This window comes from Tinamus guttatus, unplaced genomic scaffold, assembly GCF_059628265.1.
Source record: "Tinamus guttatus ecotype Peru unplaced genomic scaffold, ASM5962826v1 Tinamus_guttatus_pri_ptg000576l, whole genome shotgun sequence".
Lineage (NCBI taxonomy): Eukaryota > Metazoa > Chordata > Aves > Tinamiformes > Tinamidae > Tinamus > Tinamus guttatus.
Window position 1 is genome coordinate 450,788 of NW_028289110.1, and position 68,879 is coordinate 519,666.

General features: G+C 45.6%; 5 protein-coding genes across 5 annotated transcripts in view; 3 read left to right on the plus strand and 2 right to left on the minus strand.

The window, feature by feature from the left end:
- Window positions 1–524: 524 nt before the first annotated feature.
- Window positions 525–28,221, plus strand: PHAF1 (phagophore assembly factor 1). The gene is made up of 17 exons (XM_088534590.1): window positions 525–554; window positions 834–912; window positions 5,025–5,107; window positions 8,495–8,578; window positions 11,458–11,501; window positions 11,805–11,884; window positions 15,352–15,446; window positions 17,635–17,732; window positions 18,982–19,094; window positions 21,171–21,304; window positions 21,671–21,754; window positions 22,338–22,420; window positions 23,211–23,254; window positions 24,508–24,551; window positions 24,988–25,046; window positions 26,089–26,161; window positions 26,622–28,221. The coding sequence occupies exons 2-17, from the start codon at window positions 849–851 to the stop codon at window positions 26,709–26,711; spliced, it is 1,272 nt and encodes a 423-aa protein (XP_088390716.1). The 5' UTR covers window positions 525–554; window positions 834–848; the 3' UTR covers window positions 26,712–28,221.
- Window positions 28,222–33,877: 5,656 nt separating this feature from the next.
- B3GNT9 (UDP-GlcNAc:betaGal beta-1,3-N-acetylglucosaminyltransferase 9) lies at window positions 33,878–36,187 on the minus strand. Its single transcript, XM_010222032.2, has 2 exons — window positions 36,151–36,187; window positions 33,878–35,324 (listed from the first exon to the last, which is right to left on the minus strand). Exon 2 carries the CDS (start codon window positions 35,258–35,260, stop codon window positions 34,016–34,018), a length of 1,245 nt encoding a protein of 414 aa, XP_010220334.1. The 5' UTR covers window positions 35,261–35,324; window positions 36,151–36,187; the 3' UTR covers window positions 33,878–34,015.
- A 14,040-nt stretch (window positions 36,188–50,227) lies between these two features.
- On the minus strand, window positions 50,228–56,108 carry TRADD (TNFRSF1A associated via death domain). The gene is made up of 4 exons (XM_010222034.2): window positions 55,959–56,108; window positions 52,180–52,457; window positions 51,323–51,515; window positions 50,228–50,676 (listed from the first exon to the last, which is right to left on the minus strand). Exons 1-4 carry the CDS (start codon window positions 56,098–56,100, stop codon window positions 50,369–50,371), a joined length of 921 nt encoding a protein of 306 aa, XP_010220336.1. The 5' UTR covers window positions 56,101–56,108; the 3' UTR covers window positions 50,228–50,368.
- Window positions 56,109–59,928: 3,820 nt separating this feature from the next.
- On the plus strand, window positions 59,929–63,224 carry FBXL8 (F-box and leucine rich repeat protein 8). The gene is made up of 4 exons (XM_010222037.2): window positions 59,929–59,961; window positions 60,942–61,074; window positions 61,255–61,493; window positions 62,249–63,224. The coding sequence occupies exons 3-4, from the start codon at window positions 61,330–61,332 to the stop codon at window positions 63,222–63,224; spliced, it is 1,140 nt and encodes a 379-aa protein (XP_010220339.2). The 5' UTR covers window positions 59,929–59,961; window positions 60,942–61,074; window positions 61,255–61,329.
- Window positions 63,225–64,963: 1,739 nt separating this feature from the next.
- HSF4 (heat shock transcription factor 4) overlaps window positions 64,964–68,879 on the plus strand; it is a 14,458-nt gene continuing 10,542 nt past the window's right edge. The window contains exons 1-4 of the mRNA XM_088534588.1: window positions 64,964–65,133; window positions 66,616–66,724; window positions 67,472–67,599; window positions 67,822–67,946. Coding sequence (XP_088390714.1) covers window positions 65,011–65,133; window positions 66,616–66,724; window positions 67,472–67,599; window positions 67,822–67,946 — 485 coding nt within the window. The 5' untranslated portion in view covers window positions 64,964–65,010. The remainder of the gene's footprint in view (window positions 65,134–66,615; window positions 66,725–67,471; window positions 67,600–67,821; window positions 67,947–68,879) is intronic.

Here is a 68,879-nt window from a genome sequence, read left to right on the forward strand (position 1 = left end):
TGAAGGCAGCTTGAACATAATGAAGTGGCCTGGAGCTGCAGAAAAGCTCCTGCTCCAGGGCAGCTCCCTTCCTCCTTCCCGTGAGCATCCTGAGGCCGCTCCAGCAGTGGCACCGGGCCGGAGCGTGGCCAGGCTTGGCCTGTGCGAGCTAAAAACTGGGCCTCATCCGCCCCCGGCACCAAGGGAGAAGGTGGCTCTTGGCAAAGAGACGGTGGCTCTTGGTAACGGCCACGGTGGCCCTTGTTTGTGCGCGCTCCAGGCAGCGCTGAGCCCGGTCCGGGGCACACGGCAGTGCCGCAGGACGGAGCCGCGCGCTGCTCCGCACTCAGGCCCGGGGGGCCGCCGGGCGCTGCCGCGGGGCCTCTGCCGGCCGCGAACCGGCGGCCTCGGGCTCCTCGCGCCGCCGCCCTCCCCGCTCCGCCACGGCCGCCACGGCCCGGCCCCGCCCCCTCCGCGAGGCCCCGCCCCCCCCTCCGTGGCGCGCGCGGCCCCGCCCCCGGCGCGGGCTCGCCTGACGACAGCTGCAAAGCGCTTTTTCAGCAGCCGCAAGTGAGGTGAGTGGTGGCCCCGCGGCGCGGGGGGGGAACAGGCAGGACCCCCTCCCGGTCTCCCGTTTTTCCGTTCGCTCCTTCCCGGCGGGACGCGGGGCGGGCGCGAGGGGGGCGGGGCGGGGGCGCTGCGGGGCCTGGCGGGGCCGGAAGGGAACGGAGGGGGGGAAGGGAAGGGAGGACAGTGGTCGGGAGGGGACATGCGGGGGGGGCGCGGGGGGGCGTGACTCAGCGCGGGGGTCCCGGTGCCGGTACCGGTACCGTAACCCCCCCCCCCCCCCGCAGGGCCCGGCCGCGCCGATGCTGGATCTGGAGGTGGTGCCCGAGCGCTCTCTGGGCAACGAGCAATGGGAGTTCGCGCTCGGTAAGTGCCGCCGCCGCGGGGGGGCCCTTGGCCCCGTCCCTGCTCGGCCCCTCCGCCTCGCGCTCCCTCCAGCCCGGCCCGTCCTCCCCCACTGCTAGTGGTTAATTACTCCCGTTTGTTTATTAATCGTTATGGCTGTTTAATTGCTGTTTTCTTCCTCAAAACCTCCCCGGAGAGGCCACTCTTGTGACCCGGACGCCCGGTGTTGGGTGATGTCGGTACCGTTGGTGCCTGGATCATCTTGTGGGCTCCCTCGGGCCTCCCTTGCTGTAGGTAACGGGCGCCGTCCTGCCAGCCTGTCCCGCTCTGGATCCCTTTGGAAGGGGCTTCCCTCTCACCCTATCCATCCTCCTGTGCAGTGAGGAGGAAGCAGGACGTGTTCCAGGTGCAGATCCAGCTGGTGCCCGGCCCACAGCTCAGAAACAGAGTTGGGTTTTTGGTGGCAAAGCTTCTCCCAGCGATTTCATTCTCTGGCCTCCGCCGTTAGTCCCTCAAACTTTGGGATGTCCCTGCGGCTCTGCTGATGCCCGCGCACTCCATCTGGCCCTTGGCTCCCCGAGTCGCAGCCCTTCCCCGTGGCCGTTCCTCCGCCTGGCGCGTGGCTGGGAGATGCTCCCTCGTGTAGACGGGGCGGCTGCTCGGCTCTGCTCCTGCTGCCACCCTGGTCACCTGCGACGGCGAGGGGATGGGTCTGCACTCAGAAACCTGCCCCAGGACCAGGCTGCCTGGGGGCCCTCAGGCCGGTGCTTGGTGTGAAACCCGTCTGGTGGCCGTTTGCACCATGGCAAGTTCAACCAGGTTGGTAATGGGAGCACTAGAAAGGCTCAGGGAGGCTAATTATAGCACCTCGCTCCCACCCTCTGAAATCCTGGGGCTCCCCCTTGCAACTCTGCCTGACCTCCCAGGAGCCTTTATTATTGCCCCAAACTCCATGCCCTGCCCCGGCGATAAGTGTGTAGCACTGCCTCACCCTCCCCTCCTCCTTATGAAAATAAAGAGACAATTCTCCTTCTTCCCAACAGCCTCGTTAGTGCAACCTCATGCTTAAAATTACATCCCGTGCCTGTGCGTGTGCACACGCGTGCGTGGACGCGCGCGGGAGGAAGCTTGGTGCGATTCCCCGAGTAAACAGAGCCGCCACGTGACGCGGCTCGTGTATAATTAGCTTGACCTGCTCACGGAGCCGGGGCCGGGAGGCGCCCGGCGCTTGGGAGCCCTCGCGGAGCCGCTGCGGCCCGGCCGGGGTGATGGTTTGGGAGCCCCGGAGCTGCCGCTGGCTCCTGGTCCCCGACCCGTGGTGGAGATGACTGAGGGGAAATGCCAGGAAATTTTTTTCCATGAGTTTTTGGATTCTGTTTCTGGCTCCAGCTTTGACTCACAATGTGACCAGAGCATAAAAATTTCAGCCGAGGCCGAGTTTTGTGTTCAGACACCTGTGTTGCTGCCACCTCTAATCCTGCAGTTTTAAAGAGGGAGAACAATTAAATACTCGTTTCGCACTGCCTGTGGCTATGTTATTAGCAGGAGATGCAGTTACGGTTCCCAAGACACATGTACGTTTCTCTTGCTTTTTATACTTTCTTACCAAGTTTCACTCCTTTTTTATTTAATGCATTGCGAGACCTTTCGCACTATACTCCTTTTTCTTTTTTGCTCTTCCCCTTCAAGACACGCAGTCAGAGAGGTAAAACCTGAAGACATGGTGTTGGAAGTGTGACCTGTCAGCCGAGTATCGAGTTATCCCCCTAGTATCTGGGGAAGGGGATGCCAGTCACAGCAGGGAGCTACAGCCAACTCTTTAGGGTTTATTTGCGGTTGTTCGGTTTGGCCGCCTGTGTGTTTGGTTGGAAAATGTGTTCCCCCTTCCCGGTCCCCGCAAGTGGTCAGGGAGAAGAAGGGCCCTTTGTCTCCTCTGGCCACGGAGGAGAAACCAGTGCTTGCATGTGTGCACATGAGAAGGGTGGAGAAAACTCACCTGTTTTCTTTGCTGCTGCTTTGGCTGTCTGCTAACAGAGGTGAATGGAGGGAATTGGCTCTTCCACCAGTGTTTTAGATTCTTTCAACTCATTTTGGAGAACTTGCATCACTATTCCTAGCTTGGCTGAGCAGTCAGGGACTAAAATCCTGACGGATTCTCATTTGGGGAAAGCTGAACAGAGTCAGTCCGTGTCCGTTTGCTTGCTGGGGGTGAGAGCCCCGTGCGCTCCGTGTTTGCGCGCTCAGGAGCCCCGCGCTGCCGCAGGCTCCGGACGGGGCTCGGTGTCCGCGCACGCTTCCCCGCCACGCGCGACGTGCTCAGAACGCTGCCCGCCGTGGCCATCGCCACGGGTTGCGTAAGCCCCTTCCCTTGGTTTGCTCAGCCAAAAGCTGCTTGGTTTTTACTGGATTAACGTCCTCACCCCTGCAGCTCTCCAGTTGGCTTTGAGAATGTATCTTGGGCACCGAACTATTAAAAAGTACTCTGGATTTTATGCTTGAAATAACTTCTGCTTTTTTTTCTCTTCCCAATCATAGTTTTCACTAGGTTATGAGATATGCGCCATCTCACAGGAGCATCTTTGATCTTAACCTCACGCCGTTATTTATGTTTCTGTTCTATTTTGAAAATACCAGCTAATACCTAATCCTCGTCTACTTGGAGTACACTCGGAGACTGCGAGGCAGCTGCTGTTTCCTGGATAATGGGAAACAGTGCTGCCTTGCTGGGTGGCTCTGTGCGTTTTAATTGTGTTAGTGTTATTACAAATTCAGAAAGAATACTTGTTTTGTCATCCTGTGGTTTGCAATTTCCACTCACAAAATTTTTTCATGTTAAATCCTCAAAGCCAGAGGAGTATGTTGTGCGTGTATGTATATACATGTATACATACATATATAAATTTAAAATGGGGGGGGGGGCTTGGTCCTGCAGGCAGTGTTTAAAAGGTGCTTTGGAACATGATGGGCAGTCTGTGTAACCAAACCTTTGGACAGCTGAACTACCATTAAATAAAAACGTAGGCAAATCTTTCTAACAAGGGCAGTTTGTTTAATGTTTAAAAACTAGAAATAGAAAAGGGGAAGGAATGTAAATAAAATGTGAGACATCTAAATCGACTTGCAGCAATTAATATAGAAACAAAATTTTGAAATTGTGAGCTCATGATCTCACTTTATAAATGTCAAATTTGAATCCAGGAACCTGATCCCATTTCATTTGGAAAGTCAACAAAGGTTTAACAGTGTGAAAGGGGGTGTTATGACGGGTGCTATTCTTTCTGTCAGCTGGTTTACTCCAGCTCCATATTGTTTGTCCATTTACTCCATACTCCAAACTGTACAGGTGTAAAGATAACATACAGATAACATAATATCCTTTTAAGTTGTATTAGAAGGTGGAGAGTAATACTGTGTTATTTCAGTTAAACCAAATTGCGTAATATGTGTATCTTGACTTGTTCTTCTTTGTCAAAGGTGATGTTCAGTTGCTCTTAGAAAACCCGTGCACATATATTGAAGGAACAGTGTAAACTGAGAATATAAAATTCACCCTTCCTTGATGCAGCTGTGCTAGATGAGCAAGTAATTTGATCTATTAAGTCTAAGCAGAATCATTACTTCATTTTTATGTATGTCGTATTTTTATTTACTGTGTTCAGTGACTCAGATGAATAATCTTGACCACAGCATATGCTATGCAGGTGACCCAGGTGCCTATTGAATGTGTATGAGCTTGCTCATCAACTCAAGTGGCTTTTGCTACAGGCTCTTTTCTAAACTACTGCATTTATGGCCTTCCCCCGCCAAAGCAGAAAATTGTGTGTGTGGACTGCAGAAAGACCTGTGCTTTCCTACCCAGACTTTTGTATTTAATGTTGTTTCTAGCAATTATTTTCTTTCATATATGTGCCTAACAAGCTGGTGGGCGGGTAAACAATGGCATTTTTATTCCAGAAAACAGGTTTGTGCTGCTCCTATGAGTCAAGGAGGTTTCTGGCCATCGCATACCTTTGTGTCGCAATTGCCTGTGTGCGGATGAGGACTCTTATTGCCACATCTGTAACCTTGCTGTCGAAAAAAATACTGTGAGCTCCGTCTGGGCGCTGGAGCAATATGGCTCTTTCTGTTTGCAGGAATGCCGTTGGCGCAGGCTGTAGCGATTCTTCAGAAACACTGTCGCATTATCAAAAACGTCCAGGTTCTCTACAGTGAGCAGGTGAGTCGCAGACGAATTCGGGCAAGTCGCTGAACTCGGCGGTGTTCAAATATTACCATGTCCTGGGGGATCTTGGCACTGTGTCGTGCTGACGTGCTGGACAAATTGCGGGGGTACTGAGAGGTGAATGACACAAATAATTGCCACCCCATGAAAGATGTGGGTTTTATAGCACTTTCGCATCGCCTATAATAATCCCCAACACAGTACAGTGATTTAACTGGTATCAGTTTATAAGTATTGTGCTGTGGTTGTTTTTCCTTTAGGAAAGGAAATGTTCTGCAATTAGCCGGATGATTTAATTCTCGTCTTGTTTACATTATCATTGTCAGGCGTTGCACTATTTTTGAGGTACTGAATCACTGGTTACTCTCTGCTTTCATGCTTGATTCAGTGGTGATGAACCCACTGAAAATGCCTCCACTCCTCCTGTCTGGGTCTGCAATTCTGTCTGTAAAAGCAGTTGCAGTAATTTAAATCAGCTAGATGTTTTAATCAACTTCATGATTAAAATGGCTCTTTTGTGTAGCTGCACAAAAGTTGCTAATCTATTTGAGTTCCATCAGAAACATGACCAGAAGTGAAGCTTTTCTGCTAGATCAAACAAAATGTATTATATATCCACCTTAACTGGGAAGAAAGTAGAAGGGGAGATGGGACAAAACAGACCTCTGGCTTTCCAAATAGGAATTTTGTCAAATGCTTGTTAATTGGGTTAATTGGGTGGTGGGTTTTCTAGATTAGAGATTGTTCATTGAGAAAAAGACAAAGTCTGTCAATAAATTCTACATCAAAATACCGTTAGAGGTCTTGTCATTTGCTGCTCTCTACAAACAGGCAAGGAACAAGCTCAACTCTTGAGTTTTGCTGCCAGCTACATATTTCATCTAATTAAATGTTGCATACTTTCTTAATTATGTAGATTTATGGTTTTCCTACTGACTGAATATTTAGTTTGCAAATTGAAAACGTAGCTCCTTGAGTTTAATAAGTGGGTCTATCAGTTTGGCAGTGAGTGCGCCCCTTGTTTTCTCTGCTACTGTAGTTTTTCTCCTTCCCAGCTTTTCTGATTGCAGCCTGTTGCTGACTGATCTCTAGGTTTGTTGAGTGAGATTCATGTTTCTCTCAGTGATTTATGCGGTGACAGAAGGATTAACAGCCCAGTGCTAGAGCGATGGTACACCACTGCTGGGCTTTCTAGGCCTCTGTGAAAGATTGAAAGGTACATAAATATAAAGATGCTTTTAGCATCTATATGACCTAAAAAATAGGTGGTCTCAGTTCTGTGGAATAGATGTGTCGATGTTGTTTTTGCCTTCTATCAGAGCTGTTATTTTCCCGTGCCCCACAGGGCCTGCTGCTCATTGCCTGGCTGTCTCCTCGTTCCTGTGCAGAGCATCAGGCCCTGTGCTGGGCCCAGAGCCCGTTGCTGATGCAGTGTTTGAAAGATTCAAAACTTTAAACAAACTTTGTCTGTCACGAGTTGTTTACACCTGAACTAGACCTGAACAGCCCTGCATGTCTTTCCTGTTTGGGTTCTAAAAGAATGTGTTTGAGCATAAATGATCAAATGTCATTTAAAGCTGTTGCATCTAAAGTCTCTGATTCTGGAAATCTCACAGCGAGTAATTCCTTTCAAACATGTATGTATGATAGTTACATGCAATTAGATTTGCCCACAGATCTTTTTCACTTGCCAGAAATTGGATGCCTAAATTGTGCTAAAACAGCCCTAATGAACCAATACCTATGACAAATGCTTTAACTTCTCTTTTTGGTCAGTTCAAATGGGAATTGGCATTTATATCCTTTGCTAAATCTGTGCCTCTGGAATTGTATCAATGGGATTGTCACGGCATAAGGTTATTTTCCTGCAGCTTTGTGCAGAGCAGTTCTGTAACTGCACATGTGGATTCCTTCCCTTAGGAGTGACTCTCCCAGTGCTCCCTGGCGTCTTCCTCTTGTACATGGAGTTCTGTTTTGTACATCAGCAGTCACCTGAGCTTCACATGTGCCTTTGAACCTCCTCTCTTGGCATAAACTCTGCCAGTGTAGAATAGGAGCCCTTGGCTGTAATCATGGTCGAGCTTTTCCTCGGGTGTTTTCTTCTTTTCCAGCCTCTCAGAGGTACTTGTTGTGTTCCCATTACCCTTGCAATAACTTGCTGTTGTGCAAGATGCTGTGAAGGTTTCCTTTAGCACAGAGCCTGCAAGTCTGGGCAGCCGTGTTCGAGGAAGATGAGGTCAAACTGAACCAGGAAGAGCTGCTGGAGAAATACAGGGGAGTGGAAGATGTGCAGCGCAGGAGATTGCTAAGTCAAACCAGGCTGCAGAGCTTTGGGTGTGAGGTGTAGGATCCGATTATCCAGTAGGTGGTTTGGGAGGAGATGGGAGTCGCACGTGAGAAGGCACCGAGGGTGCCTGCCAGGGCTAGATGACAGGGCAAGAAGGGGTGATTGTCAGCGAGGAGATTTAGGGTGGAAAATGAAATTTTGACTATCAAAACACAGGCCTTCCAGCGGACCGAAGCAGGGAGTAGCTGTTTTTAAGGTAGCTTGTGTTTAATTCATAAATGGCCCGTGTGATGTGGTCGCTTACATTAGAAGCCTGAGTGTGCTCCAGCTGTCCCGTTCCAGGTGCTTTTTGCCAGAGAGCCTCTCGGCGCAGTGCTTGGGCACGCCCGGTGTTACCTGCCTCTGTTCAGCCCCTTCCTTCTCTGAGGAGACAGTTGTGGAGGGCAGAGCTTATGGAGCAGATGTGCTCCAGAGGGTGCCTGATGAAACAGGACTGATGCTGGGCTGAGGTGCAGAGGAAGGAGGTGGCACAGAGTCTGTGCAGATGCCACCAGAGCCAGGGCAGTGTCTCCTATTGGCCCCAGCTGGCTGCAAATCCAGGCTTTAGCTGTTCTGATTCACAGTAACTAAGGAAACCTGAATTTGCAACCTAATGCTTAGAAGATTTCATTTTTAGCCCTGAAAAGGGCATGACACCCTTTTGTGTTTGGAGTACCCTCTTGCCTTGCTTTTGTCAAGAACAGGCAGGCTGTGATGAGAGGCTTTGGGACAGGCTCTTACTTTTGTGTGCCAGGAATGCACCAGCCTGTCCCTACCTGATGGCTCTACAGCATGATCAAGGTGGAGTGTTATTTTGTCTTTTCTTCCAGGATCTTGCAGACTGCACATCTTACAGGGGCACCTCTTTTCCATAAGAAACCTGCCTGGGTGGGGAGCTTTGACCAAATGTATTTTTGTTGTGCTTGTTCACAGAAGAAACAATTGTTTTTTCCCAAAAGTTTTGTTTTTCCCAAATAAACTGCACAGTGATAATTACCTCAACAAAGAAGCCTTGAATTTAAAAGCCTAACAGCTTTTTTATTATTATTTTTCAGTCACCTCTTAGCCATGACCTCATCCTTAACCTGACTCAGGATGGAATCAAACTGCTGTTTGATGCTTTCAATCAGAGACTTAAGGTAAATGACCCTCCCTGCATAGCAGACAAGAGTATGTTGTTACCTAATAGACTGTAATTATTATACAGTCTTTTTTATACATTTAATTTGCCACATTTATTGCTCTTTGATGTAATGAACTGCATGCCTTTGAGGATTAAATTTGGATGTATAGTATATGTCTTACTGAGCACAAGAATCCGTTACGAGTATAATGATCCACTGTCATCTCTCTTACCCATACACATTGTAGCCTACGCTGAGAAAGGCCCTTACTAAAGCCAGTCAGATCATCAGTTAATGTACACTGGATAGTGGTGGTTGTGTTGGCTTTGCCCCAAGTTGTGCTTTTAGTGGTGCTGCCGTTTTGTTTTGGAAGAAAACTTCCTCCTGTTCTTAGTTTTCAGTTATTGTAATTGACTTAGAAGGCCTTGTAGGAAGCCTTGTAGACCCAAAGAATCTGCCAGGGGACTATCAGTATTGCTAAAAAGTTCAGCCCTCCTCTACAAGAAGGAGAGAAAACTTGTGTGTAGTCCCTCTGCTTACCTGCACCAGCAAAAGCAGTGCGGAGATGCAGCATAAATCCTGGACCAAGTACTAAAACCATAATATTACTATGAATTTTGACAATATTCTCTTCAACACACATTTTCATTCTCTCAAGTAGAGAAAGAATTACAGTTCACAGTGTTCTTTTGCTGTTGCTGGTTAGTAGATACCTGCACATTTCTGAGTCTTGCTAAGTGATAATTGAGATGGTGATTGTAGCAAAATGTCAGTTTTTGACTCATTTAAATCAACTGCCTGTTGTGTTTTTGGTAGCTTCACTGCTGAATGTGCCTTAGTCTTCCCACTTGTTTGCTCCCCTGCACTTAGTCCTCAACTCAGGGTGATTCTGCAGATAAAAAAACAAATCCAATCATAGTGTTCTGGGCTGCTGCAGTGTTTCTTCTGTGCATTTGTCTTTCGTGATTGTTATGAGGCCTTTTGTCTATTTTAAATTTTGCTAAATTGCGCTTGTCTTTTTTTTTCCCCTCCTTTGTGGTTAGTAAAAAGAATTGTTGACATGAATAGATCTTCAGTCTGAGTTGTGGGAAGAGGGCTCGTGGCAAATTGGTGCTTGTTGGCTGCTCGCAGTGTGTTTCTCTCATGTGGGACCGCATTTACGCAATGAACTGTTCTTAGTTAACTGCTTTCTTGCTTTCTTTGTGTTTCCCAGTCCTTTTCCACCACGGCCACGTGCTTTAGCCAGGTGTGCTCCAGCACGGGAGACCTGATAGTCTCTAGAAATTGCAGCAAAGCCAGCCCTTTATGTGGGATGATTTTTCTCTGTTTCCTGAAACACTTTCTGGTGAGCCAGTGGAGGAAATAGTACATACAGTGTTAGCTTAAAAGGGGGAAAGTAAGGAAGATCATGCCTAGCTTTGTATAAATGTGGCATTTTCTTTAGCCAGCCGAGCAGTACAGGAAAACGAGACATGTCAAACTGCATTTGAATTTAAAAAAAGGATAACTAGTTTGGATAACTATTTTTTTCCTAAGAGGCATAATTTAAAATATGTTTGTGAAGAAGAAATATTTGCTTGCTCTTCTCTGTTGGTTTTGTCAGACCGTTAAGTTGTTGCTTGTTTTGTGCTGTACTTGCTGCTCGTATCCTGAAGTGTGTGGGCTTTCTTAGCAAACCAGAAGTGCTTCAGAAAACTCTTCTAACTTTTTATGAGTCAACAGCGTACCATTAAATGTTAATTTTTATACAGCGGTTTGAACATTGCAAGTATTTTTATATAAGGGCATTTACCAGACATCTCCCAGAAACAAGACTTCCTTTTAGCTGGTGGTATTTTTAGGCTTTAAAGCCACATTGGCAGCAGCTCCCTGGGGAGTTCTGCCTTGCTGTCTGGTTGAAGACTGAGTGCTTCTTAAATTTGTCAGGGATGTGTTGGAGAATTATCCAAAGCAAGAAAAAGCTCTTTTCCTTTCCTTTACAGCAGTTACGATGCTTTCTTCGTGGTTTTGTTTTCCTGTTGATATAGGAACACCTATGCAGGGTGGAAAAAGTCTTAGGTCTGACCATGGTGGTTCCTCAAAATAACCTGGGTGGTTCCCCAGTCTGGCCTCAGGATCCAGTTGCAGAGTTGTATTAAAAGTCACGTGAACCCGGTCTCAGTTGCAAGTTTGCAGTGATGCCCCTGGCACGAAGGATTCATGCGTAACACCAAATGTAGTGAGGGGAGTTCCCTGGAATAGTCAATAATGTGTAAAAAATATATATATATATTAATTGAACATCAGAACTAGATATTATGACTTGCTCCGAATGCTTGTGGGCTGCTCTTCCGATCATTTCTGCTTAGACATAGATAGGTGTCTTTTTATCTCGTAATAGTGCTTAGTTTTGTTGTGTTCATCTTCTTTGGAAAGAGTTGGAATGTGTAACGTGCAGTCAGCACAAGGACTTACTTTCCCCCAAAGACTGTGTTCAGTGTAAAGAGAGCAACCCAAGCAGTGGACAGTGGTTGGGTTTTGTTAGAGACTCCCCTAATTAGCTAATTTGCTATTACTTGCTTTTGCACTTGCTTAAGAGTCATCCTAGCAGAAGCCAAGTTGCTGATGTGTTAGCAGAAAGATTAATTTCTGCAGATCAGTGCTGCTGATATACACAAAGATTTGGAATTACTGCACTGAAGCCTTGAGTCTTCTGCAGTTCTTGCTTTAGATGTGCAACTACTGAGTCACTTTTCAGAGTTCCATTTCTGTCAATATGTTTTTTGTTTAACAGAGTTCCTTGGGGAAGGGACTTGAGCAGCACCAGCTAATTTTGTCTTTGAACAGGTGTTTGCCTCTTGTTATGATTCACAAATGCTTGAAGTATGGTAATGTTTCTATTTCCTGTGTTTCAGGTGATTGAAGTTTATGACTTGACTAAGGTGAAGTTAAAATATTGGTAAGTGATTAAGACCTCTTGTGATCTCTCTTTCATTAGCATCTGTGATTTTTCTTTTTCTTTTTTCTTTTTTTTTTTTATCCTGAATTCATTTTTTCTTTCATTCTTGTTAAGAAAACAATTTAACGGTCAGAAAGAACAAATGTAGGTGCCTTTCTTGCACATAGCACTTGGTTAGATTATCAGTTTACTCTTCCCTTTCTGGCTTGGAGATTTTCTACTTTTAGTGCAGTATTGCTGTTTGTAAACACATGCAGCATCTATTCAGTACTCTAAGGTAGGCTAATTAATTTTCTTTTTCAGTGGTGTCCATTTTAACTCTCAGGCAATCGCTCCAACCATAGAACAAATTGATCAGTCATTTGGAGCAACACATCCAGGAGGTAAGGCAGACTTTTTCTGAGAATCTGGAGTACACCTTGATTGATAGTTTTTCTAGAGAAAACAATTTCCTCTACATCACCATAGAAAAATGTGTGGGGACTTGTGTTGTCAGATGCTCTGAAACTGTGTTCCAAAATGGTCACAACCTTATAGGTAGGTTTTCTCATAAAATGTATTGTAAATTGAATGGTGGTGGTGTGTAAGTGAACCAGCGAGGCACATGGTCGTTGACCCGCAGAGTGCTGTGCTCACATACCATTAACGATCTGTTTTCAACTGCCAGTGCCCAGGAAATCCTGAACTTTGTTGTTGGTGCTGTTGTTTTCACACGTTCTTGTGCGGGGTCTGCTCTCGAGTGCCCTTGGGGGCAAAGTATACCCTGAGCCTAGAGCCCTTTAGCTGAGCTGCACGCAGAGCCCACCGGGGCCGTGAGCTCTGGCTCCAGGCACCAAGAACGTGACTGCAGCACCGCAAGGACTGCAGCCCCTGTGAGCACATGTGTGACTGCCTCCTTTCTGCTACTGGGAGCATGGAGCCGGAAAACTGACATAACAAGAAGGAAGGTTAACTCCGTATAGGCCACGTAGCAAGATACCATTTTTATAGCATCTTTTTCTGTTTTTGTCTTAACTTGGTCCGTTTGTAATAGTCTGATCCCAAATAGTAGCTTGCTGTGTGATTGATGGTAATTGCATATCCGTCCCTGTGCCTGTTCTCTGCAGGCAATCTCTTGCACATCACAGAACAGGATTTATTAACTGTGGAGGGTCATTTGGCTAAAGTAATTTGACATAAAAGCCTGCTATAGTAGTTGAGCATCAGATTGAGATAAGTGGAGGTTGGAAGTTTTCTAGCTATAATTCTCCAAGGAGCAGAATTAGCCTTCTTAAGTTTTGCTTCATCATGATCTTAAGCTTTCCTCCTGGATGGATGCTTTGAGGTCTATAGCAGAACTTAGGCAAAGTAAAAGTGGTCCTGTATCCCAAACAAGTTTTAACTTGTTCAGCGTTTGTTCAGTTTCCTCGCTGAAATTCAGTATCTTCTACTAATGGCTTAGTTGGCCTAAATAAATGCTTTGTACAAAGCAGTCTCATGACTATAAATTGAGTTTCCACTGTGTCATACAGTGCAAGGTTTTGGTAAGTGTTTTCTCTGTTTTCTAAAGCAACAAAAACAAAAAACTTTTGAGCATCTGTGTCCCACCAAAATTTCATATCGGAGAGGGAAGGAATGTGGGGTGAGGAACTGTTCTCGTCTCTAATGTGACCAAAATCCTGAACATCCAGTTTTATGAATGAAAATGAGACTAGACCATCTGTCTCCTTCTACCCACTGCTAGTCCCCCCCAAAACTACTCATCTTTTCCTTCTACCCCTCCAAGAAACAACCAAGCACTACAATTTCAAAAGTATTTGTTGTGTGTGTGTTTTGTTGTTGTTCCATCTCGGTGCACTATACCTACTAGAGTTTCAAAGCAAGATGTCTTCTTTCACTTAAACTCAAGGTGATTATAGCAGATCCTTCCTGTAACAGGATAAAACGTGAGTTTCAAAACATTTCAGAAGGTTGGAGCAATTTATCTTTGCGACTGACCTTCAGCAAGCAGTTCTAGTTTTGCCAAATTGGTGGTTTAAAACAGAAGAGTCATCAGAAAATTTGCAGCCAGCTTCTTTGCTTTCCAGCTAACATTAGTTTGAACCATTGCAGCGTCTCTGTGGTAGAGCTGAACCCCGTGATTGAAGCTTGCTTGCTCTTGAGGTCAGTAGCTTCATCAAAGCCAATGTTTCCTCCCACTTTTCCCTCCTCCTTCCATGAGTCTGTCACTGACCTCACGCTGGGAAGTGTTGGCTTCTGCCAGTGGTTCTGTTGAAATCACATCCTGTGCTGAATTCCCATAAACGTGGCTGTTTGCCTAAGTGCCGTTCAGCGCGAAGAAGAACTATGGAATTGGGCTGAGGTTGCTACAGAGGAGAGAAAAACATCAGCAGTTACTTCCTGATGGAAAAGGCAGCTCAATGCAGCTAAGTGTGAAGCTTTAAGTGAAATTATAGGAGGGGGTATTTTTAACAACCTTGGTTTGCCCCTCTCAATTATCTCTCTTTTTTTTTTTTTTTTTTTTTTTTTTTTGCTGGGGTGTAGCCACCAGGTTGCAGCCGTTGAGCAGAGTAACACTGATGGGATTGGGCAATAAATCAGAAAGATATCGAGGCTTGATCATGTTTGCTCACGTGCTGGTGGCATACAGTCCAGGGGGGTAAGTGAGAGGGCTTCCTAGGAAGGAAAACATTCCTTGCCCCTTCAAGCCTAAACATCACCAAACATTTTGGGGGATGAGAATGATGTGATTTGTATAATCAGATACCACACTGGGCATGACTAGGGGAAAAACACGTCTCCAGCTGGCTGTGGGCTTCGGAAAAGATGCATCACAGTTTGTCACATGAGAGGGATTTGTGTAATTTTCCTGCCGATCAAAACATTTCCCTCTCCCCACGCTGTCTCCTCCAAGTGACAGGCAAGGAAAATGCTCTTCAGCACATTGAAAAAGGCAAAGGATTTCTAAAAGCTTGCACTTGAGCAAGTGAAAAGCAGATGGACCTCCCCTGTGAAGGTACAGGCAGTTTGGAAGCAGGAATCAGTATCATTTGATTATTTTCTTTCCTTTTTCCCATTTACTGTACTGGACATCATCCAGATCTTTTGTGACGTGTTCTAGGCACTTAGGAGGCATTTTGTAAGCAATAGTGAAGTGCATTTTCTGGGTGTAAAGATAAGCTGTTACGTATTTTTAAATATAAACCTTTATGGTTTAAAAAAAAAAAAAAAAAAAACTTTGGTGAAGTGGAAGTAAACAGTGTCTCTTGTCTGAGTGTTTTTTGCCTTGGCTGTTTTGAATGAAGCGGCTTCAGCCGGGAGCCCCGGGTTCCACTCGGCAGCTCCTGAGGACAGATCAGAATTTGGTAGCGTCAGTTCCCAAACTGTGCCCGGGATGGGAGCCGCCAGGGGTTGTTTCTAAGCAACCTCACAAAGTTTTGTCTTGTTAGAGTGAAGACTGAGCTGCTGAGCACAGATGATGTTGTACAATGTATTACAGTAAATCAGGACATCTCGTTGCGAGTGATGACAGATAGAGGCCTGTTCATCCTTGTTCTTTGTAAAAGCTGGCTTGTGTCGGGGTAGTATTTTTAGTAATCATTAAGATGGCCTAGGATCTGTTGCATGAGGCCTTTCTTTTCTTGTACCATATTGCTCAGCAGAGCAGCTGGTCAAACCTGGGGCGTGCAGGCTGGCTGTCCGCTCGGGAAAGGGGTGCCAAGGACTTGGGATGGGCATCACGTTAGCTTGAAATTAATATTGTAGGCAGGGCCGTTTGGAAGACTCTTTGGTAAATATTGTAGCAGTGAATGAACAGAAGAATGAGCAGAACTGTCTGTAACTTTTTTTTTTTTTTCCTCTTCCCTTTCAGTGTATAATTCAGCTGAACAACTCTTTCACCTCAATTTCCGAGGACTGTCGTTTTCCTTTCAGCTAGACTCATGGACTGAAACTCCGAAGTACGAGGTCAGGAATCATTCCTAGTTAATAGATAGTCTTTTTGCCTCTGCGATGCTTGCAAAATATCGTCTGGCCTGCAAGCAAAAGAAACCAGTAATTTGGAAGGAATTGAAATCCTCAGTTGTTCTCTCATTTGTGTTATATAAGCGTTTTAAAGCCCAAAGTTTGTTGTTTTTTGATTTTTAGCAGACTGCAAATGCTTATAGATTTTTGTCTGCATCATGAACTGGGGCCAGCAACTTCATTGTTGAAAGGAGTCCTCTAAAAATATGAGCTGTCTGTATGCAAATGCATAAATATTAAGCATTCCAATAGAAGGCTGTTCTCCTATCAGTTATTTTTGGATCTCACCAAAGCGATTATACAACTAAATTAGGACAGATTTCATAAAAGAGGTTTTCATATTAAGTGTCCTTCACTATGAGTGTTTTTGGAAAGCCCAGTAAAATGAGCTTTATTTGTAATGGCTGTTTGCATTTTCACCAAATGTTTGTATGAGTTACTGAATAACTGGACATATTACTGCATTCTGTGAAACGGCAGTGAAAGCAAGGTCAGGTCTTGTGTGACTTCCCCTTGTACTAATGAAAATGGATGTGTAACCTCTTTTGTGTGAGGATGGAAACGCTCTCTGCTGCATTATCCACACTTATGTAAAACGCATGCAGTATTAGTAATAAGAGGAGCATATAAAGAGCTAAAACTGGGAGCAATTGACCAACATTGTTTTTATGTCATAGCTTTAAAAGTTGTGTTTTGACACGTGGGAGAAGGGGGAGGTATGCAGGAAAAAAAGCCCTCCTATCTAGCAGTAACAAAAATGAGTCAAAATCAGAAATGTCAGAAGGCAAGTGGGAACCTCATGATAAACCAAATAAAAACAATATCCCAGCAGGCAGTAGATGCGTTTTGTGCAAGAGTTTCAAGGGTTTTTTTTACAAATGCCTGAGCTCTGCTAACAAAAGCAATTGTTGCAATGAGCAATTGAAAAGCTGTTAAATTGAAATTACTAGAGCCAATTTTAGCAGTTTCAGAATGGTGCATCTTGTTTTGGTACCTGCTGCCAATTAGCTAAGAAAACAATTAGAGGTAATTACAAAAAGCTTATTAGAAGCACACCTAGGGTGGGATGTACCATGTTTTTCGGAGATAATTCAGTTCTGTATAGCTGTCAGAATAGCATAGATATTTGATTTGCATTCTGAAAGTCATCAAGTCATCACGTGAATTTGGAGAGGTTTTTCCATAGTGAAAAGCAAAATTCTCTGCCACATTTTATATAGATGGAAATTGAACAGTTTAGAAAGCAGAGTAGTACAAAACAGCCCAGAGAGAAAGGGGAGATTTGTGGAGTCATCCAGAGAGGACAGTTAGGAAAGCTGAAGACTGAAATGTAATTTGAAGATGTGACATAAAGGCAAAGTTAATTAGCATGACAGTCTCATGTCTGTTGTTTAAATGAAAAAGAAAAAATACTGAAGAAAGCTCTTGGATTTTGATCTTGTTGGTAACTAACTGCAGGTGACAAAAATGTGAAAACCTGTGACAAAGTTGGTTCCTCTTCTGTGCAGAGGTAGTAGCAAAGTGTGATAACGGTGTTGAGGAAAGGTCCTGTCTCCCTCAGAGCTGAGGGAAGCAGGCTCTTACCATACTGCAAAAGGAATTTGACTTCTTCAGTACTCCTTTTATTCGATGCAAAATGCTTAAAATCACCATCGAAACCATGTGTGTAAGAAAATAGGCAGTGCTGAGGAGAATTGGCTTTTCCCAAACCAACAGAAGTTGTGAAAGGCTGAAATCGAGGCAGCAGAGAAGGGGAAGCTGCACCTTTGAGGTGGCCTCTTTCTCAGTACCGTGACTTACAGCATACCAGTACCACGCTTTCACATCCAGCAAGCTTTTATATTGCTGTTTTCCAGAGATGAACTCAAGAAAACTCAAATTCTTAGTGCACACGCGTCTATTGACAGACTAGTGCCATCTTTGGGTGGAGAAGCAGAGGGAACCTTTCACTCCGGTTTAGGAATCCAAGAGGGTAGTGCAAAATGATCCCCTTCCCAAAGCCTTTCCCCAGCCTCTGCCTATGGCTACAGACTTATTTTTATTGGCAAGTGTGTTATGTATTTCTAATGTGGTATTTTAATATGAAGTGTGTCCATTGGGTGATGCAGGCAGAATGATTTTGTTTCCACAGCCTAACTTTGCCCATGGTCTAGCTTCTCTGCAAATCCCCCATGGTGCGACTGTGAAACGCATGTACATCTACAACGGAAACAGCCTGCAGGATACCAAGTATGTACAGCAGCTGCTTGTGGGTTCTAGCTGTTGACAACACTTTTCTTCTTCATTTATGTAGGTGTTTTCAAATGCTGTCTATATTTACAAGTAAACTTTTTTTTTTTGAGTTCAGTTTGGGTTTTTTACAAATTTGGTAGTACAGAATGCTTTTTGATGCTAATCTCTTTCAGATTTCTGTAGCCGTTATCCTCAGCCTTTATAATCAAAAAGGATTTTCATTTATGTTGTGATAACTTTGGCCTGGCTCAGCTGCTGGAGACCATCTCATTTGAGCTGAAAATAAATTCATAAAGGAGGGAACGTAGTAAGAGATACAGTTGAGCTATTTTTATTGTATGGTAATGATCTCTGCTGAGACTGTTCAAACTCTTTGTGGTGGGAAATCAGTCATTTTGCAGTGTGTTGGTACATTGAATGCCACAGCAGGCTCTTGCTGAAGGTCTTTAATTCTTTTGCTGTATAAAAACAATAAAATATGTTACTGTATAGCCTGTATATTTCCTGGTTGACCTTGTTATGCTGATAAAAATAAATCATTGTGCTTTAGTACCAATGGATTAGTTGTATTTGGATAGTTAATATGGTAATAATTGCTAAAATGGTATCAATGTTTCTAAAGATATTATTTCTAGGGTTTCTTACTCAAAGAAAAGAATCTCTAAAATCTTCCTTTTAGCTTAGAAATACGAAAACTGGCAAGGTAGTATCTTATGTGCAGAAGATGCACATAACTGCCAGGTGCAGTTATCCACTGGTATGTTAATTTTCTCAGGAGGCAGAGATAAATTATGACTAAGAGCCTTGTTTATCCAGGCATCGTCTCCTAATTAGAAATAAGTGCACTTCAGAAAATGTCGTTTGTGCCCGTCTGAGTCATTGTGGGCTCTAGTGGAGGCACTGGTAGGTGTCCCAGGGGAACACTGGTGTGTGAGCTCAAAGCCTCATTCTTAGCCCAGGTCATTCACTTAGAGGAGAAATTCACATAAGCAGGAAAAGTGATTTTTTAAAGGAAAAAAGCATGAAGCAGCAGCTCTTCCACTGAATATATCTTTATTGCTGTTGGCTATAATTATTTCAAATACTACTGTAATTCAAGGACTTTGGTAAAGCTGCAGAACTGCTTGTGGAATACAAGCTGCATTCATGGTTTGAGATAATGTTGATCTGTTCCTTTTTCTTTGAAGATTAAGTTAATCCAATACCTCTTTTATTCTTTATTTTTGCTTCGTGTGCTTGGTTTTAGGGCTCCCTTGATGCCTCCCGGCTGTTTTCTCGGTAACGTGTACGCAGAGAACGTCGATGTTCTGCGAGATGGAACTGGACCCTCAGGTTTACGACTTCGCCTCCTCACTGCAGGTATTGGCAAGGCGAGGAATATCCAACAGGCTTCCTCCCTCAGAAAAAGGGACAAACTTGTCTAACCTAGGCAGAAGCTATTTATGATGCTTTTACGGGGGGTTTCAGTGGTTTATGTACCTTGTTTTGACCTATCAGAAACAAAATTTAAAAAAAAAGGAACACGAAGATGAGTCTGTCCATTACTGCATTTCCCTAGGCTTGGAGAAGTCCCAGCAGCCTGTGGAGGTTGTTTTCTTATAGCTCCAAGTTCACAGAGCCTGATGACAACAGTAAATTTGCTTCTAGGTGTATGTATACAGAGCAAAGCAGATGCAAGTATGTCACAGGAAAAAAGTTACGAATTAAAAAACGAAAGTGGGTCCGCATGCATTTTTTTAGATTCTAGTGACCTGTATTGTGCCAATATTTTTGGGATGAATTCTAGAAGACTTTAACAATATAATGCTATCAAGAGATACAAATGCTGTAATGTTAGCTTTCACTTCTTAGATTCAATCCAGTGTTTGTTGGCTGTCAGAGACCATGCTGGAAGTGATACAGGTTGATAAATAACTTGTCTTTGTTTGTTCTTTCGGAGACAGGCGGGCCTGAGGCATTAGAGGAAGCTATATTGCCTGCAGAGCAACCTTGCTCAGTGACAGTAGCTTAAGAATTGATAATATTCTTAATAAAAACCAGATTTTTCTTTAATGACTTCCATTAGCAGTCCCTAATTCTATTCTGATTATTAGCACCATCTATGTTGAGGAAATATTTTGAGTACATTCCCAAGATGCAAAAGCTGAAGGGGGAAAAGCACAAAAATTGTCGATGAAGAATAAGAAATGATGAACAAAAATGCAGCAGGTGTGTTAAGTTACTTTGCTTCTGTATTTTTCAGAGGAAGATAATGGAGAGCTGCCTAGGACAGGGAACATTTACCCTCGTGTACTAGGGAAGGCGTTAGCTATAACATCCTAGTAATATAGATGATTTTGAAAAATTGGACACCTCTAAGGTAGAGTGTCGCACTTAATTAACATGCATATCTTCAGTTTTAATGAAATGTTGGTAATTAAAATAGTTATTAAAATATTAACTTATCTTTCAGATGAAAACTTGCAAGAAGGCAATCTTGGCATGCGAGGTTCCTACCATGCTAAAGTTTGCAGAAGCTCCTTTGCAGAACATATTATACATATGTTCTAGCCTTAGTTTCTCTGCAAGTCTATTAATTTGAGTAAATTGTGCTCAAAAAATCAAGGGTGGCTTAATGGGATTTTTTCTTTTCTGATTTATTTCATTTGGGAAATAACTGCATGAATAATGTGTAGTGAGAAAAGCTAAATGTGTCCTCAGAGCACATCCTTTGTTTTGCAATTGCATGCATATGTGTGCATGCATTCTAGAAAATGAAGTCACCACATCCCAAAGAGCAAATTGGGTCACAGAACATAAGATCTTTTTGTTTCTTAACGTCTAGTAATGTATGTCAGCTATTCATCTAGGTAATGGCACTTCAGTAAGATTCACTTCTACCAAACATGGTTTACTGTGAATGCACTTACTGTTGATTTAATAAGCGATAAAACTCTTCAAAGGAGAATTTGAGTTTTCTCATACAATTAATATGTATGAAGAGTTCAATTTTGAGGGCTTTTTTCATCTGCGGGGAGCTTGCTTAGGTTACATGTCACTTTATAGCTTTGGAAACACATCTCTAGTTCCTAAAGTTAAGTTTTTTAAGGACAGGAGTCGTTCTTGGTGCTTAATGCTAATAAGTGGCTGGTCAGGTTGAGACTGACTGGGAAAGCAAGTCACATTTTTTGAAAGGCAAAGAAATGGAGATAGCATTGCTGAAGCTGGCAGCTAAGATGGGGATCTGTTCCATAATCAGTAAATGCAATGCTTTGATTAGAAATATTGGTTATTTTGAACTGTTGCAAAAATAGAGTTAAATTTAGTTCAGCAGTGGTGTTTGATGAACGTAGCTTTTCCTTTTGTGATATATAGAGAAATGTTAAACTTCTTCAATGGTTTGCTGATATATCTCCTGATGAGCAAAATATAAAGGTGAAGTTGTCTGTTTTCCAGGTTGTGGCCTGGGCGTTTTAGCCGATGCCAAGATGCGGGTATTTGAGCGCTGTGTGTACTTTGGTGATTCGTGCCAGGATGTGCTCAGCACTTTGGGATCTCCACACAAAGTCTTCTACAAGTCTGAAGATAAGGTAGGGAAATCCATTCAGGCGTGGGATTTTGTTTCTGAGCCATAGCAACTCTTAGTTAATTTTAAAAATCGTATTTCATATAAATGTCCACATATGTTTCAGTCCTTTCCTGATGTTTTTGTTTGACAGTATATGATGGTTTGATGGTACATGAGTAAATTTTCAGATAAATAAATAATCTGGTCTGTTGTTATGCTTCTGCAAGCAGCTAATGGCCTTGTCATGAAATACAGCATCTTGCATGTTTAAACATGAGCTGTAGTACGAAATGAGACCATGGCAATTGGACTGTAATACTAATACTGTTCATGCCTTAATATTTGTAAGGATTGTAAAACATGCCTGAAAAACATGTGTTTCTTGCAGATGAAAATCCATTCGCCCTCTCCCCATAAGCAGGTTCCATCGAAGTGCAATGACTACTTCTTCAATTACTTCACACTTGGAGTGGTGAGTGGGAAGCTGCCATAAACAAATGTGTTCAGAGCTTTGATTTGGCTGCACAGCAATCCTTTCAGAATGCCAAAAGCTGTGGGGATGAGAGGCTGTGCAACTCCTGTGGCCTAAAGAATCTCCAAATATGAGAAGCACGTTTTCTCTAGCGCTTGTGAATTCCATCAGTAACATTTTATCATCTCTAGCAGTGGATGGGGGGCTTTTTATGTTCATGTTTTGGCATTCTCCTAGGTTTTCTCCGTCTTCCATGCCCGATGCATAGAAATGCAAGTTTTCATTTCTGAAATCCATAAGCAGAAAGACAATTCCTTCTTAGAAAATTAGCCAACATAAGCAAATAAAGCAGCGCAGCTGTGGTTGCATGCTGAAAGAACTCTGAATTTATTTGAATTTACGAATAGTCTTAAATATTACTTTTCATAGGTCCATTCAGTTCCCATTGGATAGGTATTGCTATGTTCATATGCTATTATTTATTGCTATGTATATGTGTTATAATAACTAAGCTGGGGTCAGTCTGGGGAAAGCCACTTTCCATTATTTTTTCCTATTTGTCTGTGTTTTTATTGTTTAACAGGATATTCTCTTTGATGCAAACACTCACAAGGTTAAGAAATTTGTCCTGCATACAAATTATCCTGGTCATTACAACTTTAACATGTGAGTCTAAAGAACTGATCTGTTTAAAAATTTTATGTTTCCTATATATAGTTCCTGTATTTTTTCCTCAAGCATCTTCAGTGTATCTGCTAGCCAGTGGAGATTTCAGGAATTATTATTAACACTTCTTGTTTGCTTTTTACTTTTAAATGCCTTTATATTGTCATTTTTCCATGAGGCAGTAAATGAAGTAAGATGGTTGTTGGTCCAGGTATAATCTTCAATTTATTTTGTTTAAACAAACTGGACGTTAGCAAATGTGTGCATTTGCTGGTAGGTGGCTGCTGCTTTTTTCGCTGTCATTATTTCAGTTAGTGACCTAGTTTGCCCTCATGCTTCTGAGCAAAGTGTTTTCAATGCTTATTAAATGTAAACTCTTTAGTAGAAGAATGTGAGTTTTGTAAGGGATAAGTGGTCGAACGTCTAAATAAAGAGGACGCTTTCAGGCAGTTGGCGTTAGTATCAGAGAATGAGAGAGAAATCTATACTATTGTTTCTAACCTTAACTTTTATCTATCCACTCAATATACCAGCAGAGTAATTTGAACTGAGGACCTTTTGTATCCTTTAGAAAATGGTGTTGCAACATTTCCAGGCTGCTGCCTTTTTTGATGTTGAAAATAAAACGTTAGAATTTTTCTCCTTAATCCACTAGCACTGAGACTTTCATTTTCATGTTATTATTCATGTGGCTTTTCATTAAACTGGGTGTTAGGAGTTGTGAGTTTGCACTATGTGGTTAATGTTGGCTCCTCTGTTTGCTAATAGCTTTATGATTTGCACTTTCTAGCTACCATCGCTGTGAATTCAAGATTCCACTAGTCATTAAGCGAGGTGAGTGGTTCTTCTGTCCTCCTGCTGCAGAGGGTGTGGAGCACAACACAGGGCTGGGTCCTGCTCCCAGCTTCTCGTTATGCAGGGGCTGGGGTTCCCCATGTGTTTAGATGTGCCCAGCTCTGTGCATGTGCATAATCTCAATACACTAGAAAATTGATTTACAGCTCAGCCAAGAGAATAAGCATGAAGGTCTCTTCTCTTTTTAAATCCCTTCCCCTAAGGCTATTATGCAGTAGTTCAAATGCTTTCATTCCTCATTGTTTTTATTCATCTCAGGTAGCACCGTGCATGGATGCATCTGATTTCATAGACCTGTATGTTCTCCAGCTTATGTTCAGGCCTTGTAACAAGTTGAAAATTAATGTTACAAAACTTAGGAAGAGTCCATCTTCTTCCATCTGGTGGCAGTGCATGATGCAATTCTATTTATTCCTTTCTGCAATTTACTTCCAGGCCATAAACTGGTGATCAGCACTAAGCTGCACAAACACTGAACTCTTTCACCCTACAAAGATTGTGTTCGTTAGGCAGGAGGAAAATAGACAGGAGCTTTCAATCAAATTAAAGACCATATGCTACGTTTGGCCTCTTTAGTGTCTAGCTTCGTTCCCACTGCTTCAGAGAAGATGCTTTCAATATGCTAAAGTTCCCGGAGTATCTCTAAAACAATGCTGGAAACTGCCAACAAGCAATTCATTTTGAAGATTGTAAGCACAAATATGATGTTGTCCCCATCTGCAGCTTTTTGTTGTTCAACAGAGAGGTTGGTTTCTTTTCCCATGGGGTAACTTTTTTCCAAACTCTCACTTTTTCCCCCCATTCTGATTTCAGCCCTGAGTCTCGAGCTGTCAGTCTCGCCAGCTTCCTTTCCAAACATAACCCAATGTTTGGACTGGATGAGCAGCACGTAGTGGCATCTCAATTAAAATCTATTCTAGGAAGGTTAACACAATGCAGAGATAGGTAGTTTCTTTCTCCTTGATATTCTTAGGTGTAAGATTGCAACTTAAGCATTCTTATATATAGGATAAGAAGTTGCTTGAAGTAGGCTGGTGTGTTTAATCAAGGCAGCTGGTGTTTAAATGATGCTGTTGACTTTTTTTTTTGGCTAGTAGATGTCAGTAAACTTGTATGTGAACTGATCAGAGGTTTGTATGTCTCCCTCTATCTGCATCACCTAAACAAAGGATTGTATAAGAAACTTTTCTGGTCAAGCACAAATTACAGATTTTTTTTTCTTTATTTCACAGATAGTGCTGATTCACAGACTGAAACATGTACAACATACAGCAAGGTAAGTCTTTGCAGGACTGACAAACAGTACTCTAATACTGAACTTTCCTGTGAAATCAAGCAAAGGCTGTTGTGAGGGGCTGCAGTTCCCTCTGTAAAGGTGTGTAAGAGGATACTTTGCTGAGGTTTCCAACAGGTATACAATTTTTAAGGTATCCCTGAAAACACTGCAAGACTTCCAACATATTCTTTTCCCATAGGAGCACGGAATTTATATTTATTTTGTCCTGACTCAAAGCAATTTTGAGACAAAAAAAAAAAAAGAGAATTAAACTTGGAAGAATTTCCTAGCCCTGATAAGTTCTGTTACTGGCTTCAGTCACAAATACTTTCCATATTACTCATGCCACAAACAAAAATGTACCTGACTCTCTTCTTAGATAAAAAGAAGATTTCCTGTAGGTCATTTTAACAGAAAGTCCTTGATATATTTACAGTGGGAGAGTATTCAAGATCTTCTGGGGCACCCCGTAGAGAAGCCAGTGGTACTACACAGGTAAGGAGTTATTTTTGTTTTGTTTGGCAGGGCCTGCTTGGATAAGAGAGGATGAGTTTAGGGAGAATAAGGGTACTTTTTGTGTACTAGGTACTATTAAAAATTACACAGTGTCTTTGCTGTTAAAGTTCCAGACTTTGTATCCATTAACGAGACAAGATCACTGCTCTCTGAGGATATGAAGGCTGACATGCAGAATGAAAACATTTCCAAAATTCCTTGAACTGTAAAATCCAGAGAGCTAAGCAGCATATAAATGAGTATCTCCATTTATCTGTAACAAACAGTGTAGATTATTTACGGTATAATACTACATGTTTCAACAGCACAATATCAGACAAGACGGTGTCTAATACATATGGTCGTCTCTTTGAAGGAATATGCTTTTATGAACATACAGTTGTCTCTATTTGAAAATAAAATAGCATGCTTAAATTTGCTCGATTTCTGCAGGCAGTGAGCTGCTTGTTGGGTAAAAGAGGTGTTACCTGTTAGCAAAATTACTATTTTATATTCTTTGTCTCATATGAAGCAATTTACAGTAATTTTGTCTCAGAACTAGTTTAAGTCATGGGTTCTGAGAAAAGACTGCAGAAATTTCAGAAATAGCTAACAGGTTGTGGTTTTTTTGTCAGACTTTCACTACAGTTTTGAGTTTGACTTGGGTGGAATTATTGTTTCTTGTGTTTTCCCCTTGCATTACTTGCTTTGAGCTGGCGAGCAGAACCACATAAAGTAAAGCTGGGGGTGAAACAATGATGCGTATCACCCTTCTGTTTTACATCTGTGCAGCAGAAGATAGTTCAACCAGGATCTGTTTCACTGAACAGATCTCTACTCTCGATGGACAATCTGAGAAATTGCACAGTTAAAAGAAAGGCCAAAAGCACTGGTGCTGGATAATGTAGGCTTACTGTTTTTTGATCAGAGGCTTTTATCCCAAAAAGATGTTGTAGCCTACCCTGTATTAATGAGTGTTTGTTCTTTCCTAGAGAAGCTTCTGACTTTCACATATCCCTTTTTTCCCCTCTTTTCCATTAAGGTCGTCCTCTCCGAACAACACTAACCCATTTGGATCAACTTTTTGCTTTGGATTGCAACGAATGATCTTTGAGGTTAGCAGAAAAAGTTTCATATTTGCTGAGCAAGAGAAGATGAGGCAGAGTTAGCTCTTACTGCTTTTGACTGGCTCCTTATTTCCCATTTCAAGAGTGGCTGCATTTTCAGGGATTGTTGGCAGAACAGGGCAGCTGTGCAGCCTCTCCCCTAAGGCTGTACATTTGCATGGTAAAGCTGGCACTTGCACGGTGTCTTCTGGGGCTTGCGCCAGCGGGAGATGCATGCGGGCAGCTCCGAGGGCTTGGGGAGCTGCTGGTGCTTCAGTGTGTCGTGGAGACCTACAGACCAGCTGCAGGACCTAGCCAAGACCTTTCTGGTGGTTTCTTGCTTTGGTTATTGCAATATCATCGTTCAGGCGGATCAATATTCCATATTTTTTGCCATTTTGACTCTTCTAAGCTCCTTTTTGATGTGCGATTCTTTTAATTTCCCTTTTCCCCTGCTGTCCTTTTGCAGGTGATGCAGAATAATCACATAGCTTCTGTCACTCTGTATGGCCCCACGAGGCCCAGCAGCCAGTTGAGAACATCGGATCTTCCCCAGTGAGCATCCCCTGCAAAGTCAGCTACTCTAAATGCTACAGAATTAGTACAGCGTGCCTTGATTTGCTGCCACTTATAATATGGAAAGCACGTTTTTTTTTTTTTTTCTTTTTTTTTGTTTTTAAATAAGCCTTTCCACCCAGGAACGGTGTGGAGGGGCAATTTTCTCAACCCTTCATCATGGGGCATGGAACTTTTGATGGAGGAAAGCAGCTTAGGTGCCTGTGCCGTCGTTTATTTCTCTCAGTTGCCCTCATCCTATGCAGCACAGACGCGGAGAGACTGTCTCCCCTTCTCGGATGGCAGAAGGGGAAAGTGGAAGAGGAGCACGTAATAACTGCAAGAGTTAGAAGCACAAACTTTCTGAGCCTTGGAGCATCTGGAAGCAGGTATTGATTTTAGTCTGTTTGTGTTACTGTATTGATGTGGTGGTCACATTTTAAGAAAAACGTGTGTGTGTATATATAGATATAAACACATCGGTATTTCTGTGGCTTAGGACATTGTACCAAGTGTGACAAGGGTGTATATATGTCCATGATTTCAGGCACCACATCTTTGTGTAACTTCAAACCAAGCAAGTAGCATGTGCATAATACTTGGTTGTAACATTTGCACTACATACACTTTAAGTACTTGATAAACGTTTATCTTCACTGAGGAGCATCTGTGTACTGGGTGTGAGTGGGGTGTGATGGTTATTTAATGTACGCTGCGCATAAAGCTTATTTATACAGTGGATCAAATTAATCCACCTTCCTGCACTAATAATTACTTGATGTGCTGAAACAGATTTTTTTTTTCTGCCATGACTGGTTTACTAATTTTTCATATGCAGCTTCCAAAAAAAAAACATTCTGGAAGAGGATATTTCTATGACTGAATTATATTTTTAGTGAAGACGTTTGATACAATTTTTCTTACTACGGAAAAATTGGAACGAGAATTAGTGTTGCCTCATTTGCATCCATTGCAAAATCCTTTATTCCTATCCTGTTTCTTTAGGGAAAGAAAAGCTGTATGTAACAGTGTATCGGAAAGAAATTCCCAAGCTCCTCTATCACCGAGAAAACCTTTTCTGTAACTTTTGATGTATGATTTTAATTTAATGCCAAAGGTTTAGCCAAAGACATTCTTACTGTAGTTTCACCATTTCTGTACACATATGCTAACTGCACACCCCACCCCAGCAAACAGGATATAGGCTTCTTTCTAGTTGGGAGATGCTGCTCGTGACGTTTTATCCCAGGAGGATACTTTGGGTTTGTAGTTCTCTTACCAGTCTTATTTGGGGGAAATAGATGGTCTGTCTTTGAAATATTGAACCCTTTTTAAAAATGGACAAGAGAAATGTATAATTTTATCCCATTTTTAATATTTTGGTGTAGCAACTTGTGATACATAGATGACAATTTTGTGAGTTTTACTATGTGTGTACAGATTTTGTAAATATGACATTTTTGTAATTTTAACTCCATGTACAGCGTAATCCTGTATAGTTTATTGCCGAATGAGAGATAGGAAATAGAATGTTACTCCAGTTTTGGATCCTGGACCAGTAGCAGGGATAAATGTGGTGTGTGTGAGACTTTTTGCCATTTAGTCTTCCTGTATACTGTGATATTCTAAACTGTTTTGCTAAAACAAACAGACAAAAAAAAAAGCCCCATTGAGAATCTAAGGAATAAGGAAAAAGTTATTGTTTGCCTTTATCCCTAGGTGTCACTCCTGTTGAATCCCTGTTCAATCTGTGCTGTCTCCTGTGATCATTGCTTGCTAAGAAAATTCTATGCCTCAATCTTCCCTTTGTTTCCTCTCTAATTTTAATTTCATTTTACATAGCCCTTCTGTAAATTGAATGGAATAATAATGAGCATGTACACTGAAAGAAAAATAAAATGAGACTCTCAGTTACTGTTTTTGTGTTAAATACAGTTGCTGGGTGCTTTTGTAAAAAAAAAAAAAAAAAAATCCTGGATGTTCTTGTCTTTTTTTTTTTTTTTTTCTTACCAATTAGTCCTCTTTGTTTTATCATCTTTCAGACATTACATTCAAGGTACCTTAATAGTTTTCCTTGTTTTTCAGGCAATATAGCATGTCGTCTAGAAGCAGTATAAAGAAATAGCGTAACTTGCAGTCTGTTCCACAGTAGACACATTGAAGCGTGCTAGAAAAACTTGCCCTGAAACAGATAAGGAGAGTCTAACAAGTATGGTAAATAACACTGGATTTTCTTTCTTGTATTTTAAAATGTGGTCATTCTACGTGGGTCAGCTTTGGGGTATTTCCTTAAAATTGATCAAGCATTAAAGAGCTTGAGCGGCATGCAGAGTAACAAGAGATGATAATGAGAGAGCTGCCTGTAGTAAGCATAGAAAGCCTGGTTTGTCATCCTGTTTGTTTGAGCCTTAAGTTACTTAACAGGAAAGCATGGAAAGCTTTCCCTAAAGTAGCTTAGAGGTTAACACAGGCTATAGGAAATGACATTCCTGTTTCTACTTCTGTGTCTCCTGCATTGGCCATGTAGCCCTGGGCAAGGCACGAAGCTACCAGTGCTTTAGCTCAGCCTTCACTTTGGGTATTTACTGACCATCCTATTTGGCTCAAACTGCTCACGGAGAGTTTTGTGATCCCTCAGTTTAGGCGATGTGCTTGTTACTGGCGTGTGACAGCAGTACTGCTCATTATTTAATTAACGCTAATCAAATCTTTGCAGCTAATCCAGTGTCTTTATTAGAAGAGGAAGATAAATTATTGGCAGGATGGCTACACAAATGCCTGCTGGTATCCCACTCTCAAGGATATTTGGTCATGTTTCTCAAAAGGATGAGGTCAGGACTGCCGCTGTAGCGTCACCCTCCAGATTAAGGACAGAAAGCCAGAACTTAGCCAGAGATATTGAACAGCTTCAGTGGCTGCCATCTTCACTTAGAAAACTCTGGTGAGTCAAAACAAACAAAATATTGTAGATAATTAAATATGCTGTCTTAAACAACCCAGGCACTTCTGTAGGTCAGTCTTGAGGCATGGAAGAAATCTGGCTTTGTTTAAAAGAATTACCACTCAGTCTGTAAGGAAAACGCAGTGTGTTACATCACTGAGTAAGAAATGATAAGGTCATTACCAAATGCAGCCTTTTTATTTGCTAGTGATTTCCTCCTATAAAATGACAGGTTTGATTTTGTCCATTAGAAGCTCATCATGATACTTCTGTCCTCCTTTGTTAAAAATTTTTCAGGAGTCCTTCACTGTGCTATAGAACTGGACTGAAGAAGTTTTCAAAGACTCAGATTTATCTTTAGGAAGTGAAAGCACTTTGCCCATGTGGGAGGGGAGCTCTTTGAGAACCCCTTTCTGCTTTGAGTTCCTCCTCAGCAGTTCGCGGGATCGTCCCTGGGACGCACTAAATGTGGCGTATAGCTCAGACCAGCCCCTTGATCTTAAAAAGAAAGAAGCTTTGGGGGAGCCCAGGGCGATGGCTTTTTGGGCAGTAAGTAGGGGCCAGGACAAGGCTGTGGTGTAAGGAAGACCCATTGCTCCTCACGTAGGGACAGGCAGGTCACATCTCCTCCACCTCCCTGAGCAGCGGGGAGGGTGGCGCCGGAGCCCCTTCTGCGTTGCGGCCGTTCCTGTGCGGATGCAGCATTGCTGCTGCACGGGTGCTGGTCTGTCACTCTGGTTTCACATTGTAAAACTCTCTTTTGATATAACATACTAAGTACAACTGCATTTTTAATAAAATACATTATGTCTGCAACCCCTTTTTGATGCGTGTCTTTTCATTTCGCATAGAAAAGTGTGTGTCCACATGTGTGCGCCTGCCTGACTGGAATATAGCGGTATTTTCCTTGGTGTTTCATTTGCCTACATGTAAAACCCCCTAACCCTCATACCTTTCTTTCTGGAGGTAAAGCTGGCCAAGCTTCCTACTCCTTAAGCCTGCAAACAGTCCCTGGGCTCCTGTTGGTGGTAGAAGCGGTGCTATATAGATCAGTAGTGCTGAACAGTGCTAGAAACTTCCCAAAAGTGCAGTTCCTGTCAAGAAAACCCAGTTTTCTATTGCCAGGAACCACTTCTAATCCTAAACAGGTTTGTATTTTTGCTGAAATAGGGCATTTGGACAGCGTGTTGAAACTCCTCGTGCGCTCTCAGTTGTTCCTATTCCAGAATGCCCACCCGAGTCGTCAAAACCAAATCTTCCGGGACACTCGGCATTACGGCAAGAAGGTGATTCATCATTCCCAGGGTCTGGCCTGAGGTGGGAGCCCAGCTGATGGTCCCTGAAAGGACCCCAAGGGTGCTGGCACCTGGGCCCCCAGGAGGCTGGAGCAGCTTGTGGATCTGAACTTTGTTGTGGTTTTGTGTTTGTTTTGTGGTTCCAGACACAGGTGGGAGTAAATCTCTGCGTGTGAAGCTGTGTGGCTGGTGCTTTGAAAGCAATAGCAGCTCTAAGCTGCAGCTGTTTGCTTACTTTAGGACATTTGGATCAGTACCAGGAGGTCAAGTATGGCAGTACTTCATGTGGGTCAGTTGCATTTTGATTTCTTTGAGTTCAGGGTATTTTTTGGTAAGTGTTTTGATGCCAAAAGGCATCTTCTGTTGTAGCTCTGTAGGCACAGCCTTTGTCTCAGATACCCCTTCTGTGTTATTTTACCTCCTTCTCCCTGTTGCTTGTGTACAAAGGTGTCCTCTGGCTGCTGCTGTCAGGAACAACTTGGCACAGCACCTGTGACCAAATAGCTTTGCCACTTTTCAGGCTGGCAAATGTGCTCCTTTTCATGATCTGCAAATGCTGATGGCTGCGAAGAGTGGGAAAGGTAAGCTGGGTTTGCAGAGCGTTTATTGGTGTGAAGTGATGTCCTAACATTAACCTCTGTGCTAAACGAGGCTTTAATGCTTTAACATAACTCCCATGGCATCGGGCAGCATTTGGTGAGCGCCTGGATGGCTTTGTGTTTGTCCTTGCCTCAGTACTGGGCTTACCCGAGGGATTGGAGTGGAAGGAAGGGGCCCGAGATCCAAGCTCTGGCTTTGCAGGGACGGTAGTGGGCTCTTCAGGACTGCTGGGGGAGCTGTTGGCCATCCTGGAAGGAGTTCCTCCAAGAGCTCCTCCTTCGCTTCTGTGCCCTTTCCCTTCTTTTTATTTCCATTTGCATAATCTTCAGTATTTTGCTATGCCTGAAAATTCAAATAACTTAGCAATGTGTATGCATGTGTTTTTCCTATTGGCTGTAAGCCCAGAAAGTCATGAAAAGCCAGTCAGATTTTGAAATATTACTGGGTTTGATCAGATTTTTGTGGTACCGCTTGCTTTTGTAATTGGGGTTTTCTTCCCAGAACCTGCTCTAGAAAGACACATACCTAAACTGACTGCAGGCAGGAAGCGCAGAGTCTTAACACTTAGTCGCTTCAGTGTTGGCTTTGGTTCCCTTTTTTACCATCTCTTAAGTCAGCAGTGAACTGACCTAATGATGAATCTTGGCATTCAGATGGATTTTATGAGCTTGGAGGTGCCGAATGTGAAATTTAAGCCAACTGGGCTCGCTACAGTGGTCAAACCCTGCTCCTTATGTAAAGTTAGACTGTGCCTGGGTCCCTGAGATTCAATAAAAACTACTGAACTGTGTCAGCTTCAGACGTGTCACTATCTTGGGAAAGTCTGCTTGCTTTTCTTGCTACTGTTAGAATTCACATAGCAGGTTTTTAATGTTTTCTTTTCTCATCAGGGGTTATAGTCTTGAACAAAAGGATGGAGAAAGGAGAAATGAACCTCCTTCTAGTGCATTGAATTAGCCCTTTAGTAGAAGCTACCTCGAGTTTCTTTTTAAATGGTTGTGTTTGGTTTTCCGGATGCATCTTGAGCCCTTTCAGAACTTCTCAAGTTCATGTTTGTGTTTCCTCTTCAAATTTTGGTTTGCTTCGAGAAATAAATGGTCTATGCTTGCTTTTCACACACTCAAAATGGGTCTAACGGGCCATGTAGCAAAGGTTGACAAATAAAAAGAGGTGTAGATACTACATTAAGTATACACTGGCAGTAACAGAAAGGAGCTATTCCGTAGACTAAGGCAGCAGAGTGAACAGTTTGCTCCAGTTCTGTTTCTGCCAACCGTTTCTTTGCTGTCAGACAGAATGTACTCATTAATGTTGTGTTGTAGGTGGATTGCAGATCTGAAGATATTACAGAAGAAGGAGACAGAGTTAGTATATATCCAAGCTTGAAGGGAAGATCTACTTAATAAAAACAGCTGAACTTGATATTGCATTGTAGGAAAGCATAAGGTAAGCTGTGTTTATTTTCCTATGATTACCAGTAAATTAAGTCCATCATAAGAAAAGATTTGCCAGGTTATCCCAAACAATGAGCTCACAGTTGTTTCTGTGGTGCTGACATGGAAAGACATGTGGTGTTCATCTTGGTAAGCCACGCACGCAGATGTACTCGACAGACTGACAACTAGAGGCCTGTTTACATGCTAACTTTTAATTACAGTATAAATAAGTTCCCAACTCATAAACTAATCACAGATAATGCATTGTTGTATAAGCACATAAATACATGCCTGTCACGTATCTTCAGGCAGGAAGGTGACTTTTTATTCATAAACAAGGCTCATTTCTACACCCTGCAGAGCTACTCATAAATCTCCCATGAGCATTTTGTATTTCAAGGTATTGTCCTGAAAATATCCCACATCATCTGTCATGTCAGGCCTCAGGCTCCAGTTTGTTTTCAAATAATCTGTCTTAGCTGGGGACCTTCTTTCAATAGCTCTGTTAGCTGTTCTTTTCTTCTCATTTTGGATTTGAGCATTCATGGGAAAGACCTGATTTCATTTACTTTAGTTACTATGAGTTTTTGGTAATTTCTGAATGAGTCTTAATGGTTCTAATCAAGGTAACAAGTCGACAACCACCCTTGTGCTCCTTGGCATGATCTCTTACCCTTTCTTTCTCTTTCCACTTGTCACTCTTCTAGCAATACTGAAGAATCTCTAAGGATCACACTTTACAATGCATTTGTACTCATTGGTCCTCTAAGCACTACTCCAAGTCTAATAAATAATAATAAATTAAAGGTATTGTTAAGATTATTTTGACTCAATAGCCAAGAAGCTCCTACTCTACAGTATGTGTGTGCAAGTGTGGAATTTTGGCGAACTCCTGCCGCAGTTTGTCCTCTTAATGTAGTAAATAAGATGTGCTAAAATACTCTATGACTAAAGTCCGTTGGGTTGGTTGCAAGAGTTCCAGGTTCCCTTGCTGAGCTGGTTTGCCATGTGTTTCTGCTGTGGTCTGTCTGCATGATCACAAGGCTGATGCCCGTGTTGCTGTTTGAGCTTTCTTTTTCCACTGGAAAGGCTTCCTCACCTGCTTCTTTTGGGTACAGGAAAGCCGTGGGCTGTGGAGCAGGTTCCACATTAGCCAGATCTCAGCAACTTTTAGGCTGTGAACTACCATGAGATCTTTGTAAAAACAGGGGTCAAACGTCTGTAGATGTGGAGCAGCAGAAGGCTTGAGTATGCCGAAGGTCTTGAATCCTTCGTGCAAAATGGGTTTGAGATTGATTCTCTGTAAGCACATGCCCAAAAAGACGTCATCAATGGGAAAGAGTTCTACCTCTTTGCAGGCAGTAGAGAGCTTCCTCATGGTGTGGCTGGAGAGCAGAAAACCTCCTCCTCCTGCATAGGCTGGATAGATGCTTAGCCCATACATGGTTTCTGGGATATAGTATTTACTCTTTCGGACACGGATGGGGCGGGCATTGTAGATGATGTCCCCAACAAAGAGGTCCTCAGTGGGATCATGTCTCTCAAGGAAGTCAACAATGTTCTCTACGTTGACAAAAACATCAGCATCACCCTTGAAAATAAATTTCACATTGGAGCAGAATTCAGCAGCCCAGTTTAGGAAATGGATCTCCTTCAGGGTCAAATTGAAGAAAGTATCCATGAAGTCCCAGAGTAAAATGTCCTTGTATGCCTGACTCTCCTGATGGATAAGGGTCTCCCATGTTGCTAACACTGTCCTGTTCTTTGGTGTTCCCAGGAGGAAAACTCGTTGGATCTGCTCCCCGTTCACCAAACCTTCCCTAGCCCAAGTCTTACGGACAATCTCGCGTCTGTCAAAGTCTTCAACCACCGATTTGATAGCAATGAGCAGAAAGGGACCTCCGGGTATTTTCCTGCATTTCTTGGGCTGGTTAATAAGAATGTTGAAGTTCCTGTTGTCTTTGTTCAGGAGATAACGCTTGAAGTTGAAGGAAGAATGAGTCAATGGTGGTGAAGTTGTAGTTTGGACCCTGCTACTAGCCAGTTCTGCTCGTCTAACCATAGGAATTATTTGGGGTACGGGAACTGTTGTCTCCACTGGCACAAGTCTCCCAGGTGCTTTGAGATCAGAGAAAACTCGCTGTGTTCCTGAAGGTTTCTTGGGTGTCAGCTCCTTGTTTCCTGCTGGGGCCAGGTGCTGTAGCTGGGAATAAAGTAAGGAGCCAAGTGCGACCACCAGGAGAAGGGTACAGATCGCATCCCCTTTGAGATGTACTTTCATTGTCTCCACCGTGTTGGTCGGGCTGTTAAAACATGTGATTGAGCTGCCTGGTGCCAATGTCCATCTGTAAATAAATGCACTGCATGTCAGCAAAGAGGAGTCAATAGCCAGGAAGTGGGTGAGACTAAGTCCCATTAAAGGACTTTAAGTAGAAGGATATTGCCATTTTATTCACGCCAGCACAGAGACAGACTAACAAACTCGCCAAAAGACACATGGGTGGCAAATCGAGCACTGATCCCAGTGCACTGGCTATGACTTGCTTGGCTCTTAAGATGCTAAGAAGTCATCCAATGTCCTGAAAAACACTCCTTAAATATGATGCAAAGTCAGCCCTTCCTCCCATGCTTCTCTCTGCCGAGCAAAATTTGCTATTTCAGAAATTCCAGTACTTTGTGAAAAAAAGAGATGGACAATGCCATTTGCTTGAAAAAGAAAGAAAAAGAAAATCTAACAATTTTTGCCTGTTAGATTTGACTCCTTTTACCCTTTTGGAATCAAAACAAATCTGGCTGCTGCAGGGAAGGCTGTGCAGTGACGGGGTGTTTAATTGGCAGCTGCTGGAGTTTTCCTTGCACACAGAGCCAGCAGGCAAACTGTGGTGGTTTATGCCTTCAATATGAATACATTAGGTTCATTCTTGCATGCATATAGGGGCCTTTCTCTGCTAGTAATATTTATGAATATTATGCTATCTTAAATAACTTCATTTTGGTTAATAAGAATATTTGGTAGCCAAATGGCCCCTGATCAGTAAGCAAGAAGTGGACAGAATAAATCCTAATCCACAGAAGCTGTTGTGAAGCAATGCAAGATGAGTTTTAATAGGGTTTTATTCAGAGGCAAAATGAAGCCACTTTATGAAACATGAGATTTGATTCCTCACTTACACTTTCCCGGAGATCTTCTGTCTCAGTCAATTCTTCAACTGAAAAAAAAAGAAGAAGAAAGTTATAAGAAGGCAGAAAGCAGCTTTGAAAAAGAGTCCATGGAGCAGGCCGGTCATGTGTCCAGCTGTACAAAGGCAGATCCTTTAATCTCTGCTGTTCATGTAGCCATGTTGGTTCTCACAACTAAGCAACTTCCCTATCCAAAGAACTAGGTTTGACAGGGGCGCGTGATGGTCCCTCCAGACTCTCAGGGAAATGCCTGTCTATTTATTTAAGCTTCACCTAAACCAAGGCAGGTTGCACTCCTAATCCCTGCAGCTCTTAGACAAGAGTGTTATTGTAACAGATCAGCTTCCAATTCAGACAAATCGTCCTTGAGTTCCTATATATACACTCATGGACATACACTATCTTACCTATACTGTATTAGAAGACGCTTGGATTTTAAAGTACTGCAGTTGTCTGACTTGTCTTTTTGTTTGACTTAGTTGAAAAGGCCGTATCCAACAGCTTCCAGAGCCAAGAACATCTGCTTGAACTGCAGCCTGTCTTCACTTAAGGCACACCCAGTACTTGATGGAAGACTGAAAACGGTGGAGAAACCAGCATATGTGGCTTGCTAGGTAAATTGCTCCTCTGTTTTCAGCCTATAGAGCAAGTCCATATAAAATATTTTGCATTTTCACTCCTACTTAGATGTATGTTTAAGTTACTATTGACATAGAGAGTATTTCATCTCACATGGTATCATTTATGCTTTTCCTAAGTGCAGCTCTAGAATAGTTAATGACCTAGTCTCCAGTATTACTGAAAATTGTATTGCAGCAAATGGCTTATTTGTGTATTGGTAGGATTCCTTGTGTTCCACATAAATTTAAAATCAGTTCCTCTTTGTCTTCCTGATGACCCTGTATTTCTCCTCAGATTCACTTCTTTCTTGCTGTTTTTTAGCCTCTAACAGATTTCCTTCTGTCAGTCAGACAAATACTTGCTGGATTTTTTGCCCCCATTTGGGGGATTATTTTTTACTGCGACTTTTGCCTCTCTTCTAGTGTATGCAATTTTTAAACTAGTATAGTTTTGATTTTAATTACAAGACTTTAGAGTTTTCTTTTTCCCTGGCTTCTCGAGGATGGTTGTGAAAATGCAAATAATAGAAGCTGTTTTCTGTTTGTGTGCTCTCTCCCATGTGACTTGGAGAGAATATTCTTAGCATTGGGAAAACAGTCTTTTCTAATGTGTAGATATTAGTTTGCCTTTTACATCTGTCATGAGCAAATTAGACTTGGCAAGCCATGATAACTGTGCTCTGTAACAACCTGCTATGTTCAGTTTCATGATAAATCACTCTTTATTGGTCAAGTGAAAGTTTACAGCAGGCTTTTCCTCATGTTGCCTTCAAAAACTATTCAGAAGCTCCAGGGATATAAAAGGATAGTACTGGCAACTCGGTACACTTAGAGCATGCACCTGAATTTGAATCACTAACTCCTGCAGCGAGTCTCACTCCTGAGAGGGAGATTTTAGCTCAGTGCTATTCAAATGGGTACCTTTTTTTTTTTTAAAAAAAAGGGGGATTTGTCCCAAAAAGCTCACAAGAACCAAAACTGTGGTGATTTTGTTACTTCCACCAAAGCAGCTAAACTAAGCAGCTTTGTCTCCAAAGTCTCCTGAGGGAGCAAGCTGCAGATGCCCTGGCATATTTGTGCATATCCAGTCGAGCTGATGTGCCGAGTGCTCTTTATAAAGTCTCATTTCCTTGTCCATTTTAATGGCTTTTTTTTTTCTTTTTTTTCTGTACAAAAGTATCATCGTATTTTAGCTACTAGACTCCAGATGGTGATTAAGGAGCTAGGTAAAGGTTTTGGCTCTTTGCTGTGTTTAATTGTATCAGCTAGGATTTGGAAGAAAAAGTGTGTGTCATGAAACTCATGATTTCCGTGACTTACAGATTTATCCTGCCAGCATCTTAGAGTCTGGCAAGAAGCACCCTCAGAAAAGCCAAGAAAAACCCTGAATTGTTACATGCCTGGGCTGGTGGCCCAGATTTTCTTCTGTGTTTTCATTTATTGAAAGAAAAGGGTCTGAAATAGCGATTTCTGTCCTGAACTAAAACCGATTAGCGGTGAATAAGAGACCTCTAGTCTTCAAAAGAAGTTGTGAGCACTTGAAGTGATGCCTTGATTGATTCTTCCAGGCAATATCAGATACTTCTGCCTTTGAAAGGAAATGCCCTTGATTATTGCACGGGTGTCAGCATCATTCATGGTTGTCAGTGTGGGAAAAGCTCTCTGTCCTCTTCCTGAATTGAGAGAGATTGATGATTCTGTCAGATATGCCGGTATTTCCTAGAGCCAGAGGGATTATTCATCCCCCTTCCACATCAAGGGAAAAAAATTCAGGGCTATCAGTGTGAGCAGAAATTATTTGATGCCAAACAAGATGCCTGAGGCCAGCAGAGCGTTTCTCAGCAGAGATTCTCGGTGTGAGGCTGCACCCGAAGCGCAGCGCCCCGGGAACTCGCTGGGCTGCTTCGCACGTGGCTGGGATGATGCAGGGAATCTCCGTCCAACTTGTGAAATGTAGCTGAGCTTATAAAGTTGCTGTATCACTCGGTGCCTTGGTGAACATGGAGTTAGCTGCCAGGGCTCTCTCCGGCACTTTCTGAGCTAGGAGAAATTGGGCAGTTGTTGCTCCTCACTTGGCTCCCTGGTGATTCCTGCGGCAGGGGTCATCAAGTCTGAATGGAGAAACCAGACAGAGCATGAACAGGATGCTGGAATAAGGGAGCCTAGTGCTGGTGCCAGGAGGTGTAAAAGCAGAGGAGCTGAGAGGAGTGATGTGCTGCCGGAGACCCATGTTGTAATGGCTGGGCTGGCAGAGCGAAGCTGGAAGGGCAATCTGGATGTCTCAGTGCTCTCCTGTGCTCCAAAGGCAGCCCACAGCAAAGGTGAGCAGTCTCTTACCTCAAACAGTCTGTTTTGTGTTGTTAAGCCAAAGGTAATTCTGTTATGGTGCCTTTGCTCTGCGTACACCCTTGCCTCCCCACTCACCAACGAGGTTCGAGGGCTGGGCAGGTCATAGCACGGGCCAGGAGGTCCCATTTCAGTGCAAGGAGAGCCCATCCACCGGCAGCGTGCCAGAGGCACCAGCGGAGCCACGGCCTGCTTGGCCCAAGAGGTGATGAATCACACGAGCTCCAGCGCTTGGAGCTGGACACGGCAGCCTTGGTGAGCATCCAGCTGAGGGAATTCGACCTGGGTTGTTACACACATGGGCTGAGGGCCCAGTCCTCCTCCTGGTTCTCATTTATTTCAGAGAAGGACTCTGAAATACAGCCAAAGAGTGCTGAAATAAAAGCAGTTTAATAACTAATAGAAGTTTGATTAGAAGCAAAAAAAAAAAAAAAAAAAAAGCTGTTAGTCTTTCAGTTGAATGATGCAAATCCTCAAGTTGATACTGGAAACATCTTTCTTTTGCAGGAACCAGGACATCTCTGTTACTTGGCAGGTACCATTTCAGCTCACACTTGTCCATGTGGGAAAAAATCTTTGGATCCTATTCCTGAAATGAGTCGAGAGGCCTTGATGGTTGTGGCAGATTGTTTCATTTCAAAGAGTGACTATTCAACCCCACTCAGCCTCGGGGAACAGCAGCTGCAATATCCAAACAGCCTGAAATGTGGTGCATCAAATGGATCAGATGAACTCAGCCCGAGCCTTGCCGATATACAGCAATTAGGAGGCTCTTCTTTTCCACGCAGATCCAAGCCCTGCTTAGTGTTTGTATCCTGACACATCCCCAAGCAGGGAACTCGTCGGCCGCCCACCTTGCACGCGAGGCCCGGCTGGAAACTGGCCCGCAGAGCCTCCCTCCCCCAAAGCGGTGAGCGCGCGATTGCTCCCCCGGGCAGCAGGGTGGAAAAGAGCCGCCCTTGTTCTCTAGGAACAGGAGGTACCAGGAAGAAGCAATTAAATCAGGCAAGTTTGGATAAACTCTCCGGATCCAGCTATGAACCAGCGGATACCACACGGTGATTCCTGGCCATGTGTGTGACTTGGACGGGCTTCCCCCCAGAGCCCCAGGACAGGGGCTGAGTACAGGTTGCTATGAATGTGGGAGATGCTCTGACATGGAGCTTCGTCGTCCCTGCAGAGCGGGGAGGATAACCCAGTGCTGGCTGCACTGCAGTTGCCTTTGGACAGGCACTGTGTAAAGCAGCAGACCCAGGGTTGGCGCCTGACGGTGTGTCTGGAGTCTCTCCCAAGATGTCCTGGCAAACTCCCCTGCCATACGTCTGCAGCTCACTGAGAGCCTCCTGCACCTCTTTCCAGAGCTGAGTGCCAGGCAGAAGAAGAGGTGATTTGTTTCCCTGGGTGTTTGACTTCTACAAGGTGAGGGTGGATTGATCTCCTGACGCCGGTGGGACTGGGATATGACCTGCCTGCCACCAAAGCCTGATCTGGGAAGACTTAGAGCCAAGCTCCTTGGACAGAAACTACTTCATAATGCACCAGGGCCTCTGACTCTTCAAAAAATATTTCTTTATCTCCCTCCCAATTAGGTGATACAGTACAGAATAAGAAGCTGAGCTTTATTGTGTAACAGGAGGCCAGCAACCACTATTAGCAAAAGGTTAGTTCCAGCTCCAGGGAAGAAGTCGGATACGTAACGTCCAGTCTTGCTTCTGGGCTGCTGGGTGAGACCAAGGATCAGCCATGGGACCCCCTGAGACACGATCCCCTCTGGGATCTCTCCTCCACTGAGAAGAGCTGGAAGCTTTTCCATACGAAGCCTTTGCATATGAAATCCACGTGCCGTTGCTTGTGTCCTGGCTCAAGGAGAGACTACCCAGTTTTCCATGATTTCTGGCCCGTGTAGCTGTTTGAGAGTCACCAGGACTTGAGCAGCTGCTCACATCAAGCATCTGAGCATTGCCAAGGCTCCGGGAATGGCAAGGTCCACTTCTGCCCTCCCGATCTCCCCTCTGCTCCGCGCGTCCGACGGGAGGAGCAGTTTCGCTGGCCTCCTGGTGCGGGGACTGCCGCCATGCTCGGTGAAAACGTGGCCGCCATCCCCAGCACGTGGCACGCGGCGGCGCTGGCCCCCCGCCAGCCCCGCGGCCCCTCGGAGCGCTGAACACTTCCTTGCCATGTGGCTCTTGGCTGCGGTTCAAGACAGCGCTGTCTGTGCAGCCCGGGGCGCTGGGAGGAGCCGGCGGCTGCGACGGGGCTCGCAGACAGCAGGCTCCGGGGTTTCAAACACCCGCTCGCCCGGTCCTCCTCCTTCTCCAAGCCTTGGATGTCCCTCCCTCCTTCCCTCTTTGCCAGTGGAAATCCTGAGCAGCAATGGCGAAAGCCCCAGAGCCGGGCAGTGCTTCCCAGGCCAGAGCCCGGCCCATGCTCCCGGGGCGCCCCGCTCGCCTTGCCAAAGGCATCAGGTCTCCCACCCTTCCTATTCCTTTCTGTCCATCACTCCTTCAGCCGGAGAAAGAAATCAAGCCCCTATTTACTAGCACCGCTCCCAAGTGATGCTGCTGTTCCCAGGCTCTGTCTTTTTGCTCTATTTGAGCTGCGTTGAGTCACCATCCCCTCTCACCCTCAGAGAGATCTGGAGATAGCACCAAAGCAAAGGGCTTTGTTCAAGCTTAACGTTGCAGCTCTCTTGAAAGCAAGGCCTGGTGTCTGTCTGGCACAGTATATAACCAGTTTTATTCTTGCATGGTTTGTTGTATTATTTTTTCCTCCAGGCAAAACCAATAGCCTCATTCAAGCTGATAAAATGTGGGTGGCCTTGGCACAAGGATGACTTCTGCCCCTGTGCATGAAAGGGGATTTGCGGAGAGGTCTCAGCTGGAGCGAGGGAATGACGGAGCAGCGTCGGACAACTTCATCTTGCTGCCCAGAGGACAAGCCAGGCTGCAATGCAGGCAACACCCCTGGCACGTTGTTCAGTGCAGAGCCCCAGGGAAATGGAGCAGCAAAAGCAACTGCTGCACTGGCTGACTAGAACCAACGGCCTGTCCTGCTCAGATGTTTCCAAGTCTATAAACCAGCTGAGAATAAGCTGTAAGATTTGATTAGTAAAGTGGTCTGAAAGAGCTTTCCCAGGCATCCAGAGCCTCATCCAAGGCTGAACAAGCACAGGGCAAGGACAGCGGTGCACTTGGGCTCTGCCAGCTCCCCAGAGTCCCAACCCTGCTGTAGGAGTGAGTGCTTTGGGGTCCCACCATGCAGCAAACCCCAGCCCTGCACAGAGCAGCGCCGTTGTGCTTGTAATGCAGCCACCCAACGAAAAAGCTCTGTTAGCTGAAGCCCTGCACAAACAGGTAACAAAAACACACTGCTTGCTCCAAACACCTCTTCCAACTTTCCTGTGCAAGCTGCTGCTCAGGCCAGTACAAACAAATACCTTAAATCCGTGCCGGTACAGAGGGGGATGACTTATTGCTTATGGATCTCTCTGTCTGCACCGGGCCCCAAATATGCAATTGCGTTAGACAAAGTCTCCCCTGTCTCCTCTTGGCTCACCCAGCCTGGGGTTTGCAGCGCCGGGCACAGGTTAAACAACCGCTCACAGGCTGGTGTTCCTCCTGCCTCCTGCTCGCCCACGTCCGGGCAGACGGAGCTGTTGCAAAATGTGAAGCCTGAAACACCAAGGAACTGCTACATGAAGGCTGCTGCTACCCACAAAGTGCACTGATGTTGCTCAGGCATAGGACGCTTCCTAAATCCAGATGCAGGCTTGTGTGGAGACATCCCGATTTCCAGGACTATGGAGCATTCAGCATCTTTTAACCCACATCCTCAGGATTCTGGAGAGACAGGCGCTGTGGATACTGCTGCATGCATCACGAGGAGCCTGCCCCTCTTTTGCAAACTTCTTTTTGTTGTGAGCCCCGAAAAGGGGGGAAAACCCTTGCAGCTAGGGAAGGTGTAAAGTCCTCCATTCCCTGGGCCTCCCCATCTGCAGGTCTCACTGCCAATCTGATAAATTGGCAACACAAAATTGTGCATTTGCTTACATGCCACTAAAAAAAGCAGCAATTAAAATGTGTTAACGTGAGGTAATTCATTCTGCATCGCTCCACTCATTTCGAGCTGGTACCAGAGGTATAAATCTATTGGGATTGGACTGAAAGTTATTTAGAAATTGCGGTAAGTCACTTCTGATTTCCCTAGAGCTGAACCTTTTTCTTTCTTTTTTTTCTTTTCACTATGCTATACTTAAAAATTCCTATGCGTTTGTTTAAAGCACACAACAGTGTAACTCGGTGGGAAGAATTGCGTCCCTTTAGCAGAGCCTCTTGCACCGCAGCGTGCAAGGAGAAACTGCAGCCTGCATGGGGCCCCGGAGCCGCTCCATGCACGAGCCCCAGGCCCTTTTCTGGAAAGAAAACAGCATAAAGCACACAGAGCGAGTTCTTTGCAGGGCAAGTTCTTTGCAAAGTAAAATATGAGCTGCACGTAGCGGGCCAGAAGCTGCCTATGCAGAGCCCGTGACTGACTGCACCGCATGGGAACGACTGTAACTTGTATCGCTGAATGGGAACGACCGTAATTCGGAACACCGCGTGGCCTCTTGCAGCAATGGCCCCAGCAGGGCAGAGTCGCAATGTGGGGTGGAAGAAGAGGCAAGCGGAGCGCTGGAAAAGCCTCCGGCTCACACAGCTCCCAGCAGAGCTGTCCCCGCCGCGGCCGGGCGCGCTCGCCGTGTACTCACATGCAGCGGGTTCGAGCGGGTGCCGCGTCCCCTCGGCCGCGCTGGGGGCTGCCAAGCGGGCGCATCTGGAGCTCGTCAGCGGCCGACATTCCCCCGGCGCGAGCGAAAGGGGCCGCGGGCTCCCCGCGAGCCGCGGTGTCCCCCCTCGTCTGCCTCGCGAGCGGACGCGGTGCAAGGGGAAGCGCTGGGCTGGGGGACGGAGCTGGGTTCATTCCCAAGCGCCGTCATGTGACGCGCCGGGGCCGCCGCTCGCTGCCGCGCTCGAGGTCCCAGGAAAGCGGCAGAGCCGGGATGGAGGTTCCCAACCAGCTGAGACGGAGGCTCCCGACCCCCCGCTAATGCTGTCGGTGCTCAAGCCCAGCAAAGCCGTGAGCTTTAGGGGTTAAAAAGAACGATGACAAAAAAGACAATAATTTTATCGTGGCTTTTCTCCTTTTTTTCTTAACAGGAAATGCACTGATTTTTCTGACCTCACCATCAAAACAATTCTTGATCCACTCTGTTGAGCTGGTCTGAGTGTTGCTTTTGAAAACATCCACGTGTTATATACATCGTGTAAACATTATTTTTTGTAAGTATCAGTGATTTTTATAAGTCTGTTTTTTGTTTCAGACCCCGCTTTCCATTCCTGAACACACTGCTGCCGTGTGGAGCTGAGATCTGCAGTTTTCCGCTGAAGCCCCCAGAGCCTCCTCCCGGCGGGTAAAGCAATTTCCTTCTCAGCTGCAGCTGTTTGAAACGGAGCTGCTGCCTGCCAAGTAATGCAGCCCATCAAAACCCGCGGCCGGACGCGTTGCTCAGCCTGATGCCTTCCCTCTGATAACCAAAGGGACCTTTTCTCTTTATATCCGCAGCAGCCTGAGGCTGCTTTTCATTCCTTCTCCCTAAGGAGGCAGATGGAGGTCCAGGAGCACAGCACTGTCGCCAGATGCTTTGCCATGTTTCCATCTGGAAGGTCCGGCCATACCGAGAGGACGACTGCTCCCCAGCATCCCCATCCCACACAGCATCACACAGCAGGTATTTCCACCGAGTTTTCTGGCTCGGGTTTTGGGACCTTCTTACCCTCCTGCTTGCTGGTGGTGGTGAACATGGGGCTTTCCATCACACGTTCCCAGTCCTGATGCAAAATTCCGCCTGCTGCTCACACAGGGGCAAGAGATGATAGCAAATTCTGTGAACAGGACAGCTGCAAAAGAAAGACCCTCAGCAGGAATTGGGGCTGCAGCTTTAACTCAGTCTTTTTTTTCAAAAAACAAAAGTCACATAAGATGCAGTCAGAAAGATTCATACACGTCCCAGCCGCAGCAGAGGTTTCAGGCAGTGTTTGTGCTATATGAGCCAGCAGAGAATCCAAGCACAAGCCACGACCCATCCAGGAACCGGATGTTTTGGGGTTCGAATGCCAAACTGGAGACTTACTAATCCCCCTCAATGGAGCTCAAGGTGATTTTTAACCACAGCAGGGCAAGTAGGTTCAGGAGGCTTCCTTCAGAGCACCCCGCAGTGCAGGGCGCTGCAGCAGCCCTGATATTTACACGGATGATTCAGTTGTATCTACTGAAGCTTCAAGAGGGCTTCAGTGAAGCCTTCTCTGCTTACTGCTGCATTAGTGCTTAAAAAAAGTCTGAGGCACTTTTCATCAAAAGTATATATTTATTCATGGAAAGTTTGGAAAAAAATAAATCAAAGTGCTTTCTTATATAAAAGATAGTTCCCTGGAAGTTGAATATCCTAGACCTGAGTATATGTGATGATGTAGTCCATAACTGTAGATGGCTGATCCAGACCTGATGCTGAATATCATGGAAATTTGGATTAAAAGGTCAGCAAGGGATTTTTCCACTGATGAGTAAGGGACTTAACCACAGGTCTCCTACTGATTTGAATAGGAGATGTATGGCCAAATCCCTTTGCCCAGTTCAATCCAGAGAAGAAAAACTATAAATTTTGACTCCAGACCTGAAATTACCCCAAAGTTTGGGCCCATCTCAGCAAAAAAGAAAGGACTACTGGCCAGGCCTTTGCCTGGTGTGGAGCAGTGTGTCTCACCAATTCCACTTGTTTTCTCCAGTCATGCAGGCTACACTGATGACACCCTCTCGACTCCCATTCTAACGTTTCCTTCATTCTAGATGTAAAATATCAGAGGTTCGTCGCTGTAAGAGATTTTCAAATCTTGGCCATAGAGCAAAGTATATTCAGTTCTTTTGAATTTTGACATAGATACAGTCTGGGACTTTCTACCTATGAAGCTCCAGCAAACTCGCTTTTACTTAGAACCCACATTTTTCATAAAGGTTTGAAACCTCAAATGCTATGACATTAGCCCCCCAGCTTGCATTAAAAGTTAGATAGGTGTCTCTTCAGTGGTAGGCCTGAAATTGCAAACGTGAAGCTAGAAAGTGCTGCTGCAAGCTGTCACTCAATGTTATTTTCTGATTTGACCTGCTATAGCAATCTGTCTGGAAATTTTAGAATATCTTTAAGTAAGTGAAGTGTTTCCTTTAAGCTTTATGACTTCTTTAAGACTCTTTTAGATCATACTTATTTTTAAGTGCTTCAGAACAATAATGCTGAAACCTTTATTTTTAAGTTGTGCAGAGCTTTGGGATGACACACTCATCCACCACAGATGGTCGTGGTGTGCATGTGAACTGAAGCTGCTGGAAGGGGGCATCTCTCCTATCACCGTCGTTCATGAAGCCTCTACGATTGTGCCGGCTCCTCTTCAACCAGGTAGATTGGCGTGTTTTCAACAAGCACCTAAGAGGGCTTACATCAGGCTTTGCCCTCAGTCTGCTCTCCAGGCCAATCCGATATTTTCCTGCACTAAAATTGCAGATCAGGATGTTCGCTCAGGTTTACTTCTAGCAGATGCCCCATGTCACAGTAGAGATGGTGGTGATTTCAACTTTTGCTCTCCGCTGTGTTATTATCCCCTTGAACGCTGCAGCTCAGCTTGCCAAAACAAGCCATTTCAATTCGTGTTTGAATGGATCACTTTTTCCTTCTGGCAGGCTGAAAAGAGCCCGTTTCAAATGTGAAACACTGCTAAAGCTACAAAAACAATCTGCACCACAGAGAAAGCCCTCTTGGATCCCATTCTGCAAATTCTTTTTGGCCTGGTTCTGCTATTTGCTTTATATTTTGTCTGTTTAATTTTTCATACACAACTGATTAATGCCTTCATTTACTTTAATACTGCATACTATTTTATAGCATCCCCATCTCTGCTCCCCACCCCTGCAAAAAAATCCCTCAGGCAGAGAGAAGAGCTGTGAAGTGATAAGGCCAAATTCACCAGGGATGTTAATTGTGTCTGTCTCACCGACTAGACATGAGTTAATCCATGTAAATAGTAGCAAGGGAGCATCATTTGCATGTCTCTAGCATTTGAGTAGGGCAATCCGTCTGCAACTAACAGTCACAGAAAGGAGGAAAGCAAAAGGGGCAGTGCAGGCTGACACTCCTTAGGTCAGCCATGGGCAGCGTGACACCAGAGTGACCCTAGAGCACCTGCTGCAGCTCTCGGGCTTGCACATCGGGCTGACTTTCTGGTTGCACTAATGGAAGTTCCCCAAACACTTCACTCTTTCTCTAGTTCCATTCATTGAATTAATATAGGAGGTAGATGTCCCACTAATTTCTTCAACAGGTCTCAGCAAATGGGTATTCCCTTTTCTCTTTCTGCCCTTTGTGCTGTCGATTACCTTGCCTTTGCACACAGGAGTAAAACTGCCACAAAATCCTCTGGATACAACAGACAGAAATTCAGAGTCAAGACCTACCCAAATACCTAAATGAATGCAACTGATACTGTGTACTCGTTCCACCGTGTATACAGTTTTATCCTAGGTCTTCTGTGAAGACTCTCTCTGCTATATTCATGCCAGACAACACTACAAAAATAAAGCAAACTGTTTTAGCAGGGAGGAGCTCACTTGAAACCAGGATTGAGCTTTTATTGCATCTAACATATGGCCATGGATGATAACTCATCACTAAAAAGAAGGTATGAAACAGCCACTGCTATTGTCCTAAACCATGCTAGGTGCTTTAGACAATTCCACTAATATCACTGGAAAACCCTTTTCCTTCATCTCTGTGCCATGAAGGCACCTGTGAATGCTGTTAAAGATGCTGATGTTCCACAAAATTTGCCAGGAGCTGCTGCACTTAATGGCACTTTTGAGAGGGATTTTATGAGTCAGAGGAAACACACGTGCCAGTTGCTTGCAGAGGAATAAAATGCACAAGGTTTGCATTAAAAAAATATAATAATTCTTAGTTCTCTATAAAACTGTAATAGGAGTGAAAAAAATCTCAAAGTAGATGCTGAATAATAAGCCTTTCTCACTGTGAGCGCTAACAGATGATAGAAAAGCTAACAGTTTTCATCACTGAATGCCTGCCTTATAACTGTATATGAATGTTGTACACCTGAATAGCGATAGCCTGATTAGCCTATTGTGTCATTTATAAAGAATATTTCTATGCATATGATCCTGCACTCTAAAAATTACTTTTGCAAAATCAAGAGCAAACCCTCCTGCCTTTAAAAGGGAACTTTCAAGTTGTTGATGTTTTACAAAATATACCTTAGCCAGAAGGCTTGCTGACAAATAGAGCTCTCCAGCCATAATCTGAGATGGTTCCGCAGCAGCCTAAAATAATTATGATCAGCATTGCCATGTTCCCAAATACCTGCTTCCTTTGGGGGATAACATTGGTACTGCTCGAAGGGAGAGAGAGGATATGGATCAGGACTGGGGGAGATGAGACTGCAGCACCCACTCAGAATGCCATGGGACCATACTCCTTGTAGATTGAAGTCCTGTTCCCTTTGAAGATAAGGGCAAGATGGGGCCAGGTTTGTAGCTTGAAAATTCTCTCTGTCTTTTGATTCTTCCTATTTCCTATCACACTGTGTCTGTTGCCTCCAAGGTCTGCAGTCAGATGCCAGATTCCTCAGGCTCACATTGAGGAGCGTGAGGCTGAGCTCATCTGAGGCATGTGGGCGCAGGGTGACCATCTGAATCCCCTTGATCTGCATCTTAGATTAGCTACTGCTCCGAGTGCTCATCTGAATCCAGGGTTGTGTTCCACTTTACCAACTCACAGCTTTGTCTCCAGTGAAGGGTTAACAGATGAGTTGTGCTTTAAAAGGCCGTCAGGGCTCGTGTATGTGGAAGACAAAATTACCATGAGGTATAGCCAGTGGGCCAAAACTCAGCAGCACACACGTGCTTACACGTGCTGGTAGAGTCACCCTCTATACTGAGATAAAATCCAAGACCTACTTGCTGTTATCATGGATGGGTAGGGCAAAGAGAGGTGCAATTAATAGAAGAGGGTGAGTAAAAACATCAGAAAGTTAAAGTTAGTGAAGCTGTTTGTTGTGCTTTATGGGACCCGTGTGATGCTAAACACTTCTTGTTCTGTGCTTTGTTACGGGCAAAGCTAAACTCTGCTCTGTTGCAGGCTGTATCACCCACCCCTGGAAACAGGCTTATCCCGATGGAACTGCAAGCACAGCTTAGCCTTGGGTTTTGAGTCCTTTCTTAAAACAATTTTCACCCTCAAAATCAGGGCAGGTAAATCCAGGCACAGTAGCTGATGCCAATTGTCACACAGTGACAACATTGCCAGGGAAAGGCTCCGTGCAAGTCCCGACACTTGCAATACACCATCAGGTAAAGTGTGTGCTGGAGTCAGGATGGGTCTTGATGCTGCAATATCCTAAAGCAACAGTTCCAGGAAGGTAATGTGCTGATTGCAAGACTGAGTTTTTGTTTGTTTGTTTGCTTGTTTTTTTTTTTTTTTTTCCTTCTAGAATGGTATTTTCCTTTTCACAGATTCAGGCTCCCTCTGGTTGGTAGGAAAAGCTAAGTGTGATGTTGTTAATATTTTATGTTAATGTTGTGTACGTAGGTCCACTGTGTCAGGCTTTTCCAGCTCATGGTATAGGCCAGTGTTCTTATCCTTGTCAAGGGAAGATGATTTAGCCTTTGATGGCATGCCTGAGAAGACAAGTGTCTTCACTCCAAATATATATATATATTTTCTAGCTCTCTAGACAGCTCCAGGGACAGTCCTAGGCCACAGCCTCAGAAGTCTGCTGTTGTCTGCTCCCCACAGAAAGTCTCTGAGATGCCTGCCGTGATTTCCCCTCTCTCCCACCCTAATTTAGGCTTCTGTAAAAGTCAGACTTATTCACTGTGACATTTCAGTCCTGAAGGAGTTTGGTTTGAAAGCCTCTCTCCCCCATTCAAGGGAAAGTAATGTTGACTTCTGGAAACAGACTGAAATAAAGAACAGGAGAGCAGTATTTCGATACTCCATTTTGGCTTTGCAAGCACCAAAACTTTCCCTTGGGCATTCCCAACTACATGGAAACCTGCAGTGATTTTCAGGGCTATTCATGCCCAGGACACTGGCAGCAGTTTTGTGCAAAGCAAGAAAGCCCTTAGCAAATGCCACTGCCCTTTGGGCTCTAGGAAGAGTCCTCGTTGGAGTGGAGGCCCAAGAGCTCCTCAGACAAGCTGGTGAGACCATTTTCTTCCAGGGCTGCTATCAGCCGCGCTATCGTGGCCTTCTTCCCCTCTGACTGGATGAATCTGAGAAGCAGCTGGTAGGCTTGCTCATACAGTCCCTCCCGGTCATATTCAAGCGCCAGGTTATCAATAACAGGATCACGCAGGGCACGGCAGTTCTTCTGCAAGGAGCGACCCACTTGCTTCCATTTCTTCGAAACGAGTTTGGCGAATTTCTGGTGGTCCTCTAGCGTGAGCGTTCTGTTGGCTTGAAGGGAACAGAGGGAGTTTAAACACAGGCATTTCATGGCCAACTCAATGTAGCCCACACCATTCCCCAGTTTGTCCGTGTGCTGTGGAGCTCAGAGCCTACTCAGCATCCACAGGAATGTCTCACTGTGGAGCTGGCCCGTGTGTCCTGCAGTGCTTTAAAACCAGGACAGCACTGCTGAGTCTAAAAGTGCGAGAGTGGTGAAGCCAAAGGGATCAGCCCCGTGGGCAGTGTCACACACACAGATCTGTGTGCCCTGAGGACATTCCTCCACTACTGGAAAGGAAATACTCAGTTCACAAAGCCAGCCAGATCACTGCTGTGATGAGCACTCAGCACTGCCAGCTTGGAACCTCCCAGAACACCAGGGTGTCTGGGTTTGGGGTGTCCCAAGTTTTGAAATGTGAGGAACCTGCAAAGGACAGAGTTTCTGAAGCATCTGGTGTCGCTCCACCTCAGAAAGAAGATAGGCTGAGGCCTAATCTGAAACACCAGGTAATAACCTGGTATTATCTTGGGTCCTTTGGAAGTTCTTGACTTATGTGAGATAGATCCTATTACATGGTGACCTTAACCCTCCTCCATTTTGACCTTTGAGGCAAGAATAACCAAGGGTTGTGAGGGCTCAGTTTTAGCTACTCACCGAACTGTTGTTCCTGAAAGGTGAAGGTGACGTCTGGAGAAAGGGAGCTGCTTTGAGAAGAATAAGGTGGACACTGGGAGTTGGGAGACATGCAGTCTTTTGCAGCCATGTTTTTGTTGATGTTCTGGTGAAGAACCAGGCTCTTGAGACACTCCTCCAGCTCTGTGATTTCCTCGTCCCTCAGGCGGTCTGGCTATAATGCAAACAGCGGCCGTGGTTTGTGCCGGGCTCACCATCCCACAAAGCCACAGGTGCTTTGCTGGAAGGCACGTTTTTAAGTGTAGCTTAAGATGATGGCATCAAGAGAGGAGCAAAGAGACACCTACAGCTCGTGCTGTAAACTTGTTAAATGAGATAATCTAATGGGGTTCTTCTGACCAAGTGTTGGTCACATGCAAGAGGCTAGTACCTGGCACTGTCCTTAGCTAGTGGCCACCGTGCTGTCTTGTGATCCTTCCGACTGTTGCATCATTAGGCAGAGATCAGACTGAGGCCATTTTGAGGAACAGAGAACAAGCCTGTCTCCTTGGGCCAGGGCCAGGCTGCTGACTCAGCAGAGGAAGGGAGAAGTGAGCAGACAGGGTAAGTGGTATCACGTGCTGCTTAGTTCTGGGCTGAAAGGCTTTCATTTTGTTCCATTCTCTGCGCTTGCAGAAAAACAACCTGCCGAAATGTGCTCTTGTGCCTAGCCTTCCCAGGCAGCCACTGGCAGGACTGTTGCTCTATGTTACAGCCGAGCTCAAGGACAGAGAAGCTGACAGCCCCGTACATGGCAGCAGAGCAGGACCCCTTAGCTCTCCTTAGTCCCATGTTACTGTTCCTCACTGCTGCCCAGCCTCCCTCCCTCTCCCACTCACCTTTTCTTTGTAGATGCACTCCAGGCAGCGGTCCTCATCCTTGAGCATGTTGTCGAGGTGCTCGCTGCCAGCCTTCAGCTCCATTTCGAGAGGCACCTTGCTCATGGCCAAGGAGAGCTGGAGGTGGTTCTGGAGAGACTCCTGGAGCGCTCCCTCCCGGTAGCTCCGCAGGAAGCGGCGGCAGTTCTCCTGCTTGCAGAACTTGAGCTGGATGATGAGGTGCGGGTGGCTGCAGTGCACTTTGAGCATGTCCACGCCATTCAGGCTGCCGGTGGAGTCTGGCAGGGAGAAGTGAGCAGAGTCACTATCCAGGCATGAGAGAGACAACCCAGACCCACTCCCATTCACCACCAAGCCTGCTAGGGGCTGGCTTGTGAATTGTCTTCTGTCTGCGATAAAATCTTCTGTGATGAAAAACCTGTATGGAAAACCAAGAGGAAGGAGTTATTTTTTTTGCTCTCCTGAATCTCCAAGAAGTGTGGTACCCATCTGAGCGCAAACTGCTGGGTACCACAGTCCAGATGATGATCCCAAAACATAGTTTGCTGGGGGAGGTTTTAAGTTCCAGTTCATAAAGTGGATGGTGTGGCTCTTCTAGCAACCAAGAAGGAACCTCAGACTCTACTGTCCACTGCCATCCAGGGCTGAGCTGAAGCCGCGCCACACACAGCTCGTTTGTCCATGGTTGCAAGGTCCAGAATTGTCCCTTCTGGGACATGCAGCTCTGCACAGACATTGCTGTTCTAGCAGAGCAGACCTGAGACGGGATTGGTTCACTTACAGGCAGCTAGGGAAAGAGATGTGGAATTCCCCTACGGGATTAAAACAGTTGAAAAAAAAATCTTGGAAAAAATGAAGTAGAAACATAGCCAGGTCAATCAAAACATCTGATTTGAAGAGCTCAGAAAAGTTTAGTTTTGTTCGGGAAACGTTAGGTGAGTAATATGAAGGGAAGCGCTGAAGGCAATTTGTTTAACATGGAAAACTGGAAGTCAGATGGCAGGTAACAAAACTGGTTGCTTCAAAAATTCAGAATAAAATAAAAAATTCCCCAAACGAAAAGATCGGTTGAACTGTGACTCCTATTTTGTTGTAACAAGGTATACACTTTTCACCAGCAGAAAGCTTTAGCAATGTGCAGCTAACAGCTTTTCATGTCACCTGCGAAGGACCACCTGGAACAAGGTACTATTGCTCATGTTTTGGGCATTGCAGAGCTCTGTGGTTAATTAGATATATAAATCACACTGCTTGGCAGCACAGCAGAGTTTCGTAGGTGAAAACGCAGAGTTCAGCTTGATGCTCGGGGGGATTTCAGTCCCTGTGCCTGGAGAATCCTCGTGATTTTATGCAGTGACAAAGGTCTCAGAGGGAGGCCAACATTCCCTCCCCATCACCCCAACTTGTGGCTCTGAGCTCTCAGTAGTCCTCACCTTTTGCATGGGGAAAACCTAGCGACAGAGATGGAATTTGAGTCACTTGAGATTGTGCCTGGGTTCTTTTAAACCATTTTACACCAGGAAATAATTCAGACTAAAATCTTGGCAGGGATGAGGCAGGGTGGTGCCCTCAAGTTAATACCAGTGCTGGGGGGAGTAAAATCTTGGCAGGGATGAGGCAGGGAGGTGCCCTCAAGTTAGTACTCATGCTAGGGGAGCACGACAGGGGTGGGATGCAGAAAATGAACAGGCCTTCGTTCTTCCTTCTGCCCTCTAAATTCGATTTTGATCATCTGTGCACAGTGCTTGTCTCTGCAGGGATTTTGATGATGAAAGTAAAAGTAAATGCTTTTTCTATTTTTGCAGCAGCAGAGGAAGGTGCAGTTGTGGAAGGAGAAATGGAGATGGATGAAGGGCTGCCAGAGCTCCACCAGCACTGGACCTGTGGGCAGGACCCCAGGGGACAAGGCTCAGTGTGGTGCTAGCAGAATTGTACCATTTCCAGACCCAAATTAACCTCTTTCCTTGCTTCTGCAGCTCTGCATGGATGTACTAGCTCAGATTGGCTCTAAAACAGGTAATTAACAAAAACTTCTATTATTTGGACATGGCAGGAGAATCCCAGGGCAGAGGAGACCTGTGTGCACCACGTTAGCCAGGCTTAGTGACTTTACTTGCATCAGAAAGTCTAGTTCAGATTAAATGGATAAATCAGACATGGGGATGGGAGCTAGGAGAGGCATTTTAATCAGTGACTGCCGGTCAGAAAGGTCCTTTTGTTTTTATTGCTTCCTTCATGCTTTCTTTTTTCCTTAGTGCTGGTTAAACAGAAGCTTGCGTAAGAGGACAGGAGAAGGGAGGGGAGAGAAAAACTGTAAAAATACAGAAACTTTTACGAAAAGTATACACAAGAGCTGAAAGGCCACCTTGAAAGAGAGGTCTTTGTACTCATTCCTTCACAAGACTTTTGACAACTTCAGATTTCAGTTCCTTTTTGTCTCTGAATGAGCAGGGTAGGATTTAGCATTGCTGCCCAGCTTTTCCTTAAATGTGTAAGCAGATATGAAGCTGTCCCAGTGCCACAAAGCAGGCATAATGGGGCCTCATTAGACAACTATGTTGGACCTCCTGCTACTGTGCACTTTGGATGAAGCTGTAAAATGAACTGGCCTGTACTGGATTAACTGAAACTTTGCTATGCTGGTAAGTGCCAGAAAAAGTTTCAGTTGTAGCTACACAAACCTAAATAATGAACACAGGCTTGTATGACAAGTTAGGAACACTGTGATAGTGCTTCTAGGTAAATATAATAACCTCTTCAAATTGCTGTTATTCTGCAGTCAACTTGGTGCAAGGGTAAACAGACAAATGGGCAGTTTTATGGCTATATGTATCTCAGATCCTCTTTTTGCTGTGAACAGTGTTAAGGAGAACTGAAGCTAATGTTATTGTACCTCCTTATTTTTGGAAAAGAGCTTCCAAGTGATTTCCTATCATTGGCCTTAATTTTTTCTTGGAGAACCTTGTTTTTATGTTTCTCTGGTGGTAGTAAGATAGAAACTAAATATTTTTCATACCAGCTGCAATGTGTCTTCCTCACATAAATGGGATTAAACAAGCATTCACAAAACAGGATATTTCCTTCCAACCGAATTATCCTGTGACCCTCAGAAAGCCTCTAGCCCAACCTCCCAGGCATGGCAGTGTCAGACCAGGCTTTATCCAGGCTGGTCTTGAAAACCTCCAAGGATGGAGACTGCACAGATTATCTGGACAACTGCTTGGCTGTCCCTCATGGAGAAGGAAATTTTCTTGTATCTGTTGTGACCAGTTTTTGTTTCAATTTATAGCTGAGGTCTCTCATCCTCCTACCATGCACCACTACGAAGAGCCTGGCTGTGTCCTGCTCATCTCCTCAGAGGTATTTGCAGGCTGCTCTCAGCCCATCTTGGAACTGCCCAAAGAGGAGAGAGGAAACCTCATGGCTGTAGCCCATCCAGATGGATTAATAACTCCCTGCCTAGGAAAACAGGCACAGAGCTGCACAGAATGGAGGGTTACAACAGTGTTCCCCTCAGCAGGTGTGCCTGCTCATTAGCTGATGTGCAGTAGCTGGCAGCATGCATGCTGTGAACCTGCTGCAGCTGCAAGGGAGAGCATAAATAACACGGAAGGGCTTGCACCCAGTTACATGCCCAAGCTCAAATCGCAGCTTGAACCTCAGGGCTCTGTTCAAACTGTGGAAGCAATAGAGTGGGACACACAAACTCATGGTTGCTCTGTCTCCTAGGTACAACCTGTCTTTGTGAAGCAACCCAAAGCATCAGAGAGGACAGGTACCTGCCAGTGCCAACTTGAGAGCCTTGAAGATGCTGGGTTTCTGCTGGGAGCTTTCATAAAGAGAAGGCAGAGCAACGGTCTTGCAAGTTGACTGGAGGAAGAGGTAAGCGCTGCCGATCCAAGGAGCGGAGCTGCCTGCCATCCTCAGCACCCTGCAAAATCATAGAGGTGAGTTGAGACCACAGTGAAAATGAACTGCACCAGTGAAGCATGGCAGGCACTGAACGTAAGCGTGCTGGGATTGCAGGGATTTAATCCTACTTCCTAGAGGAGGTGGAAATATTGTTAAAGCGAGTGTAGCCTTTAAGGGTTTCACTGTTATTCTGTAAAGTGCAGTGTGATGGGACACGGTGTCCCAAAGACTTGGCAGCTCGCAAAGCTCTGCATTCATTTCCCATCGGAGTCCATTTATTCCTAGTCCAAAGAGACTCTGAAGCAAAGAGTTTTGGCCCTTGTGCCTCTGCCTGCACGGCTGAGCTGGCAAAGATTGAAGGAATGTGTGGGAGGTGCTCCAAGGAGCCCCAGCAGCCCTGGTGCTGGCATGTTCATACAGACTGCATCTTGTTGCCTGAGGTCTTGGTCTCCTGCCCATCCTTGGTAAAGGACACTTTGCAGTGGCCTATGGCCCATGCGCCTGGGAGAGATGGGTATCTGAGGTACACAGCTGAATTCCTGCCCAGCACAATCAGGATGCAGCCAGGATATACTCTGGGACCAGGGACTGTAGAAAGCAAATTGAAAGTTGATTTCCATTGGAGGTTTAGAGTTTAGATCAAAAAAGTGTGTCAGATTTCTCTAGACACCTCTGAAGAGAGTGGATCCTCTGCAGCATCCACTGAAAGCATCTAACAGTGTCCCATGGCTTGGAGGTTTGAAAAGTGCTGTCTATTTTGATAGCAGGGCTAGCTTAAACAAGCCTGAGCTCTCCTTGCCAGAGAACACGGCTGAGCACAGATTGCAAGACTGATTCTTTCCTAACCTCCATCCTGCTGGTCCATGCTGAAATTTCTATTCAGGGGTATTTGTTCTTTATACTATTGGAAAATAATTCCTTATCAGTAGATCTACCAAACTGTTGGTAAGCATGCATGTGCTCCAGGGTGTCAAAACCTGTCTTCCCAGCAAAACCAATCCGTGTCAGCAAGGTGTAGAGCCTCCGAAATCTTCAAAGCCAGGACATGGCATGAGAAATGACACCATGAGGCTGATGCAAACCATAAAGATCCCAAGCAGGAACCAGCACAAAACACACTGCAGCCCCAACACAGCAGGGCCTTGCAGGCCTCATGCAGGCAGGAAATTTCATAATTTCTCTCCATCAGTGGCAGCCGTGATCTCTTAACCTGCTCCTTGCAAACCAGAGAAGGTTGGACAGCCAGATACAGCCTCTCAAGTCATGTGGTGCTCAGTAGGGCAGCATTTTCCAGGCACTGGCACTGTGGGCCTTGACTGGTCCTGAGGCCATAGGATCGTTTTTTTCAGCCAAACCCTCTGTGCAGCTTGTTGGGCAAGCCATGAGGTTTCCACCTGGGGCTCCAACTCTGTGCTGTGGCATTTGATTCTCGAACCAGGACTGTCAGGGCTGCCTATTTGCATTACACACTAGTTCAGTTCTTTTTCTTCTCCCACTATTGGCCTTTCACAGCAGAGCACCTGAGAAGATGGTACATCCACCTCTATTCTCCTTGTTCCTGTACCTGGGTGGCCAGCTAATGCAATGCTTATGCCTGCTGTGATTGCTGAAAGCAAAAAGCCCTCAGGCTGCAAGAAGTAAGTACATTGCATGAGATTGAGCACTGTAGGACTGAGCTGCAGCTGTCAGGAGAACATATCTGATGGCAGGAGGAGGAAGGCACAGCCTTCCCTTTTTTCTGCCCCACACACAAGGTGGTTGGTGCAAGCCCCTGGAAGCTGCTCCCACATGGGTCCTGGGAGCTGTTCCATGACATCACGGTGATGAGTGATTTTTGGGGCATCTGGCCCTGCCCCAGGCCTGTGTCCTGCCCACTCTTCCTGACTACTTGCTTGCACTCGCTTGCACCATCGACTCCTTCCCCTGAGGGCAGCCCTTCCTTCCTGCACTCTGCGCTGCTCCCCAAAGCTGGCAGCCCTGCCCGGCGCCATCCGACTGCTGGCCGTGCTGCTGTGTCCCTCTAGCCTGCAGGTGTGAAGGTGTCCACCACTTCCAGGCCTGCAGGGATGCCTTCCAGTGGATACAATGTCCTCCAGGAACCTTTTTGTCCTTTGCAGCCTGATCCAAAAGGCTTCTGGGACATATGATCCACCCTGCTCACTAAATGAAATTCCTCAGGGCAGAGAGAGTTTTCTTACTGTAAGGTCCTTGCCTTGCACTTGGAGCCCTTTCCTGCTTTGGGAAACACAGGAAATTACCAGTGAATCATAACGTTGATGCTGCAGGGAGAGCCCCTTGGAGAGCCCGGGGCTGCAGCAGCGTGGGCTTCACACGCAGCTTTCAGGAGGGATCTCATGAGAAGGATGTGCTGCTGTTGCCATGTCCAGCTCTGGTCCAAGGTGCCCCAAATCACAAAACTTTTCCTTGGAATGCAGCCTCCAGGCATCTCGCAATGGGAGGGTGAAGCAAATCCCAGATGCATCGTGGAGGCTAAAGTCACGGAGAAAGCTTCAGCTGCAGCACCATTCCCTGCCTCTTCCAGTGCGAGCACCTGCGTGCAGGTGGCAGCAGGACCCCGTCGTCTCCCAGGCTGGCGCGTCTCGCTGCTGAGCGCACGAGCTGAGTTGAGGAGCAGAGCCCAGCTGGAGGTGGGTTCTCTCCAGAGCCCTTGGGGTGTCCTGCCCTTGCTCGGGTCCTGTTGCGATGTCACTCAGAGGGTGTTAAAAGCCACCGAGCGAGCGTGATGCGGTGCTGGGGCGACCGTCACCGCCGCCTCAGGCGCGGTGTCGCCGCTGCACACGCCGCCTTCATCGCAGCACTGCCGAGCTGCTGCTGGCGCGGGACAGGACAGGGCAGAGGAGCCCGACCCCCACTGCCAACCGTGTCCCGACGGGTGCCCCACGCCACCCCCTGCCCTGCGCCACCCCGCACTGCCTTTACCTGCTCCGAGCCCCTCGGCGCTGCCGCTTCCGCCTCTGCGCGCTGTGCTGCGGGGCGCGGTTTGGAGCAGGGAAAAGCCAGAAACCCACGGGTTGCCGCGTCCCCCGCGCCGGCTGCTCACCGCTTTGCACCCGCCTCTGCTCCCTTGTCCTTCGGGATTTATGTCTTCCCCACTGGCAGCCTCGCTCCTGCAGCCGCGAGTCCCGCTCTCCCCAGATGCTGCTGTTTGTATGTGAACACCAGAAGGCTGTGTATTTACAGAAGGAAAAACAAAACCAGTCGCTGAAGGGGTTAAGTCACGGTGTCTCTCCCTGTGCTCCCGTTTATGGAATTGGCAGAGGCAGTCGGGCCCTTGGGGCGGGTTAAAGCTCGCCTACCTCCAGGGCAGCAGGGCTAAGCGCTGGCTGGGGACCCCAGAAATTCCGAGCTTTCCCTGCCGGAGATTTGCCTGGATGAGCGCGAGCCCTGAGAGGCAGCAGGAGAAGCTGAGCGAGCTGCTCCCAGGAGCTCCGAGTGTCCCATGCAGGGACCCTGCTGTGGCTCCGGGCCGGCACCCGGGGAGGCCTGGTGAGTGGCACTGGCTGGGGGCAGAAACGGGACTTTGCTCCGTGCGTTCCCAGAAAGGCAGCGGGCAGGGAGGGAGCTTCCCTCTTGGCATGTTATTTTCAACATCTCCTGGGCTCCTCCCTCCGGATGCAGCCAGAGCTCAGCAGCCCCGGAGCGCAGCGAGGAGGAAGGGGCCGCACACGGAGAGCTGCAACGAGCCCCTCGGGGCCGCATCGCTGGGACAGCAGGATCCACGAGCACCTCCTGGCAGCGCCTCTGCTCCGGCCGCTCCATTGCCCTGAACCAGCGCCTGCCTTTGGGGGCCGTATTTGCTTCCTTGGCCCCCGCGCACAGAGAGCTGACACAGCTCGGCGCAGTCATGAGGTTGGTGACGCAGGGAGAGCGCGGCTGCTCACGTGAGCCCGTCCACCCCGAGCCGGCCTCAGCAGCGCCCGGAGCCGGGAGGGACCCGAGCCACCCACATCTGCGTTCCTCACCGCTCCACACCGGGCAATAACTTAAAATAGCACTTTCTGCCATCCCTCCTACCATCCTTTAAGCTTTTCCAAGCCATTTCCAGGGCTAGGGATACGTTTCATATCGGCAAAGAGATCCAAGCTTCTCTGCACAGGTCAACGAAGAAAAATCCTGCAATGAAAGCAACAGGAGTTGGACCTGTGAGATTTGAGTTGGGATGTTTTGGCACATATGTGTTAGAGACTGTCCTGAAAACAGTTAAAGCTAGAAGAGTCCAGGCTGTCAAGGGGATTGTCAGAGAAAATGCCAAAAAGAGCAAATAAGAAAGGAAGTTCCCAGGAAGGAAGCAGAATCATGCTGCTTGGCAGCAGGTCTGGCTAAGCAGTGGGTGGAAAGGGGGTTGTCGGCAGAGATGGCAGCAGATAGATGGGGTAGCTGCTCTGCTGCAGCCACCTCCCATGCAAACCAGGGAGTCACGCTGCAGAACAGGGTATTTTGGACAAGTGTGCAGCTGAGCTCCTCCCTGTGTTTTGCCTTTTGCTTTTCTCATTCATATTTGTTTTGCATTTTGCAAGTTTTCCCTGACTCCAAGGATATCTGGAAGTACTTTTTTTTTTGGGGGGGGGCGGGGGGGGAAGGCGGTTAGATGAAAGGTGAGATGCTGAGGTAATGCTGTGAGTGCAGGACCCGAGGCTTTGAGAACCAAAGGGTGTTCTGCAGCATTTGTGGTGGGACCGTGGGACTTGGCTCTTGGTTCTAGGCTAGGAAGTCTTGGCTCCAGGCTAGGAAGATAAACGTTTGCAGACTTTAAAGTTCTCTCATTTTAAACCTCCCTATTTCCTTATGGGAAGATCGAAAATATAATGCTAGTGTTTTTATTTCTACAGAAGTCTACAATGTGGACACAGCACATCTTAGATGAAGGAAGATTAGTGAAAACATTGCAGAATGTTCCAAGGCTGCAAACCTCAGGACTTCTTCACATGTGGTTATTCCGTCGCATCATAACTCGCATCAAAGGTTAATCAAAATACGTTTTTCAGTTTCAGTGTTCAACATGTATAAATGTTATTTCAAATTTCAAAATTTGATGAAAGTTCATTTTTTTAAGACCTCCTTTTGTGATTCAGTGACATTGGCTTGATCTGATAAATAAATCTTAATGCCTGTCCCTCTTTTTTTTTCTTTTCTCTCCCTCAGAACAGAGATATTTGGGAATTAATTGCAGTTTTGAAAGTTGCTCTCAACATTTTAAGACCTGATTGAATTGACAAAATGCCTACCTCTGCTCCAGAAGTGTGGAACTACATCCCAGAAGAAATCCTCATACATATTTTCTATTATCTTTCTCTTCGAGATAGATACTCAGTCTTCCAGGTGTGCAGACAGTGGGCCACAGCTGTTTCTTCTAGCTCTGTTTGGCATTTCACAGAGATCAGGTAAGAGAAGGGGTTTTCTAGGGTCCAAACATTTCTGCAGACAAAACTGGATCACGACATTTTTGCTGCACGTCAAACATTCAACCCACTCTGCTGTGACATTATTGACACTAGTGGTGATGGTGATGCTGTTTTACATAGCTGGCACCCGCTTACATAATAGGGAAAAACTATGTTAAATGCTGGGTTTTTTAATCACCGCTGCTAATTTGGGTTTCATGGAAAGTGTTACTTTCTTAAGTAAGTTGCTGTAAGCTGCAACTTAAAAGCAGCAAGAAATAAGGCGTAATTAGTCATCTTCATCGTGCCACCTATTTCTTATGCAGAACATTGCACACCTTATCACTTGATAATCTTATCAATTGAACTTGATGATCTTGAAGGTCTTTTCCAACCATAATGATTCTGCGGTACACTGCGGTTTTTCCCACCCAGGCTAGTAGCAAAGGACAATCCTTATGGTCAAAAACTCCCTGCTGAAATAGAAGAGGCAGTGAGAGTGGGAGGAGAAAGAAGCCCTGAGATAGAGGTAACTGGTCCAGCATTTTGAGTAGGTCACTTTGATAGGTCTTTCTGACTTGTCTCATGTCCTGCCCCCTTCCCCAGCCTTTGACCACTATTTTACCACTTGTCATTGCTTTAAATTAGAAGAAACCTCTGAGGGAGCTAGCTGTTCTCAGAAATGCTGGTAGAGAGCATCTGCTCCATGCTTGCTCCCCTCCCAGAGGGACTGACAGCCTGTGTTGCCCTTGCAGCTGTGATTCAGAGGATGAGGAGGGCATGCTGCAGAGCCTCCTGCAGTTCCTCAGCCAAATCAGGCACCTGAAGATTGTGTTTGACCAGTCCAAGGAGATCAACCGGCAGAATGTCAAGCATGTCTTGGATGTGTTGGCCAAGCAGAACCACCGGCTGCAGCAGCTGTGCATTGTGTGCCATGGGGAGAACCCCTACTTCTACTCTGGCCAAGACATCCTGCAGAGCATACGCAATATATGCAACACCAAGAACCAGACAGATCTTCGGCATGTTGATTTTCGGAAAATGCCCTTTACTCTTGATGATGAACTTGTTGAGCTCTTAGCTGTCACCAACCCCAACTTATGCAGTTTGTTCATCAACAACCGCACCCTGGTGTGCAACGTGGCGCCGGATACCATCAGGAGAGTTCTCAGAGCCTGTCCCAAGCTCTCAACTTTGGGGGTTTACTACGCCAGCTTGTCTGATGATGTTTTTCTGGAACTGATCAAGCCAGAAAGAGCTCCTTTGACCAACTTAGACATTTTCTGTGAGCGCCTGGACAAATATATCCCAGTTATCTCAGAAGAGCTCTGGGCTGCACTAAGTCAAAAGCATCCTCAGCTCCGTGTAGACCTGGAGTTTGATCATACGGTCCCTGCCTTGAAAATCCCCCAGATCCTCAAGCCAAATATACCTGTGAGCACACTGCAACTCAATACCTGTACCTACATGGTAAGCCAGATTAGATTTGTCACCCAGAGCTACAGCAGCACTTTAAAGAAGCTGACCCTACAAACCACATCTTCAGAGGAGTTAAATGCGTCGCTGCTAGAGCTTGCTAGGAAGTGCAGAAATCTACTGGAGATCCACTGCTACTGCGTGGTCAGCCAGGAGGTGGTGGAAGCCTTCCTCACCCTCTGCCCCGCTCTGCAGCAGTACACGCTCAAGGTCACCAAGGAGCGGCACCCCTGGACAGCAGTGAGAGTTTGCTGAGCCTCCCTCCTGGGGAAACCGGGTGGATCTGCATGAGCAATGTGAAGGAACATTTAAAGATACAAGGAAAACGCTGCAAAGTTTCCTCTGCTGCTTGACTCTTGAATGTGATGACCACTTGTTTGGGAGACTGGGCATTTGCATGCAAATGCGGTAGACAAAGGTTTATACAGAGAAATTGCTTTTTCTTCTTGTATTTGTATGGTATGGAGGGCAGGCCTTTTTTTCTCCTCTGCTCCTTTATTTAGCAATACCAGGAATGGCAGGTTTACTGCTCATGCATTTTTACTGGGCACCTCAGCAAAATTCAATGGTGATTTTGCACTGTAGGAGCTAAGCACACTGTGTCGTGATGCAGCAGTTATCTGCATAAGCAGTTAAGGAAGTGGCAGCTTCACTACTGCCGCCAGTGTGTGGTACTTGGCCACGTACGCTGAGCTTAGTTGAGCAAAGAACTATGGTCGTCTGATGGAAAATCCACTCTTACTTCGGCAATTCCTCTTTTGGCACTTCCGCACTGTGAGCTCACTTATTATCTCGGTGCCACGAAAATTCCAGTGTGAAAGGATCTAAACAAGACCTGAAATATGATATAAAATACAGGCAGGAGAAAAATCATTTGATGAAGAGTGGGGAAAAAAATTACAAGCAATACGTGAGCTGCTTATTCCCTTGTGCCTCCTTTCTTTCTGTTGCTCAGGAAAGCAAGTGTCGAGGTTGCAATTTGAATGCCTTTTGCACAGACTTTTACTTTCAGTGCATTGTCGGTGTTTCTTAGGAAAAAGGACAGTTATATAAAGCATTTAGTTTAATACTAATAATAGACTATTGACATCTGGATTCTGTGTGTAGCTATTGTCATCACCCTGTCTTCCCACCAGGCTGCAGTTTGAATGCCTTTTGCATAGATGTTTACTTGCAGTACCATGTTAGTGTTTCTTAGGAAAATGAAGAGGTATATGGAGAATTTTGAATAATAATAATAGAATACTGACATCTAGATCCTATATGTGCCTGTTGGCATCACCCTGTCTTCCCACCAAAGAGCCAAACCATTAATCTTGCAGAAAGCGTGGGGTCTAACTTTTCTTGGTGGTGGCCAGTGATAGGATAAGGGGTATGGGTTCAAGTTGAAATACAGGAAGTTCAGTCTCTGTGTGAGGAAGAACTTCTTTCCTGTGAGGGTGACAGAGCCCTGGAACAGGCTGCCCAGAGAGGCTGTGGAGTCTCCTTCTCTGGAGATCTTCAAACCCTCCTGGATGCCACCGTGTGCTCTGGGTGTCCCTGCTGGAGCAGGGGGTTGGACTAGATGATCTCTAGAGGTCCCTTCCAACCTCAACCATTCTGTGATTCTGTGTCTGTAGGTGACCCAACGTGCAATTCTGGCAAATTGCAAAGACACGCAGCCCCAAAAAAGCACCTCAGGTGCCTTGGCCAAGCAGCTGCTGCTGCTGGGTGTCCCGCGGAGCTGCGGGCGGGCGGCTCCGCGGCGGTGACGTGCCCGGGAAGGTGTGCAGCACGTGTTGCCTCTGCATGACGCTGCATGTTTATTCACAGCGCGGCGAGATCGGCTGCGGTGCACTTTCATTCTGTGTATTGTTCTGCGGGGTGGTGATGCCATCGCATTGTGCTGGGTTTTGAAGAGAGCGAGCAGCGCTGCTGATGCGACTCGCGGGGAGCCTGCTCTGCACCGGCCCCACGTAGAATTCAGTGCTTCGGGGCTCTGCCCGACACGCGCGTGCTGGGAGCAATGGAGTTAGTGTAGCCTGAGCGCTGGAAAAAAACTATGCAAGATTCCCCCAGTTCTCTGGTGATGGATGGATACTCCAGCAATGTGCCAGCCTTCCTAACCAAGCTCTGGACGCTGGTGGAAGATCCTGAAACCAACCATCTCATCTGCTGGAGCACTGTAAGTACAGCAAATACTGGTTGCCACTTGGAGTTCCTGGAGAAACCCAGGTACACATGGTGTCACAGCTAAACCCAGTGATTTCCCTTTGCTGTGCAAGTGCTAGTAAGTTAACTGGGAGAGGAAAATGACTGATGTTTCTTTGGATGAATTTCTGGTATGTATTTGATGTTATTTGTTTGGAATATTGTGGCTTTTCTATTGCAAAGGGAATACCTGTTTTGGGAGTGTTTTGATAATAATGGTATTACAGAGGGTGCCTAAAACAGAACTTCCTAAACATGTGTACTCTTAGAAAGAGAGAATTTTCACTTTGTGTCAATTTGTGGTTCCCTAAAATTTTTCAGAAGAGGTGCAAAGCCTTTTATGAATTTCTCAGATGTTTACATATTTCACATGTATTTCTTAGCTGTCTCTCACATGTGCCACAGAAGTAGCCAGCAGCCACAAGCAGCCTTGCAACCGCAGGCTGAAGCCCATAGTGTGAAGAGGTTTCAGATTGCTCGTTTTAGAAGAGCTTTACTAGTTTTTGAGCTAGTCTCTATGATGATCATGGTGATGTGATGTCTGCATGGTTTGATAACATGAGTTTATTTTGCTTTGGCTTCCTACTTGCCACTGAGGCTTGAATACAGAAAGTGCAATCAGAGAATTAAAATGATTTATCTGCCTCCATGGGATGGCACTTTGAAACCACGTTGTTTCTGCTTTTGGTCTGATTAAAAAATTGCTGCAAGTAGTGGTGTGGTTTGGCTTCAGCAGGGAGTTATCAGATACACTGTGTGCATAAACTTGCTCTCTAAAAATAAGACTCTAATAAAGGCATGTTTAAAGGTGAAAAAAGCCTAACCCAGCCTTTCTGTCATTTATTTATGTCCAGTATATTTTTCATTCAAAACCTGAGGTGGGATTTAAGCTACGTTGTTGTTTGGGTCCATGGTAGTTCTCTGAAGTGAATAGTACGTGGCCTCATGTCTCAGAACAACTGAGTTTTTTAATCGTGTGTTTTAAATAAGGGCTTTCAAACGGAAGATCACTTTCTAATGTGTATAAGTGATTCCCTCTCTCTTGCCCTTGCAATATTGTGGATGTTGCTGTTAAGTCAGCTGTTATTTTTGAGCCCGCGCTGGGCTCGAGGCAGCTTCGCCCTGTCCCTGCTCCCTGAGCTGCCAGCAGGTCGGAGGGCAGCGCGTCCGTGCGGTGCTGACCCCAGAACAGTCTGCACTGGTTTTCAACCAGTTCTTGGCAGCACAGCCTCGAAAGCGGCTCTTTCACCACGTCAAACTGCACGTTGCTGAGCTGCGGCTATGAAGCACGACCATTAAAATGTATAGGCTCTGCTCAGCCAAGTTTGCGGTGGCTCTCACAGCTCTATCTGTTCAAAAATAATCAGGAGGAGGTGTCCGAAGTTTGCGAGTCGGCGCAGTGTCCGTATGAACCCTCGCGTGGCCGCGCTCTGACGTCCCCCTGTCTCCTCTGCAGAATGGCACGAGCTTCCATGTGTTCGACCAAGGCCGGTTTGCCAAGGAGGTGCTGCCCAAGTATTTCAAACACAACAACATGGCCAGTTTTGTCCGGCAGCTGAACATGTGTAAGTTCAACCCCCAGCTCTGAGGCTGTGCAGGTCCTACAGGCAAAATGGTGGGAAGTAGGAGAGTGGCAAGGTGAGCAGGAGGTGCGCGTCCAGAAGCTGGGACCTCCTGTCCATTGACACATTTGCCATGGGAGGAATTCGCTATACGGTGCCAGAGGAGCCTGCAGCTCCCAGCATGAAATTTCCCTTAGATTTAATTGCAAGTTATGAGCTAGGAAATCCAACTACTCGTTTTCTTTTCCCCCCTAGCAATCTGGTGACCCATCAGGGCTGCCAGTTTAAGGCCTCGAGGGGTGTTTTTGCAGCAGCCCACTGCTGTAAAACCTGCCTTGCAAAGGGATGCTGTGGAGCACTGTGTGACCCTGCAGTGAGCCTGTCCCGGCACATCTGCTCCAGGATGGTCGTAAATACACGTCCTCTTCTCCTCCTTTGCCTGAGTTCATCTCTGTTAAACAAAGTCCATTTTTTTTTAATGGTCAATTGACTAAGTTCCTCTGCCAGGTTTTCCCTTTGCTATTTAAGCACGTTAGCAGCTCTGTGGTAAATACCAGTCTGAGGTAAATACCAGTCTGTTGGGCCGTATCCTTGCAGAGCTGGAGATGTAGCGCAGCTGCCTCCGCTTCGCGCTGCATGGCAGTGGGACCCGGGAAGGACACGGTGCCTTGCGGTGGGATTTAGTTAGGGCTGATGTAGATGAATGGGAAGAAGGCCAGATGGGGCCTCACCAGCGGCCTCTCCATGCAGACGGCTTCAGGAAGGTGGTGAACATTGAGCAGGGCGGCCTGGTGAAGCCCGAGCGGGACGACACCGAGTTCCAGCACCTCTGCTTCCTGCAGGGCCACGAGCACCTCCTGGAGCACATCAAAAGGAAGGTGAGGAGGTCCTGTCCTCAGGGCCACGGCTGCAGCAGGCTCCTTAAACACCCTTGTACCCAAACTGATGTGAAATCGGTGCCTGCTCCCAATAGACCCCTGGTATTTGGGCACGCCAGTATCCAGCTGGTGGAATTCCCTTGCCCAAGCTGCAGCAATGCCCATATCCATCCATCACCCTTCTTGTCCTGGTAAAAGCCACCCCTGTTGCTTTCCCCTCAGGTGTCAGTAGTGAAAAGTGAAGAGACCAAGATGCGTCAGGAGGACCTCAGCAGGTTGCTATACGAGGTACAGATACTGAGAAGTCAGCAGGAGAACATGGAGTGTCAAGTGCAGGACATGAAGCAGTGAGTTGAATCCTCCTTCGGTTCAGGCTGCTTCGTGCAGGCGTTCGCTCCCTGGAGGAGCTGCTGCTCTTGGGGATGGCATGGCAGGAGCAGCCTTGCACAACCCAGGGACAGCCCGCGTGGTCTCCGGCCAAGACTCTTCTCTGCTTAAATACCCTAACTTTGGAAACGTAGCTTTGCACAAAGTGTACGTTCTCTTGCAGTAGACACAACCAGCGCAAGTGCCAATGCAGGATGAACCTTGAAACTATTGCCCCAAGGCCCAGTGTAGCTAAAGGGCCAAGTATCATCTCTGATGTGGACACTAGATCCACTGAGACAATAACATGTAGGATTTCAATGCAAACAGTCCCCCATGCTCTACAGATATGAATCGATACTCTGTCTGTGTCATGCGAAAGGTAGATGTATGCTGCCCATCTATATATACTGTTAACAGATGAGGAAAGCACAGAAGAGGGCATGCAGGAAATACGTGCGTAACCTGAGGATTTAACTTGGATATCTGTATTTCCTCCACATATTAAAGATGGCAGCAAGAAGAGACGTAATTCTCCCTCATCCCTAGGAGAGTCCTGAGCAGAGATGCAGTGGTGCCTGCTCCACATACTCAAAAATCAGAAATCAGTCTGTGTTGTCCTCCAAAACATATGAGTGATCTAAAAATATAAGAATATAAGGATGGCTCTACTGGTTTGGACCATGACCCTGTCTTCTGGCGTAGACAAAATTGTTGTGTAAGAGCAGAACAAGCGTACGCAGTGCTTTGTGCATGTGGTTTCTCAGCCTGTTGCTGTCTCAGAATCTGAGACCGAGTCAGACGTGGCCACTAGGAATTAAGTAAATGGGTATGGTTTTAGAGATCACACACTAGAGTGTTTTCTATTCATCTCCAGGGATTTGATCCTTAGAGAGCTCTTTAGATTTTTCCAA

What these genes read in the sequence shown, in the direction of transcription:
- PHAF1 (XM_088534590.1), top strand. Translation starts at nt 849, where the DNA reads ATGCTGGATCTGGAGGTGGTGCCCGAGCGCTCTCTGGGCAACGAGCAA. An exon ending in TCCACTAGTCATTAAGCGAG is followed by an intron (nt 23,255 to 24,507) that starts GTGAGTGGTTCT and finishes TTTATTTCACAG; the next exon opens with ATAGTGCTGATTCACAGACT. An exon ending in AAGCCAGTGGTACTACACAG is followed by an intron (nt 25,047 to 26,088) that starts GTAAGGAGTTAT and finishes TTTTCCATTAAG; the next exon opens with GTCGTCCTCTCCGAACAACA.
- B3GNT9 (XM_010222032.2), bottom strand. Translation starts at nt 35,260, where the DNA reads ATGAAAGTACATCTCAAAGGGGATGCGATCTGTACCCTTCTCCTGGTG.
- TRADD (XM_010222034.2), bottom strand. Translation starts at nt 56,100, where the DNA reads ATGGCAGGCAGCTCCGCTCCTTGGATCGGCAGCGCTTACCTCTTCCTC. An exon ending in TCTCAAGTTGGCACTGGCAG is followed by an intron (nt 52,458 to 55,958) that starts GTACCTGTCCTC and finishes TCTCCCTGCCAG; the next exon opens with ACTCCACCGGCAGCCTGAAT. An exon ending in CTTTCAGGAACAACAGTTCG is followed by an intron (nt 50,677 to 51,322) that starts GTGAGTAGCTAA and finishes GTTCCCTTCAAG; the next exon opens with CCAACAGAACGCTCACGCTA.
- FBXL8 (XM_010222037.2), top strand. Translation starts at nt 61,330, where the DNA reads ATGCCTACCTCTGCTCCAGAAGTGTGGAACTACATCCCAGAAGAAATC. An exon ending in TGGCATTTCACAGAGATCAG is followed by an intron (nt 61,494 to 62,248) that starts GTAAGAGAAGGG and finishes TTGCCCTTGCAG; the next exon opens with CTGTGATTCAGAGGATGAGG.